At 43.9% G+C, this 72,089-nt stretch overlaps 1 long non-coding RNA gene across 1 annotated transcript; it reads right to left on the bottom strand.

The window, feature by feature from the left end:
• Positions 1 to 17,274: 17,274 nt before the first annotated feature.
• LOC146817220 (uncharacterized) lies at positions 17,275 to 55,790 on the bottom strand. Its single transcript, XR_014962511.1, has 6 exons — positions 55,696 to 55,790; positions 55,465 to 55,545; positions 55,129 to 55,202; positions 54,999 to 55,059; positions 54,851 to 54,904; positions 17,275 to 17,410 (listed from the first exon to the last, which is right to left on the bottom strand). It is a non-coding gene; the product is annotated as an uncharacterized LOC146817220 (long non-coding RNA).
• Positions 55,791 to 72,089: the final 16,299 nt, after the last annotated feature.

Genomic DNA, 72,089 nt, shown 5'->3' with positions numbered 1-72,089 from the left:
GCAAAGCATTAGACACCTGAAAGTTAACCGCATTTCCCTTGACGTTCACAAGGATGAGATCAGCAACTACGTCAACACTCCGACAAGCCTCATTCCCAACTCGACCGCCGCCTCCGGACCGTGCTCATCCTGAACACGCTTGATCACGGAGGGCAGTCATAGATGGTGTGCCGAAGCACTTTGCATAAACTGCTGCAAACACTTTACCCCAGTTCTCACACCCCAGTTCTCACAATTGGTCACCTTAGGTACTAAGTCTTTCTGCAAACTAATCGTTAGAATCCTGTTTTTCCACAGGAGTCGTATTAGGAAATACTGTTTTCAGATGGTCAAATTTCTCTGCAAGCCAATAAGGCATATCGTCCTTATTTTGGGGGCGCTTGCCCATTACCGAATTAACCATGACGGGACTAATAGACATCCCGGCTGGTCCAACTGGTTGTTTCGCAACCCCAGGTGCCCCCACCTGGAGGTTGCGTGAGACGTATTGCACTAAAGCCCTGTGTACCGCTATCAAGGCGGTATGTAGCTGACGTACGTCATCCACTGGGGCTTGTAAACAACATGGATGTGGTGTGAACCCGGCCAAGACTGGCCAAGTGGCCCCAGGGATAGACAAAGGGCCTAACTGAACCGGAGTTACGGGGTGGGGAGAGCACCATTAAACCAAATACGATGCTGCCATGCTGAAAGCGGACTCTCCTGTGTCCTGTATGGTGTGTAATTCGCAGGTTTTGCAGTGGGAGTGCAAGCATGGAATGATTCATCATCCGCATTTATTGCAGGAAACGTAACCCAAGAGTAGAAAAGCTCAAAGAGGAAAGCTGCATCGGCACTCACCACAAAGATTACTGACATACCATCATCGGGCACCCCAAACTGCGTCAGATGACGCCGGAGCGCTGCACGACTGTGCGGAGCGATATTAATATCACCCATAAGGACATAGAGAAGAAAAACAATCTCTATGAAATGTAGCACAAAAAGGGCAGTAATTAAAAATGCAAACCTTTTTAATTGTCAAGCTTGATTGAACCTATAATTTATCCATATAGGTAGGTTAATCCGTCACTTCTGTCAACCGGAAACAAATACAAATACAAATATAAGCACTACTACTAAAGTGTCTTGAATACAAGACCAAACGTTAGGTGCGCCATGTTGCGGGGATTCTGCTCATGCACAGAACTATGCGCAGGAAACCAGGACCTCAGTGAATTGTGGTGTACCAAAAAAGTCACCTCAGTACCCAGAACCCCTATCCGACTTGCATCAGTGTCTCATTCGTTTTTCGTACTACAGCAAAGCTACCAATGATTAGACAACCCAAAACAAGCGACTTAGGGTATTCTCAGAAATGGTGGGAATCAAGAACACTCTTTCGTTTTTATTCTCATACCAGTCCACAACGTGAGTAATCAGAGACACGGACAAGTTTAAAATGTTTATTTTTAAATACGTGCTCTAAGATGCAGTATTTTGGCTAACATAAGCAGGGAAATGATTAGAAATAAAACAATCAGCATTGTTACAGTTCCATAAAACACAAAGGGAGAAATCATGTTACAATGATAGTGGAAACAGGTCGTATAGTACCTTGTGTACCACCCACCCCTGGCCAGGAGCTAGGTTTAAACGGGGAACCCCATACCGCCAAGATCAGCTGAGGTGAATCACATCACAGGATCAGCAATGCTCTCTGTAGATGGAAAGGTTTTCTCCAAGTGTCCGATTCATGCATGTGTCATTTTTTTGGCCACCTCTTTACATTAACTCTCTTCACTTGAATGTACTCGTGTGAGATTTTCGAAATGACTAAAAAATAAATCCGTACATCCTTGGGTACTTTCGAAATTTTGATCTATTTGTATTTAGACTTTGAGGAGTAACTGTGCTCTTTTAAGGAACTCGTTTTGCTTTGAAATAGTGCAACTCCTTGAAGTGCACTCCTGAGACATATCAATGACTATTGCAGAAACAATTCTTATTCTACTGACTGCAATTAAGTATAAAGACTATGACAATTGTACAGAGCGCCATCACATGCCCCTTATAATAAATAAGACCTACTGATGAACATTATTTGCATTCACCTTCAGGGAGGTCGGTCACTGTGGCTTCCAGTGATATGCATACACCCCGGTCTTAAACCGGTAGATCATCACAAGCCAAGCTCTCAGGCCACACGTGGTTGTATCTTTTCATGAGGGGCTCACACTCATCCCTTGCCCTCTGGCATAGGGATTTACAGGGCTGGATAGGGTCATGCAGGAACTCCAGGGTGCAGATGGGTGAATACATTGCACAGGAAGAAACCGAGCACTGGATGTTCACCAGCTCTTTGTACTGCTCAATAGCCAGGATGGCATTCTCCTTCGTGCATGCAGGTGGTTGGGCAACCGGGTGATGTTCCATGGCATGTTCCTGCACATCGGGATCCGAATGGCTTCGCAAGCAGCAGCATGCACTCCCAGATCAAACCTGATCCACAGAACAACTGTGGCGAAAGCTGTCCGCATCTTTGAAAAGCTCAGCCTGCTCAAACCTTCCAGAGCTGCTCTGTTCCAAAAACCAAAAACTGCAGGTGGGAACCCTGTTGCTTAGTCTAGAATTGCAGCTTGTTGCTGTTTGATGCTGTAAACTGTCCCTCAGTCTGAAAGAGACAATCAGACGGAGAGGACGCCTCACCCTTGTATTCATCAGAAGGATTTTTTTTGTTGCCCAGTTTTTAAGGAGTGATCTGATTGCAGACAGCCATGGAAACTGCAGGAAGACTTTTATACCAGAGCCAAAAGTGACGTGGGGTCAATCCATTTCTTCGGGGGATGCATCATTCATCTTTTTTTCCCTTCTCAGGGTGACATCATCTCTATTGGTTTTAATCCCATGTCGACATCACTAAATTTCTCTTCCGCTCCCATCCTGAAGTTCAGTCGTTCTTTTTGATGTCTGCAATAAAAAAGAGAAATTGTTCTCCCACTCAATTTCGATTTTGCAGCTCGTGCGAATGAAAACAAGCATTGGCATAGCCAATAAGTCTCGCCTTGGGGACCTTATAAGTGTTTAGCCATGCAACAGTTGATGTTCTTGCACCAAGGATTTTGTGCTGCATAACTAAATACTTATAAGGTCCCAAAGGCGAGACCTATTGGCTATGCCAATGCTTGTTTCATTTCTGCCTAGCAGGTGTCCTGGAATTATCACAGGTACTTCTGATGTGTCCATATACATCGTTATCCCTTTATCCAGTTCATTTGAGGTTTCTCTCCTTTTTTCATTTCTGCCTAGCAGGTGTCCTGGAATTATCACAGGTACTTCTGATGTGGCCATATAAATTTGTTGTGTAACTGATTTTGGTTACAACCATTACTGAAACATTATTCGTTTGTTTCTTAGGCAGCAATGACAATTGTAGTTTTTTTCTTGTTCTGATGATGACCCCAAATTAAGAAGGATCGAAACGCCATCCACATATACCGGCAGTGAAATGGATGACTATTGTGCCAATATCATTTAATATTGGACAGGCTTGATTCATGCACAATATGTTTGGGATATATCCCTTTTGGCTGTTGGTTATCTTCCCTTGTGTTTCATTTTGCACCGTTTATTTTGTTCCCCACAAGCACTATGTGTTCACTTTGCACTTTTGAGCACTCTTATGATTTCTATTTGATGCTGTGTCCTTTTGTATATTCAGACTGATTTAATAAAATCAGATTTTTAATTGTGTGGCCACATTGTCTTGGTATTATCATAACCCAATGCATTATATATATGGGTTCTCTTAGTGAACCCCTATGGGACATAGTTGTTTGCTATAAAGTATATCCAGGTCTCTTATAGGTATATTGCTTACTCCTATGGTTCAGCAGTGACTCCTCCGCAATGGCGGAGGAGCGTCGCCCTACCGGCTCAAAGCCAGCAGCTGAAAAATAAAACAATATTTTATTATCATTTTATTTTTAAGCTGCTTGCTGAGCAAGTGTGCGTAGGAAGAGGCAGGCCGGGCCGTGGGAGGGAGGTGGAATAAAGTGTTGTGTGCACTTCTAAGTGCGCATGTCTGTTTTGTCGGCGGTCTTCCGCCGGCCAAACAGACATGAGCAGTTAGGTTTCTCCAACCCAGCTGTGTTGCACTAGAGAAACAGCACAGACTCCTTGTGCCTGAGCGATTGTTAAACCAGCCCACTCAGACAAATCTTTGCTCTGCTCTCCTGCTATTGGTAACAGCATGAGAGCAGCGTGGGATTTGCACAGGGAGTCTCTGATGCTGTTCCAGTGTCTGCTGGGACCAGAAAGCAGCAGAACAACGAGGCGCGAGCTGGCCTGCAGTTTCAGGTAAATCATTTGTTTTTTATTAGTACTTCCTCCCCCGTGCTCCCCCTCCTGTGCTCTCCCCCATGCCACCTCCACCCACCCCATCACTTTTTGTTTATGTTGGCCACCGCTGTTGTGGTTTTTACTACTTGACCAAATTAAAGCAGCATTTATAATGGTTCATGGTAAAGAAGCCACAAGCACTTCATAGTATGATGGGACATAACAGGGTTGGACTAGCAATGTTGCAAACACCTAAACTAATCAATTGTCTGGTAAACAAGATTCTTCTAGAGACACCTTGTACCTCCGAATGCATTTTATTGGTTAGGTTATGCATAGCACATTAAAGTAACAAAATTAAATTTTTATTCAACACAGCAATACAATGGTTTGTTTAGCAAATGAATGACATACACAGGACATCGGCAGGGAACTTTGGAAAGTTACAAAAGAAAGGTACATCCTGAGCATTGCTTCCTAGAGAAAGCGCAAATATTATATTCTATACTTGTACAGACACCAAGGTTGGTGCTTCATTTGAGATATTAAACCTGAAATGGAATAAACACACAAGCACACAGGGTAGGAAAGGAGAGCTCTCATGAAATATACATGCACTATCATTCTGCAAATATTAAAGCTGTCAATGCAAGCTGACTGTAGCCAAGTCATGGTAACTGAGACACGTTTATACTAGGCATTATTTTCTAACATGTAAAAGCTTGCCTATATATCCAAGGGGTCTGTCCTCTTTTCTTCTCTGCCTCACGGTGCTGGGCAAAGATATAAACTTTCCAGTTACAGAATAATACATTCAGTTTCTGTCACACCTGGTCTGTGTTGTAACTGAATTTCAAGTGTTTCCTTTGTTCCAGAGAGCATCATGAGTAGTGCAATTCTATCTTAGTCTAGGAAAAATTTCTTCTGTTTTAGCCCTGAAGCCCATGACTGCTTCCCTTATAAAGACTTATTCTACACCTATTCTCCCACTGAAATATGCTCACATCTCTATTATATACACTCACCTTTCATATCTACTCTTTCCCACCTGTCTCTCTCTAACTGTACTCATATATATCCTTGCATGTTCATTTAATGTCTGAGGCAAGTCCTGCAACTTCATAACTGCTCACATTTTCCATATTGACAGTACCTAACACATCTTTATCCTTTTCTTATCCTTTAGAGACGCTGCTTCCATGTGGACACAAGTCCCCGATTCGATTTTAAATGTATTATTTAAGTGAAGCCTCTCCAATTATTGTTCCTTTGGTAACGCAATCTATTTTTATTCAGTATATATTCACCTTGTGTATTTCAAGCTTCATACCACTTAGGAGTTTGGAATTATTCTACTCAACATTCTTCCAAACCCCATCCTGATCTTGTATTTTTTCGCATGGATTATTTGGCGGCTAAAGTATAACACTTAGCTTTACTGAATCTTAGTAACTGTTTTCCACCACTTTTTTTAAATTCCATGTTCATGCCCAATCTAACTGTAGGGTCTGACTGCCACTGTAGACCCTTCTAAAGAGGCATATCGCATTTTCAGATATAGCTATGTATTGCATGTAACTAACTGACTTTCAATGTCCATCCTCTGCATCCGTCCTTTGATTTAACCAAACCAGCTCGAGATCACTTTAACCAAGGAGTGGTCACACCCTGATGTCTGTGAGGTGTTTCCTTGTAATGAGAACACCTTGTATCCCCTATCAGTGCAGTCCGTGTATACATTTAATGCCACCTGTAGCTATTATTGATGGCTCCTTTTGACACCATGCTGGTTTACACACAACAACTAGTAGCTCACACATGGTTGATGCTGTATTAATGAATTTAGGGAACACTTTTGTCCGCTATTTTCCCATGAAGGTGTACGAAAAACTAAATGTAGTATGTCTCAGCTCGATTGGGATTTAAACACCCTTTGTATGGATTGCTTTTATTTATGCTGCCTTCACTAATGCAAACATTCCTCCCTCACAACTCGACCTTGTGGGTGGCAGACTTGCTCTGTTCTCAGACAGATGGAAGGAAATTACTTCGGACCCTTGGGTATTACAGACAGTTTCAGGTTACCAAATAGATTATGTCGCAAAACCGATTCAGGTAAGGAGACCTCCTCTTCTAAGATTTGGAAAGGAACAAGAAGAATTGGTAAGTCAGGAGGTGTTAGAATTGGAAAAGAAAGGTGCCATAGAAAAGGCAGAGAATTCTTGTGTTGGCTTTGTAAGCAATCTCTTTTTGGAAGAGAAAAAAGACAAAACTATGAGGCCAGTAATAAATCTGAAGGATGTGAATGAATGAGTAGAATACAACCATTTCAAAATGGAAGGTATTCACATGCTGAGAGATGTCTTAAGGAAAGGAGATTGGTTGACTCGCCTGGATCTGAAAGATGCTGATCTGACTATTCCAGTTTGCGTACATCAAAGAGACTTCTTGACATTCCTTTGGAAAGGGACCATGTGGAGGTTCAAGAGCCTTCCCTTTGGTTTGACTTCTGCCCCTTGGTGCTTCACAAAAGTGATGCGACCCATAGCTGCTTGGTTACGGCCAAGGGGAATAAGACTCATAATTTATCTGGACGACATTCTCATAATGTCAGAAAGCAAGGATCAGACTCAGGAACACACGCTTCTTGCAGTAAGGGTTATAGAAGATCTGGGTTTCATAGTAAATATAAAGAAATCTTGTCTAGTACCCAGTCAGGAGACTGTATTTTTTAGTTTTCAGATCTCGACCTTGGATTGTGTCTTGAAATTACCGATGGAGAAAGTCAGGAAGATTCGCAGAGAGGTGTGAAAATTAGTAGCATGTGTTTGGGTTTCCCTGAGACAAGTTGCAAGAGTTATAGGGCTTCTTACGGCCTTTATTCAGGCCATCTTCCCAGCTCCCCTTCACTACAGAGAATGAGGACCTTGTACCTGAACAGTGAGGTGAGCTATTCTCAGAAAATCGAAATAGATTCAGAGGCCAAAGAGGAACTAGCTTGGCAGTTAGAGAATCTTATGGCTTGGAACGGGAGGGCAATCTTCGGCCCGAGCCCAGATATGATCATAGAATCAGACGCCAGCCTTCAGGGCTGGGGAGCCAGCTGCAGACCATTGACTACGGGGGAAAATGGACATCGAAAGAGAGCCAAATGCATATCAACTACCTGAAACTGCTGGCAGGCTCATTTGCAATAAAGAGTTTTGCAAAGGGCAAAGTCAAATGTTGCGTTCTTTTAAAGATGGACAACATTTCTGCAGTAAGATATGTGAACACACTAGTGGGTCCTCGTTCGAAGGCTTTAGCAGATTTGGCGAAAGAATTTTGGCATTTCTGCCTCAGCAAAAACATTATGGTCCTAGCTCAGTATTTGCTGGGGAAGAGCAATTCCATTGCGGATTGGAATTCACGGCAACTAAAGGACTTCAGCGATTGGAGACTAAACAGACAAATATTCTTATCCTTGAATCAAAAGTGGGGTCCTTTCCATCTAGATCTTTTTGCAAATCGAATCAATGCACAGGTTCAGAGGTTTTACAGTTGGAGACCGGACCCATCTGCGGAGGCGGTGGACGCCCTGACCCAAGTTTGGAACGAGTCTCCTTGTTCCGCGTTTCCCCCTCCCCACCCTTTATGTGCACTGAATGCCAACATTATCTCTCACTCAACGCCTTTCTAATGTCTTGGCAACAAAAGGGATCACAGTACAACTGATGTTTTCTTAACAATAAACTAAACATTGCAGCAATAAATTATCAAATTATATATCCTTATTTTCTTCCATACTAATGTTTGATTTGCTTTATGGCTGCAGAATAATATTGCCTCTTCATATGTGATTTATTGCCTAACGTTAGTTGTAGAAAACCAAAGTGTTAAACTATGGAGAGAGAGAACTCATTCTTAATATGAAATGAGTGGCTGACATCCCAAAAAGTGAAAACAATCTAGCAGTGAGAAGAAGACTGGCTTCTGTGAGGAATGCTGAACTTACCCCTGGAAGCTTAGCACAGGTAGTATGTCGCTCCTCACAGAAACTTTCAAGTGGTTCATGAACAGCAACACCAAAACAACATTACAGTTACCAAAGAGATAGGTTATAAGTTACAAACCAATTTTATTAAAAATAGTAAACTTCAGCGATTAAAATGACACAAATCAGAGGTGTGGATTTCAACTTAAACAACTGGTTTTAAAGGGTTTAAGGAAGACCATAGGGAAAACCAAATGCAGTTTTTTTGTGTTTAATAAGCTTTATCGAAACAAAAAGATTGATACAGTAAATAAAGGCCAAAAACATAATTATGTACAAAATAATGAATAAGCAAAGCATAGTAGGCAATTAAACATAGTAGAAAGCTGTTTACGGTTTTTGGTGTATTATGGGAAGAGGAAAAGAAAAGAAAAAAGAGAGGAAACAAAGGAGGAAGAAAAAAGAGGGAAAGAAGGGGAAGAAGATAGCATTTATAAACTCTAAATAACAAGTACATTTGTGCTCCAGGAAACAGAAAAACTAAAGAAATAAAATACCAGTATTGCTGTTTAAAATAACATTTGGCAGAATCAAGAGAAGGAGGATAGAGTAAAGAGGAAAGAAATCAAGGGGGTTGAACATTTTCAGAACAGTGATGAGAAACAGCATTAATTGAATGATTAGATGAGGGTAACCAAAAAACATCTCTATTAACATGTGGATTACATTGGGAGGCATAAGCGACATCTAACCAATGATATTGGAATACAGTATTCCACCAGGATTTAATTGAAAGTTTTGACAAACATTTTCAGTTGAACGCAATTTGTTGAAATGCCAAAGCTATCATAATATCAAATAGCCCTGTTTCACAGGGGGGTAAAATAATGGATTCTGATCAACTTCCCAAAAATAGAAGGAGATTGGACAGGGGAATGGTGAGCTTAAAAATGTTGGATAAACGAGCCCACACCTGTGACCAAAAAAAAACTACATGGGGACATAAATAAAGGATATGTGAGAGGTCTGCAGGTGAAAAGTCGCAAGACCAACACTTCTGGTCACCAGTATGGGTGAAATTAGCAATGGAAATAGGAGTGAACTATAGTCTTTGGTAGAGAAAATACATTGATTGAGTAGTCGTTGCGGACCTCGAAATCTTCAATGACCGAGCCCATATCCTATTCCACTCATCAGTAGTACATTGAAATACTAAATCCGATTCCCAGGCTAGTTCTATTTTAGATTTAACACACTTTGAGTACGTGGAGTAAAATAATTTATAAATTAAGGAAGCTTTAGGACATAAAGCCAACATTTTGAGAAGTGAGTCTGTAAACGGAGATATATCGGAAGGGAGTGAATAAAAGATATGAAGAATTATTTCCATAAGAATTGAAAATCTAAGTAAAAAAGAATGGGGACACTTGAATGTACTTTGAAAAGTAGGAAAAGAACAGGGAGAGGTACCATCAAACAAATCCTTGACCCAGATTATTCCCTTGGTTCTCCACGAAGACCAAAATATAGGCCTGTTGTTTATGGTAATAAGTTTGTTATGCCAAAGAGAAGAGTGTAGAAAATCATTTCTGGAGAGATATTTTGGCTGAAAGTGAGGTTTTAACAATGAGCAGGTATGTTTAAAAAGTGGGAGAGATGTGAGGGTACTTTTAGCAGTAAAAGAAAGAACTTCGGTGATCAAGAAAGGAGTAAATAAACAGCGTTCGATATTAACCCATAAAGGAGTAAAAGGAGAGAGTTCCATGCGGAGCCAATGAGAAGCTTGTTTTAAACAAAAAGCTTTGTGATACAACCGGAAGTCCGGAAAATTTGCCCCACCAACAAGTCTCGGTTTCCTGAGATGAAATAGAGAAATTCTGGATTTTTTGTTTTTCCATATGAATTTGGAGAGAAGAGAATCTATTTTTTTTTAAAGAAGGTAATAAGAATATGGACTGGAATCATTGAAAGAAAATATAGAAGAATTGGAGTAATCATCATTTTAATGGAATCAAGATGGCCCCACCAAGAGAGAAAAAAAGAGTTCCATGAAGATAGGAGTTTGGAAATACGATCCAGAGCAACCGTCATGTTTATTTTAACAGAGTCTGTAACAGAGTGAGAATAACAGATACCAAGATACTTGATTTTAGAGCTGTTCCAGTGAAAGCCAGTAGAATCAAATTGTTGTTTGAGACAAAATTTAGTAATTGGTAAAACCTCTGTCTTGTCAGAATTGATTTTATAACCTGGGACTGCAGAAAAATCTGCGATTTCTTGTAAAAGTGAAGGAATGGAGGAATCTGGATTAGAAATAAAAAGTAAAATATCATCGACATACGCAGATAATTTGAGATGTTGATCTCCATATGGGAAGCCAAAGATAGAGGAGTTATAACGAATATGGGAAAGAAAGGGCTCAAGAGAAAGGACAAATAAAAAGGGGTGATAATGGGCAACCCTGATGTACACCACGATGTAGAGAGAAGTGTCGTGAGGCTTGACCATTAACGATGGTGGAAGCATAAGGAGCAGAATATATTTAGGAAATTAAAAAATAAGCGAGAGTTATTAGAAGTTAATCTACCTTTGACAAAACCAAATTGTTCCGGGGCTATTAAATGAGGCAAAAAAGATTCCAGGCGTAATGCTAATAATTTGTCAAAGATCTTATAATAGACATCTACCAAGGATATGGAACGATAATTTTTACAAAATTTAGGATGATTACCATCTTTATGGATAAGACAGATAGAAGCCTCTAAAAAAGAACCATTAGCTGAGCCAGTAGAACAGAAGTGCTGGAAAAGATTAAAAAGTTTTGGAAGTAACAAATTGGAGAAGTGAACATAAAATTCTACCGAGAAGCCATCCGGACCAGGAGATTTGCCCTTCTTTAAGGAGTTCAAGGAGGAAGAGATTTCTTGGATTGAAAGATCAGTATCCAAAGAGGAGAAATCTAAGTCTGAAGAAGGAGGAGGAATAGCATCTAGATAATTATCTATGTGTGAGATGGTTGGGTGTGTCTCAGGAGTGTATAAATCACAGTAAAACTTACTAAATTCATCTAAAATACCTTTGTCTTTCGAGAGGTGCTTACCATCTGCAGATTGAATAGAGTCAATGAGTGTTTTTTCTTCTCTAGATTTTAGGTAATTTACAAGAAGTGTTCCAACCTTGTTCGACCCCCATAATATCTAGCGCTGCTACGGAGTAGAGTAAAGGATGAATTATCTGTTGAAATGTTGTTAAAATTCATTTTTGCTCGAATAAGTTCGTGAAGGGTGGAATCTGATGGAGAAGTATTATAACGGTGTTCTAAATGCTTGATGGAGGCTAACAAGGCTTTATGTTCAGTGAAAGTTTGTTTCTTTTTCTTAGAGACAAAATCTATAATGAAACCTCGAGCCGTAGCTTTAAAACTATCCCATATCGATACTGGGGACACTGAATCATCCTCATTTATAGAAAAGAATTCTTCAGCGAAAGATTTGAAGGAGGAGGAGAAGACAGGAACCTGCAAAAGATAATTGTTAAATCTCCATCTAGAAGATTTAGAACTAGGAGGAAGCAAATCGAAATCAACAACCACTGGAGAATGATCAGAAATAAGAATGGGCTCGATCGAAGACGAAACAAGATTGTGGGCCAAGGACTTAGACAAGAATATATAGTCAATCCTGGACAAAGAACCATGTGGTGGAGAGAAAAAGGAAAATTCTGATAGGTCTGGATTCAGAGTCTCCAGGCGTCAATAAGATGGGTCTGTGTAATAGTATTGAGAAATTGTTTGTGAGTTTTATGAGGAATAAAGCCAACCTGGGATTTACGATCGATAAAAGGATCCATAATTTGATTACAGTCCCTCCATCTACTGATGGAAAGGAAGAAAATTGGTCCTCTGAGGAACAAAGCTTTACATTTTTTAGCTGAAAAGACAGTTTTGGGGAGCCACCTTTTTGAGTGTTTTAAAATGGTAAGAAGGGTTCCCTGGGTGGGGAAGTTAAATAAGACACTTAAGGGCGACTGTGTAGTCGTGAGTTTTAGCTCCCCGGATTTGGTAGCTAACATTTTTAGGCAGGCAGGAACGTCTAGATTACATGATGAATATGTGAACATCCTTCCATTGGGGTTCTTCTATCCACCTCACTTACAGAGACGGGGCGGGAATAGTGGATACAACGCCCAACCTGTTCCTGCGATCAGAACACTGGCCTTGAGTAACAGATACGAGGTCCTTAGTTCTCTGGACACAAATGACTGACTTCATGTAGCGCACAGCCAGTCTTTGGACATTGAAGCCAGTGGGGTGTGTATGGAAGATGAGGGAAGTGTGATGCCTGTCAATGATAATACCGTTTCTTATGGTTCGGGTGTTAGTCCCGCTACCCGAATGATTTATCGGGTTAATGGTATCAATCGGCCAAAAATTAAGTTCACTCAAGTTGACCGGGTTAATGCTCCCGTTGGCACGCTTAATTATGTGCCTGTAAGGGCTTTTGCTAGGGAGGAGGTAGCGGACTCCTCCTCCCAACCTTCGGTTATGGGTAATAGTGTGGCTAACGTATTAGCAAATAGGGTTACTGCCTTGTCATGGAATATAGCTGGGTTGAGAGCAAAAAGAGAGGATACATGTTGGAAGTCATTTCTCTCTTCCTTCCATATAATTGCTTTACAAGAGACGTGGGAGGCCAGAGATTCCTTTTATTTGGATGGGTTCCAGTCTTTTATTAAATATGCTGTGCCTTCATCCTCGGGGAGACCCAGGGGTGGTCTCTTGTTATTATTTAGTCTTAAGCTATTGTATAGCACAGAACTTGTTAAGACTAGTTCACCCAATATATTGGCGGTTAAAGTTGTAGGTGTCAACCTTCCATCAATGTTAGTTGTGAACTTTTATAATTCATTTACGAGGATGGACGAATTGGAGCACTTAAAGGTCTTATTCACCTTTTTAGAGGATTTCGATGCAAATAATGTTACCCCTTATTATTTGTTATTGTTTGGCGATTTTAATATTCATTTAAGACAATCCAATTGTTTTGGAAATTTTAAGCAGGCTTATTGCCCGCAGGAGGAAGCCCACTTTGAACTTTCAAAAGGTGGGATGTTTCTAGACAGTATTGTATCTGCTTTTAATTTATTTGTGCCAATGCAGAACCTAGTATCTCCTGTTCCTACATTCACTGGTCAGGGTCACAACACTATTATTGATCATATACTAATTTCCTGTACTATGAAGGGACTGATAGGACCATTTTGTGTTACTGCAAACGTCCTTAGTGATCACAATCCATTATCCTTGGAATTAAACATTAATGATGTCTTTAGGCCTAATCATATGTCTACAATCTCTAATTCAAACATAGTCCCTATTAAACAGGGAACTCGTTTGAGATGGGAGGTTATTACTCCTAGTGATTTTCTTGAGAAACTGTATCACAGTAAGTTGGAGGATTTTAATATCTGCCTAGCGATAGAATCTAAACCAGGGGATATTCTTGGTGCCTTTGAGCGAATAACCAGTCAGATTATGGATAATCTAACCCTCGTAGGGAAACCAAGACCTAAGAAGCACAAAAACTGGTTTGATCAGGCATGTAGTAGCGCGCACTCTATTCTCTTACTGGCTTTAAAAGATGGCGCTAAAGATAACAGCAGGATTGTGGAGGCAAGAAGATCCTTTAAGAAAACACTTAAGGCAAGGAAAACTTGTCTGAAAAACTTGGCGTGGGAAGAATTGTCAGACGCTAGTGTCTTAAAAAGTAGTTCCCAATTTTGGAAAGTAATTAACAGCCCACTTTTTAATGAAATGGAAAATACTATTAATGATTGTCTTATTGCCCCAGATAAATGGGTGTCTCATTTTAGTGGGCTCTATTCTGAGATTCCCGACCAGAATCCTGTAAATTTTGGGGATACTAATCTGTCATCGAAAATTAATTTTACCGAGGCTGAAGTTCAGGACGCCATTGAATCAATGGCTAAGGGCAAAGCACCCGGCCCCGATGGTGTCCCCGCGGATTTGTACAAGGCAGATTCAAATTACTGGGCGAAACTTCTAACCTTAGTTTTTAATGCGGCAGCAAAGGAGGGTGTTCCCCGTTCTTGGGGTAAGGCCGTGATAGTACCAATATTTAAAAAAGGTGCTAGAGAGGATCCGGCATGCTATCGGCCGATTTCTCTTCTCGATTCTGCGATGAAAATAATGGGTAAAGTTGTCCTAGCACGGTTAACATCATGGCTGGAGGACAACTCCATTATTTCGGACCTTCAGTATGGTTTCAGAAAGGGAAGGAGCACGGTAGGTCAATGCCTTAATTTGCATCTGATCATTGGGAAGTATACGATTGCGAAGCAGGGGGTCCTACACTTAGCATTCATGGACCTATCTACTGCTTTTGATTTGGTTAATCGTCAAAAACTATGGGCATCCCTGGCAACTATGGGTCTTGACCCTGTGCTGATTTCCTTTTTAGCACTTATACATGAAGACACTACTGCGGCGGTCCGTTATAATAAGGACGGGAATCTAACTGATGCCTGGCAGGTGAAGCGTGGGGTAAGACAGGGGTGCATTCTTGCCCCCCTGCTTTTCTCACTTTATATTAATAACCTGGGGGAAGTTTTGTCCCTATCTTGTAAAGACATCCCAAGAGTAGGTACTAAGTTGATTCCCGCTTTGTTGTATGCGGATGACACGGTCTTATTGGCTAGAACTGCAAGAGGCCTTCAAGCCCTTTTAAATGGTTTTAACGATTTTATGGTCTCCTTGGACTTAGTAATAAATTTTAAAAAATCCCACTCAATGACAATAGGAGATGGAGCTGCGAAAAAGGTTAAATTCTTCTGCAATAAGCAGGAGCTAACAAAAGTCCAGACCTTTCCATATTTGGGGGTCACCTTTGATGACCGAGGATCATGGGTCGCGCAACGCGCACAGAAACAGAATATTCTCGCTAGGGCAACAGGAGCATTGTTGGGTTTTGCAAAACGGCTGGGATGCAAGCCCTTGCCCGCGATTTTGAAGATATATAACGCTAAGTGCGTGCCTATGGCCCTGTATGGTAGTGAGGTCTGGGGCTATGCGTCGGCAGTGGAGATTCAATTAATTGAGAATGCCTTTTTTCGGAAACTTTTGTCATTGCCTGTTTCTACTTCAATTTTTAATATCCATGAAGATTTGGGGGCTGAGTATTTAGTGGATCAGATTTCCGTTGCCCCATTAATGGGTTGGTTAAGGGTTTGGGTGCAGCAACCACCAACCCTAAACCAGCTCATTATACAAGATTGCCTGGCCCTTGACAAAGCCATGTGTATTCCTTGGCTACGATATATTAAATCCAAGATGGAGACTCTTGGCTGCTTAGAATTATTTGAGAGACCATGTGAGCTGTCTAAATTGGAAATAAAAGACTTAAAGTCTCAGTTCATGTGCAGGGCAAAGTTGCAGAGAGAAGGCGAGGAAGTGTGTAAACCGTCTGTTAGGAGATTTGTCATGTTAAGTATGGGTAATGAGATTCAGCCATACTTGACTTATATAAATAACCCTTTTCATCTGTTTTTATTGATTAGGTTTAAACATGACATGTTACCTTGGCTCCTAGCACACCCGAAGGGCTTTTTTAAAGAGGGGACTTTGGGCCCCTGTCCCTGTGATAACGCCTCCGAACAAAATACGCTGCATATGATTTTTTACTGTAAATTTTACACTCTGTTACGTAAGAAATTTATTTGCCCCATTTTTAAGAACTGTCACTTTGACCAAGTAAGGCCCGCCTTGGTATTTCTGCAAATGCTGGGCTCTCCTTTTGTCTGTTTTGGAGTTGCCAGCTATCTTTCGGGGGCAATTAGAAGTAGAAATCGAATGTAGTTTAATACATTTTAGCTCTATCTTTTAGCATGTTTGACAGTCCGAGACCGGGCCTTTTTATCCTTTTCTTTTGAAATCATGAAATAGTTTTATAAATGTTGGCCTGCCTTACTTTTTAATGTTCACATTCGCCAATTATCTGTTTAAACATATTTTTATGTATATTTGTGCACTGTGTATTGTTTGAAATTCCTTTGTTACTTATTTTTATATGTAACTATTTGCAAATGAAATTTGGTGTATGCTTTGATGGTTTTAATTATTAACCGAATAAAGCTATTGTTGACTGACTGACTGACTGATTACAGTCCCCACCCAAAATAAAAAAATCATCTTTATATTGAAAAAACTTGTCTGTAATGGTGGGCCAAAAAGTGGGATTGGGTTGCGTAGGGCCATAGAGGTTAAAAACAGTAAGAGGGATATTGTCAATTAATAAATTGACCAGAATCCATCTGCCCTCAGAATCAGTATCCTGTGTTATAACAGAGCACTTCAGCTTTTTATGGCATAAAATAACAACACCATTTTTTGTATTTGTGGGAGATATCAAAACTGAGCCAACCCAATTCCTCTCAAGTTTGAGAGCTTCAGCCTCAGATAAATGAGTTTCTTGTAACAGAACTAAGTCAGATTTATAGGAGGCTAAATGTGAGATAATTCTTTGCCTCTTTAAGGGTTTTGAAAACACTTTATATTCCATGCAATAACTCTGAATCTAAAGGAATAACATCATATATACAGTAATACAATGTGAAAATATATAAGAACATTATAACGGAATTGAACATAGAGAGATTAGAGAAGAGGTATAAAAGAGATAGTGCCATAAGATGTAAAAAATAGATATAATAAAGAAAGAGTATAAGAAGGAGCGAAGAGGAGAAAAAAGACGAAGCAATGGACGGTGATGAGATAGAAGGTAGCAGAAAATAAGAAAAAGAAGATAAGAATAGAAAGTGAGGAAGGCCATCAAATAAGAAAAATGAGGGAACATAGTAAATGCAAAATAGAAAAAAAAGAAGGAGAGGGAAAAAGTGAAGAAAGAAAAACTTTAAGAGAAGACAGTACAAATCCAGGAGGGATGACTGAAAAGACATACCTGAGGGGAACAAACAGAAATACAACTGGGGCGAGGACAACACACGAAAAGACGAACCATCCAAACGCGAGAAGTCCGACCACACCGGGATTAAATAGGAGAGGGAAGCGGGCCAACATGTGGGGGGAATAAATGGACAAACCTGTATACAAATACCAAAAAGAGACATTAACATCAAGACAACAAAAAAGTTACATATTTGTCAAACATATTATATACAAAGAATATAATTTATACACTACAAGTGAATGCTATAAATGAACAATACTAGACTAGGTAAAAAAAAAAGAGAAAGAAGAATAGAACAATGATTAATAAATCAGAACAACAGTACAGAAATTATGACTGAATCTTTAGAGGAGTCAACAGAAGTTATACCAAAATTAGTCACATTTTAGAAAGATTCTAGACTAAACAAAATCAACTATGGGAGAAACCAACAGTAGTAGAACATTGCTGAAACTTTAGTGGGAACAACTGAATCTATACCAAACTTAAGAACACTTGAAATAAAGTCTACGCTGGAACAACCAGGAGGAGTGAAGAGAGGATAACAAGACCCATGCAAAGAAATGGGATTGTTAAATCAGCCATTAGAGGGACCAGCAGTGTCCATAACATTGGTAGTATGGCAATGAAGAGGAGGAGGGTGACAAAGTAAAGGGTTTCTTGGATACAAGAACAGTTTGGGGTTTGCGCAGTCTTCCCATAAAGAGTAGGCGTCCAAATGATACAGAGCACGTTGAATAAACTACAAGAGAATTGTGATAATTGCTTCGGCAAAGTAAGAAGAGCTATTGCCTGGGACGGTAAGAAACCTCTGGAGCTGATAATAACATAACTGTGAAGTCTGCAGCTGTAATAAGCACAAATAACTTGGCAGGAAACAACATAAACAGCAATATCAGTTCTGTTCCAGAAAGGTATATGGACCTTATATAAGACGCATGCATTTAATGCCAGGTTTTAGGACAGAAGAAGTGCACATATGTACTAGAGTTGCTTAAAATCAAGGTTCCAAACAAAAGAAAACAAGATGGTGGGCATCCTGAGGTGAATGGCATAGAAGAAAAAGGTGCTCAGCGTACCTGCATGTATAAAGTCCAAAGTTCCTTATTATAACAGGAATACTGCCCACATAAGTATTGCTGCATAGTTCAGGGACTTGAGAGAAAATTTGCCGTCATGTACGTTGAAACGCATTCCACAGCGTTTATCTAAAATGGCGGTCGCGGTGAAGTATGCGTGTCCGCGATGGAAATGAATTGAAGCGCTGTGGGCCTTAGTTGAAAAAGATCCTCACCGAAGTCCTGGCATGTTCCGGTGTGATTTGTGGCGGTTTCCAACGATTCCTGAAGTGAAGAGCGTGCCTGCAGGACAGAAACGGGTCCCTGTACGGCGGTGCAACTCTGTTAGGCGGCCATCTTTAGTGACGCCGAAGCCACGCCCCACCAAATGTAGTTTTAATCAAAGGGATATATTTGACAGGTCCAAGATACCCTCCGAAGCCTGCTAGTGATAGAGGAACCAAAATCTACTTAGCAGCAAAGCTGAGAAGTGTGGCCCCAATGCGTTGACTGACTTAATTTTGCTGTCCTGCTGGGAAATTGAACTGTGCCTGAAATAGCTCTGAGTGAGGCAAACCTGTAAGTCATGGCTACCAAGGCACATCTTTGTCAGACACACTCCAGTAGCATTTACCAATCTTCTGGTTTACAATGGGACTGTAAACTTTTCTGAGAGTTGCAATACATAGCAGTGCATGGCTGGAAACTACTGCTAGGCAGGGATCTGCAGGATTGGGTGCCTTGTTTCGCTGTTCAACTGGAGCCTCGAATCTTGTGACAAATAAACCATTTTTTGTCTTTTTTGGGCCATGGTCTTACAGGGATGAAAACTCTTCTCAGGCCCAACTTTTCCAATTTTTTTTTTATCTTCGCCAATCCAGCAAAGAAAAATGATTTTCTGACACAAGCTTATAATTCAAATTGCGCCGGTTTTGTTGCATGCAGCCCCAGGTCCTCCAATTCCATGGACCCATCACACTTTCTCAGTCACTGTAGAATGGCCCCTTCTGTTCAACATGGCCCGCGTATCCTTGTAGGTCAACAAGAGGTCACTTTTTCTTGCCCTCACAGAAGTCTTTCAGGTCTAGAGATTCAATGAAAAGCTGCAGCAAATCACTGTTTTACCAGGAAGTGGTGAATTACAGCATACAACCATCCGTTGTCTTGTGTCTAGTGAGATGAAAGTCACCTTCTAGTGATTCACCACACTCTGTTCTAATGTGTTCCTTATCAGGATACACAGATCCTCACCCAATAGAGTGGCATTCTTCATCCTCAAGTCATGCTCTGCGTTGGGTGGGATGTGCAATACCTAATCTAAGCATTGATAAGCATCATTATTTGATTCTGGCAGTAATGAGCCTCAGTTGCTCCGAGCAGTAATAAGCATCACTGTTTCAAGGCAGAAATGCCTCTTGATGGCCTCAACAATGAAACTCATTGTTTGCAGGCATTAGTAATAATCAGTTGCCCGAGACAGTAATAATCTTCAGTGCCTCCAGGCTGCATCAAGCATTTATAGTCCCAAGCGGTAACACGACTCTGTTACACCAGCCACTAATGAACATCAAAGGCTTCAATCAGTAATGAACCCCTTGTAGGCAAGATGGGTACAACTCTTACCTCCACAGTAATAAGTGGCCATTCACTATGTACCTGTCCAATGAGAATGGTCATGCAATTCTGAGCCTTTTTGCAGCCAAGGAGCACTTTTGTGATGTTGATTTCTGAGTACTATTCTTGAGTCATACTGTACAGGGTGTGAGTGTTGCACCTTTTGCTAATGATACTTTATTTTACTTGTCGTGGGGGTCATGTTTTTCTCCTGTATGCCCATACTTTCACTTGAGCTGGGTCATGTTTACTATATCCCAATCAAGTCTTATTGTTTTGGTGATGGGGCAGGGCTCTTCCAACCCAAACCATACTCACATTTATGTTTCATGGTGGTGGGCATTTGCTTCATGCTCAAACCATTCTTACATTTAGCTGTTGTGGGGTATATTGTTTATAACTCAAAACTATACTTATATTTCATGGTGGTGGGTATTTGCTTTACGCTCAAACCATTCTTACATTTACCTTTGGAGGGGTATATAATTTATAACCCCAAACTCTTCTTATGTTTTATGGTGGTGGGTATTTGCATTACACTCAAACCATTCTTACATTTACCTGTTATGGGGTATATTGGTTGTAAAACAAAAGATTACTTACTTCTACTAGTGGTGGGCATTTGTGTCCAAACCGTGCTTACAGTTACATTTTTCGGAGTATATGTCTTGCACCCTATGTGTTGCTTTGTGATGGGGCTTACTATTAACTACCCAAGCAAATACATACTTTACAACGTCTCACTTTTGTTGGTGATGTGACATTTATTTAGCGCCCAAACCTTTTGCTTTGGGGAACATGTCTTGTACCCACAGGAGCATATATTTTGCACTTTAATATTGGGAAAGTATACAGCACTCATAGAGGCACACATATTACACCCTTGTGAATGGGGCATGTGTGTTGCACCCGCAGGGGCATATGTTTTGCACTTTAATATTCAGCAAGTGTATGTCACCCGTTAGGACACCCGTGTTGCACCCATGTACTATGCTGCAGAGTTGGTGACTCTATTGTTAGGTGTCATTTTTGTTGCACCTCCATATTTTATTGTCTGCGGAGGGGTGAGAGTGTGGGTGAGGTTTGAATGCGTTTGTCTTATTCTTATATCATTATTCTCTTCTTTGTTTTTTTTTTTTACTCTCTTGCTTGATTCTCAGTTTTATTTTTGTTGCGTATTACTGTCTTGCTTGGATTTATAATGTCTACTTGATCCATAAAGAAGGGAGGTGTGTGGTATCTTCGTTTTCCCATGCATTCTTGTTGGACTTGGCCCTTTTTGAAGGGTCATCCCTAAACTTTTTGCCTTTCTCCTAGCCTTTTTTCTGACATGGTGTTGGTGGTTATAGGACTCTGGGCACTTTAGCACTGCTGTCCAGTGTAAAGTGCGTGTGCTCTCTGTGTTAAATATGGTAAGATTGGTCTACACCTGTTTGGCCTATTTAATTTACCTGTCAGTCCCTTTTAAAGTGATATCTCATATACCCAGGGCTGATAAATTAAATGCTACTGGTAGGCTTGCAGCGCTGATTGCGCCACCCACCAAAGTAGCCTTTCAAACCTATCTCAGGCCTCTGCCATTGCAGGGTCTGTGCGCGTAGTGTTACTGCCGCTGTGAGGTGGCACCTAAAGTGTGTCCCATGTCTGTGACTCCCCTTTTGCTGCATGTCAGTCACCCCTAAGGTAGGTCCTACCTAGCCCTATGGGCAGGGTGCATTGTAGGTCAAAGGTAGGACATGTACCCTAAGTGCGTGACATGTCCTGGTAGTGACAAACAGCCATTTTGGTCTCTCACTACTGTGAGGCTGCCCTCCCATAGGAATGCATTGGGGATTCCCTGATAAGTGTTTCAGTGGTAATTCCTGATATGAGAGGAGCAGCTGGGTCAAGTTTGGTATATTTGGAATAGTGATAATAAATGCTACGCAATGGTGTGCGCAGATTTATTATAACTATTTTAGAAATGCCACTTTTAGAAGTTGGCATTTCTGTGTGCTATGTTTCTGCCTGCCTAATTTGGATTGCATGTCTGGCTTTTGAGTGACAGGGGCTGGTGAGGTGTGTGTGTGGCTCTAGGAGGTGCAGGGTGCGTCAGCGCTAGGCTGAATAGGGCATCTGCATTTGGAGTAGTGGGAGGAGTCCCCTGACCCTGAATAGGATTGTGCCTGCCCTAGTGAATGCTGGCTCCGCCCCCCTGTGGTGTGTCTGATGACGAGCCCCCAGCTGACAAAGGGGAAGAGGAGCCTTGTAAACAAATTGCTCCAATTCCCCCCGAACCAGTTTTGGCTGGTTCCTAAAAGCCCTGTGCCAGGGCAGACAAAGCAAAGATGTAATATAAATATAGGGGCTGTGACCCCATGAATGTGGTGTGCTGTTCCTGTGCTTGGGGACTTGCTGCTGCTGGGCCTCAGGAGGAACCGCCAAGAGGGACTGCCTCCCTGCTGGAGGGCCCTGTGTGCTGGTCTGCCTGGGCTCAGCTGTGCCCCTGACCTTTCCAGGACTTTAGCTCCTCGTGAGCGCTTTACTTTCTCTCCCAGGCCGGGGAGAATGCTGGGGCCTTACAGTGCTGAGCTGCGACATCTGAAGAGGGAATCCCGATGTAGGGATTCCCCCGAATTGCTGTGGGAAGGTGTGGGTGCCCACCCTGCATTATGCTGCTTTTTTCATGGGTGTCCACCCCGCAAATTTTGCTTATTTAAGAAGCGGGTGCCCACCCCGCATTTTGCCAAGCCAAGCAGGAGCCCACCCCGCACTGTGGAATCGCCGGAGAAAAAGGAGCCGCTGCGATTGCGCAGCGACCCGGAAGTCAGGCAAGGCTGTCTGACATTGGACGGTGCTAAGGCCCAGGAGAGGAAGCTCCCGTGAGCCGGTGGGAGCCCTGTGTCCGCAAGGAGGAAGTCTGGAGTGGTCCCAGTGAAGGGGGACCCAACGTGGCACGTTGCCAGTGCCTTTCCCACTGCTGATTTCATTGCGGAGCCACGCAGGCCAAGTCCCTGTTCCAGGAAGGGGAACCGGGCGAAGTGTGAAGTCAGGAGGTGCCTGGAAACCGGAGGAGTCCTGCCCGGTGAGTGGGGCTTCATGATGGCGCAGTGTTGGTGCCAAACGGAGAGGAGTCCAGTGAACGGGGTTCCAGAGGCACTGCAAGTGCCTGCTTGGTTCTTCAGCTGTGCTACCGTAGTGGGCAGCTGCAACGTTGGACACATTTGGTTTGAAAAGTACCAGTGGGGGACCCACAGCACGGTGGTGCCAGCGCCATTTTCCGTGGGGGCAAGTTTATGTTTGAGAGTCCCATTGTCAGTGCCTGGAGCCCCTTGAATAGTCCCTAGGGCCCTGAGGTGCCCGTGCCCATTTGGTGTGTTTTGTTTGGCCTCACAGCTGCACTGCCATTGCCATTGCCTCACAGCTGCACCAAGGGGTCACTTATTGGGAACCCAGGTGGCCCAGTAGTGCCAGTGCCATTATTTCTGTGGGGGCATTGTGGTTCTTGAGAGGAAGGAGTGAGATGCACTCCTCTGCCCCCGCGCCTTGCGCACTTTGCTTCGCTGCAATTGCAGCTATGCCCTGACATTTTGCACATAGGGCATTTGAGCCCCAGAGAGAAGGCCAGTTGGCCTGGGGTCAGTTTCTACGGTGATGTATGCACCATGATTAGGGCATACTGTGTTTATGCTGGTGATGCAGATTGCCTAATGTGATTTATACTTATGTGTTTTACGCCTAATATGATGCTTATTGCATAATGGGATTTATGTTGCAGGATATAATGCTGAGTACAGTTGTAGTGAAGGTAGCGATTTAGATGCATACATTGCTATGTTAGCATAAGCGCGTTAGATTTTAGAAAGCCATCTTGCCACTTTTGCTGCTTTTGCACACGACACTGCAGAGACATGTTATTATTTGAAAACTGCTTGCTTGCCTTCTCTTCTCATGAGAACTGTCTGTTGTTCACATCCCTAGACGTGCACTGCGACCTTGGTCTGAACATTGTGTGCAAAACACTCTGAGCAGCCAGACAATGTATATTTTTGAGTTCAGGTTGATCGGCCCACTCTCTAGCCATAATGTGCACACAGCTGCAAATACCTGAATGTCGAGAGCCTTTAATATTACAGTTTGCATGCGTTAGAAACACATTCTGGAGAAGAACATTTCCAGGCGCAGAGCAAAGCTGATCCTGTAATGTGATTCACCTGAGCTGATCTTTACGGTATGGGGTTCCCTATTCAAGCCTAGAGACCTTCTATTAGCCTAATAATATTAGTTTACTAGCGAAAGGAAGGTGGTGGCATTACACTGTCATTTATACTATGATTTCTCCTTTCATTTTCTATGGTATTGTAACAATGCTGATGGTTTTAATTATAATCATTTGTCTGCTTATGTTAGCCAATGTACTGCATCTTAGGACACGTAGTTTATAAAATAAACCTTTTAAACTTTACCGTGTCTCTGATTACTCTTGTTGTGGACTGATATGAGAATAATAACGAACAGGTATTTCTGATTCCCACCATTCCTGAGAGTACTCCAAGTCGATTGTTCTGGGTTGTCTATGCATTGGGACCTCCGAGAGAATACGGATAACGAATGGGACACTGATGCTGGTCGGATAGGGGTTCTGGGTACTGAGGTGAATTTTTTGGTACACCACAATTCACTGAGGTCCTGGTTTCCTGCGCATAGTTCTGTGCATGAGCAGAATCCCTGCAACATGGCGCACCTAACGTTTGGTCTTTTGATTTGAAACGCCTTAGTAGTGCTTATATTAGTCCACAACACCCTCACTCTTGTTTCCGGATAACGGGAGTGACGGATTTCACCTACCTGTTAGTAACCTAATAGGTTCATACAAGCTTGTAAATTAAAAAGGTGTTTTATATTTCTGAACCCTTGTGCTACTGTAAAGTCCGTAGTTGTTCTTCTCTGTGTCCTTATGGCGGTCGAAATTGCAGCACATAGTCGTACGCCTCTGCGGCGTCATTTGACGCAGTATGGGGTACCGGACAATGGGATGGCCGTAATTTTTGTGGTGAGTGCGGATGCATCCCACCCTTATGAGTTGTTTTACTCTTGGGTAACGCTGCCGGAAGTGAATGCGAATGATAAGACGTTTCACTCGTATACTCACACACGGGTCCCAGCAAATTATACGCCATACAGGACGCTGGAGATTCCCCTTTCAGCCTGGCTGCATAGCATTTGGTTTAATGGCGCCCTTCACCATGCGGTTGCACCAGCTAGACTCGGCCCTTTGTCGATTCTAGGGGCCACGTGGCCGGTGTTGGCCGGATTTACGCCCCACCCCCGCTATTTGACTATTGCGGTGGATGAATTGCGTACACTCCATACAGCCCTCATTACAGTATATAGGGCTTTGGTGCAATACGTTTCGCGCAATGTGCAGGTGGGGGCACCTGCTGTTGTGGGACTAACAGCTGGTCACCCTGCGGTTGTTATTAACCCTGTCATAGTTAATTCGGTGATGGGAAAGCACCTCCAGAATAAGGACGATTTGCCTTATTGGCTTGCCGAGAAATTTGACCAACTGGAAGCGTTGTTTCCACACTCTACATCTGTGGAGAAACACAGAATCCTCACCATTAGTTTGCCAAAAGACTTAGTCCCAGAAGTGTCCGATTGTGACAACTGGGGTAAGGTTTTTGCCGCGGTCTACTCGAAGTGCTTTGGCACTCCGTCTATGGCTGTGCTTCCCTCCGTCATTAAACGTGTTCAAGATAACCACGGTCCGGAGGTGGCTGTTGAGTTGGGAATGCGACTTGTCGGAGTATTCGACGTAGTTGCCTCTATCGTCCTTGGTAATCTCAAGGGAGATGCGGTACAATTCCAAGTGGCTAATAGCTTAGCCCGCGTTGATGAACTCGATAAGCCGAAATAGTTGCCTAAAATTATTGCGGAGGCGTATAGAACAATTGGCCGCAGTAGTTTAGGGGTTAAACCAACTATAGTCATTCCTGACCTGATACAACAAACTAAGGTGAGCTCGTCTGTTAAAGACGATCGCCCAACTTTTCCAAAGCAAAATTGGCGACAAAAGAAACAGGGAAAGCAGCAACAGAAACAGGGGTCTCGTCCTGTATCTCCCATACAGCCGACTAGTGAATGCACATACGATTTGCGCGATCGCACTAGTATTAGGTCACCTGATAGATTTCAGGTACTGAACAACGCTCTTCTCGTTCTTCACAGGAAACATCGGCCTCACAGTCCGGTGTCGGAGAACGTGGCAAAGGTTGGGGTGCCCAACAAGGACGTGAGCAACCCCGTCAGGCTGACGGTAAAGGAAAGCAAGACGAGTTTGCACGTCAACGTCCCCCGTTTCAGAAGAAGAAGGTTGCTGCGCTAACAGCGAGGTAAGCCACAGATAGTGCGGACGCAGCTTCGGATCCTGACATGGGCGCGAACGCTGCTCGACAGCACAGCAAAGGTTACAGTAGTGCGGCAAGCACTACGTCCATTTCTGGAGGCGACAGCAACTGACACATTCATTACTGTAGAAACTGCGGACACTAGAGTGGCTCCCCCTGACAGACTATATGACATAGTACTCTTAATTGAAGGTGACATACAACGCACAATACAAGGGATTTTTTGGGATAATCTGACCTCATCCTATGACATTCTCTTGGCAGAGGCAGACTGGCCCCCGACTTTCATTTTAGATGCTCCCAGAGGGGAGGAGGTAATCCTCCTGTCCTTTGTGCATGCAATACCAAAGGAGCATGCTGAAAGGTTTGCCGAAGAGTGGGCTCAGGTGCTTGCACCGGCTTTGTATCGTACTCAGGTGGGCTGGGATAAATTGTCCCCCAGCCATGAGATTCCCTTACGGTCTATGCCTCAACCACAACACCAATATACCATGCGCCGCGAAGCTAGATCTCACGTCGCGGAAATCCTTGAGCAATTGGAATATCAGGGTGTTATTGAAACATGTGTGTCACTAATGAATAATCCTTTATTCACTGTAACGAAGCCTGATGGGTCGTACCGTCTAGTTTTGGATTACCGGCATTTAAACTCTCATTGCCTGACGTGCGCGGTACAGAATACCCACAGTTCTGCCCTAGTTGATAGTCTTGTGCGTAAAAGGTTTAAAACCACACTTGACATATCCAATGGCTTTTACAGCCATAACCTGTCCTCTATTAGTAGTCAGTGGACAGCGTTTACTTCTGGCGGCAAGCAAAAACAATTTAAAAGATTGGCTATGGGCTATAAAAACAGCCCTGGCGTCTTTGCTGCACGTGAAGTCTCTCTGTTAGAGAGCATTGTCCCAGATGCGTACTCGTATGTTGATGATATCTATCTCACGGATGACGAGTTGTGGCCGCATCTGTGTCCCGTTGATCGCATTATTGTTATGTTTGCAGACTTCGGTTACAAATTCAACTTTGCGAAGTCTCACATTGCAGAGTATACAGTGTTGCTTTTGGGCTACGAGCTCAACAATGAGCGTCGAGGGTTAGCTCCTCACTTTCTGGAGAAGTGCGCATGTTTGTGTGTTCCAACAACACTGAAAAAATTACAATCTTTACTGGGCTTTCTGATTTTCGGTCGTACGCACATTCCCGATTATGCCCAGCGTATCAAGGCGCTATATGCCTCGGTACAACCAACTTTTTCCAAATCGAGCTATCTGCCAGAACATTCAGCTATTTTGCAGTCATTGCAGGCTGATCTTCTTGCTTCAAAATACTTACTGACACGTGATAACCACACAAACCTGGTAATAAGAATTGTGCCAGGCGCAGTCGGTTTCACGTACTTAACGTTCAATGAGGGCGACACCGTCCCCATTGCATACAAATCACACCTGTACACTTCGGCTGAACTGCGCTTTTCCTCTGTCGAAAAAGTTTTGACTGCGGTGCAGATGGCGATTCTTAAAGAATGAGCGCTGTCGCAAGGAAAATGCATGTTGGTGGCCACACCGTATCCTGCCCTAGAGGCAGTGACGAAAGCCAGTGTACCCAATTCAAAAGCTTTGCATCCATGTTGGATACAATGGGCCACTTCCCTGACATCATCAGATGTCACTTATATCTTTGATGCCTCATTACAGACGCAGGAGTACTTGCAATATGAATTCGCGCATCCGGCTCCTCTGTCTTTGCGCCCGCTCGAAGATTACCATTGTGTAATTTATACTGAGGGTTCGGCGCAACCGGCGACGGAATCGAAGCACGCCTATTCAGCAGCTTGCGCAATTGTGGCAGGTACTTTCGTAAATGGGGAATTCCAATCTGATGTCGTGCATATGCAGTCATTGGGTGATTGTACCGCACAGTTAGCGGAGCTCCATGCTCTGGTGCTTGCACTGGAGTTTGCTGATCCTCGAGTCACTACTCTTATAGTAAGTGACTCATTTTACTGTGTTCAGTCCTTCAACGACAACCTATTCCTTTGGTCTCAAAATGAATATCGTGATTCCAAAAGGTAGCACAATTAAGCATAAAATGCTTTGGGTTCGAGTGGCAGAACTTAAAGTACATCTGCCTCTCGTGAATGTAATTCACACTCTTGGGCACCAGCGAGTTGGTGTCCACGCTGTCGGTAACAGTTTATCTGACGAAGCAGCGAAAACAGCAGTGGCGACATATCTAGTAGCAGCGGTTACAAGATCCAAAAGTAAGATCGATGATGACATTTTGGCAGCTATCCCTGCAACAGAGAAGGGAAGTAATTACCCGAGAGGTTTCCCTTCTCGTTACCATTATCACTTAAGTCCTGATAACGTCCCATTAGTGAGAATTAACGACGTTGGTGACAGATTGATTCCCAACGCGGACTGCAGACCATCGTTGATATCAGCGGCTCATGAGGGTATGGCGTCTGCCCATGCCGGCGTTGCAGCACCTGTTTCTCTGTTACAACAACGTTACTGGTGGCGCGGGTTATATAAACAGGCTCGCACTTATGTTCTTGATTGTGACATTCGCCAGCAGATTAAACCTTCAACTGCTGCGCGACCACCACAAACTCAGTTGTACATATCCAATAAACCACTTGGGTGTGTTTATCTGGATCACTGCGGTCCATTCTCCTCTGATACTGCGTACAAGTATATCTTAGTTGCAGTGGATTCGTGCACACGTTGTCTGTGGGTATGGCCACAAAGGAGTGCCGATGCCAGTACTGTCATCAGGGATTTGCGTGTCTTTGTGGGAAGTTTTGCGTGTGGTACCTTTCATTCTGATCAGGGCCCTGAATTCGCCTCTAAGGCGTACAAAGAAGCCATGAAAAATGTGGGGGTCCAAGTCAAATGTTCGTCTCCATACCGACCTGAGGGTAATAGTGTAGTGGAGCGGATGAACCGTGACTTAAAGCAATCATTGACAGCTAGGGTTTTAGGCACTGGCCGGAACTGGTTAGCCCATCTGTATAACGTTCAACGTGAACTTAATCTCCCTAGAAAAAGGTCTCTGGGTGGGCAGACCCCATACATGATGCTCTTTGGCATAAAAATGTTTGTCCCGGACCTTGATGGTCTAGACATGGCGGCGTCAGCCGCACCCTTTGACGTAGATGATCACTGTGCTGTATTCCAGAATCTACAAGAGACCAGAGACAGTCTCGCAAAAGAACACTTGCCTTCCACATCTGATGCTGCGCTTCAGATTCCGGTAGTCGGCTGGCTACCTCGAGTTGGTGACCTGGTCCGTGAGAAGGTGGAGAACAAGAAGGAGTTCAGCCCCTCTTATCGTGCCCCGGTTCCAGTGCTTGGCGTGCAGAGTACAAGAACATTCATTTTACCTAGTCGCAAGGATAACAGGTACATCTCCATTGACAATGTCAAGTTACAGCGAGTGGCCGATTCTTCTTAGTATGACTCCAGCGGTCTCTTGCCCTGCGATGCTGAGAAATTCTGTTTTGGCTCCGGCTTCTACCACCATGCCTGATATTGCCATCGAGATGCATACAGTTACTAATCCTTTGCTGCCACCACCGGCTGGTGGTCCACCTGAAGATACTGAGTATGCTTATCCCACAGATGTTTCATTGCCTGTTTTGCAATCAACCGCAGTTAACCAGTCACGTTTCTCCTTTGACACTAATTCTATGACTTCCAGTGCTCCATCGACAGTTTCTATTTTTGCTGTTTGGTTTAAAAGACATTTTTTAATTCCCCCTTGGACTTACATTTGGCTAATGCTCATATGTATTTTTTTATTTATGTCCATCGGATTTGTGGTGGTATTTTTTCGTCTAGTGAACGGGCACTACCTAAAAGAAAGATCTACAATTAGACTAATTGATGGAACTTTGGCTCCCCACTCCTCATCACACATCATTAAGAGAGACCAGACTTTTGTGAAGATTGCTGCCTGGCCTGTGTTAGATGGGATTGCGTGGGATGCTGTTAAATTTCAGATTCATGGTCCAACTGAGGTTATCAATGTACCAAATGTATTTTGTGTTTCTATGGGTGATGTAGTTAAACAAAACATCCGCTCTGATTGGGACGTTCAGGCCAAAGAAGCATTGTTTTCTGATTTGAAATATTATGCCGCTTTTGATGCGGAAGATCTGTATTTAGACACTGCCAATTACGGGGAATTGTTTTGCTATCAACATTATGGCAATCATTTCCTGCATAAAGCCAATACATATCATAATTTTGTGAATTATACACAATGACAACATTGTCCAACGCCAATGTTAGGCATCTCCAGCACCTTAGTGAACAAATTTGCCTATTTTAATGACTTCAGTGTTTCAAAACCTGCCGCCTTTTATTTTAAAATGGCAGCAGAGTCTGACTCGAAGGTTAGGCTGACACACACTAAATTATTATATTCCAAATCCTTTATGGATGATTTAGCGGTCAGAGGTTACGATCTATGGAAAGATACTATTGATCTTAAATCTGTTTGGGGTTCTAAACCATGGCAGGTACAAGGAACAGAAGCTTTGCATCGTGCCTGCCTCATCCCGAACCACATATTGTTTTTGAATTCGACTATTTTTCAGACCACCCGTTTTGGTTTGGCTACTTCTAAAAAGCTGAATTCCCCCTCTATTCCAGATCTGGGTGCTTATCCAAATTGGGATAATCATACAGATCTGTCCCTTGATGAATTGCAGTCATACATTACTAATACATCCTTCAATATTTCCAAATTCCACTCCGAAGGATGGTTAACTTGGCAGACGAGTTCAGATTCCTGTCAACATCGTTTTTTGGGTCTGCAGCCTGGGTATACGCAGGATTGTGTAGACTCCCGCTTTGAATCTTCTCATTCTGTTACTACCTACTCTGTTGGGAAGTTATGCCAGTCTTGGCTGCAACACTCCACCTTGGCATCTGTTAAAGTTCATTTATCTAAATTACATGACAAAATAGATTTGAATGATTTTGTTAAGGGTCCTGTGGGTGGCAGGTCCAAAAGATGGGTGTATGCTATTTATAACGAGGTTTGGAAGTTATCACAAATTGAAGCTGCTTCCAGATTGAGGGCTATTGATCAAGCCAATATGGAAAAAGTGCTAGCTGTTATAGATAATAGCATTAACACCCTTTCTTCCAGAATTTACACATTAGATAATATTGTTTCATCTGTTGTTGATATCGTGCAGGATGATGTGTCTGTTTTGTATCATGGTCAGAATCAATTGCGTTCTATAATGCAGTTTGCATGGACATTGCAAACGTTAAAAGCTGGGAAAGTCCCCTGGGACTACATGAATACTTCGTCATTATTCCTTCCTTTTAATCTAACTGCGAAACAACAAATCATGTCCATGAAAGATGCAGCATATTCATTACTGCATATTGAAAAGTTAGAACCTTTGCCTTTCTCAGTGGCCGAATTGAACTCAGCTGTGTGTCTTATCCACGGGTTAATCACATTGCCATTTCCATTGTTTAAATTCAGTTCGTGCATGAAGCATTATGCCCTAGGCAGATATGAACCGTTGGGTTCTGCTTTCCTGCATGAAGTATGGTCACTCCCATTTATATACAGGTGCATGAGAGAAGGTAAAGAAGTTTATTTGAAGGGTGAGGAATGTTCTTCCACACCTGATCACTCTGTGGTCTGTAGGCACATCCAATTGCATGGCGCGTGCAATGTGCAAGCGCCTAATTTAGCATGCGTCCTGAAAGGGATTCCAGTGCCAGCTATTACACCTTCTTTCACGTTGCTAGCTAACGGTAGTTATTTGCTTTTGAATAACGAGGCTTGCTGCGGAATGCTAGTGGGAATTTCCTACATTGTGACTGTATCACAGAGAGTAGTCTGCTGTAAAAATGTCCTTTTCCCAGCCCCGCATGGGCGGCTGGATGTATCCATCTGGCCTTCCATTCCAATCTTGAAAGCAGAGTTCAACAAGATGAGCAGAATAAGGGCTCTATTGTCTCAAAAAGAAGTCGCTCTGACTTCGTCCCGTGAAACATTTGTCCTTCACGTAGCCAACACCCGTATCGAGGTGCAGGCGCTTTTAAATACTGATCTCCCACTTCATTTTGGTGCCCTGATTCAAACTATATTTAACGCCTCGTCAACAACTTGCTTGGCGCATTTTTACAAAATTGTGGGCTCCGGCCTCGTGACCTCCTTCCAAACTATTTTTGGTGTGATATCGGCCTTTTTTCATTCTATTTTTTCCAGCGTCTTTGGAGGGCTCCCATTGATTCTCGCCCTCGCGGCTGGCGTGCTGCTGTTGGTCTGGTACTGCGCAATGGCTGCACTCTGTGTGTCACACAACAGCCTGTCCCGGCTGCTCCATCTTCGTAACCGGATGCTTGAATACTATGGAACTTTACCACTGGCAACCCTCAGTATGGCCTATGGATTGTCCTTCCGGTTTGCATACTTTACATGTTTACAACCTGTTTTTCATTGCCTAGATTGTCCTTTCGAATAGGCTCTGGATTTGTGCTTGTCAAACTCGGTGTCTCCTGCCCCAGATTATGATCGACTAATGAGTCCATTAGTGGCTCATGAGTTGGACTGTTCTGGTGTTAGGATTATGGCCTGTGGAGCGGCATATGGAGTTCTTGGGAACTGGGACATCGGAACGGCAATGACTTCTTGGCACGAAGTTTTTTGGAAGAACACGCCAGTTGTCCTCTGAATGTGTTAGAGGCTCCAGTGATCGAAGAACATGTATGTTCATTTACCTTGTTAGACTGGATGGTGGACACTTTTGCAACTCGTTCCAATGACTTCCTTTTGGAAGCTGTTGCTACGTACTGTGCTTACACGTTTATGGATTAACTTCATTATCGTCCAAGCTTCCCTAGACCCAAACCACACATTTTTTTGTTGTTTGTGTGTTCCTACATCTAGGCTCGTTGAGCCTTTGCATGATGTATCGACTTACCATTTTCTTTTTTCTCCTTCATTTTGGTTTTTTTTACGTTTTTTTTTCGAACTTTCACTGCTCTTTATTTGGATTTCCTATACATGCACTTGGTTCTGCTCTGTCGAACTTGAACTCTGCGTTCCTTTTTGTATCCCTATTTGTTCGTGGTCCGATCAAGGGGGGGGGTGTAGTGAAGGTAGCGATTTAGATGCCTACATTGCTATGTTAGCATAAGCGCGTTAGATTTTAGAAAGCCATGTTGCCACTTTTGCTGCTTTTGCACACGACACTGCAGAGACATGTTATTATTTGAAAACTGCTTGCTTGCCTTCTCTTCACATGAGAACTGTCTGTTGTTCACATCCCTAGATGTGCACTGCGACCTTGGTCTGAACATTGTGTGCAAAACACTCTGAGCAGCCAGACAATGTATATTTTTGAGTTCAGGTTGATCGGCCCACTCTCTAGCCATAATGTGCACACAGCTGCAAATACCTGAATGTCGAGAGCCTTTAATATTACAGTTTGCATGCGTTAGAAACACATTCTGGAGAAGAACATTTCCAGGCGCAGAGCAAAGCTGATCCTGTATTGTGATTCACCTGAGCTGATCTTTACGGTATGGGGTTCCCTATTCAAGCCTAGAGACCTTCTATTAGCCTAATAATATTAGTTTACTAGCGAAAGGAAGGTGGTTGCATTCCACTGTCATTTATACAATGATTTCTCCTTTCATTTTCTATGGTATATTGTAACAATGCTGATGGTTTTAATTATAATCATTTGTCTGCTTATGTTAGCCAATGTACTGCATCTTAGGACACGTCGTTTATAAAATAAACCTTTTAAACTTTACAGTGTCTCTGATTACTCTTGTTGTGGACTGATATGAGAATAATAACAAACAGGTATTTCTGATTCCCACCATACCTGAGAGTACTCTAAGTCGATTGTTCTGGGTTGTCTATACATTGGGACCTGCGAGAGAATACGGATAACGAATGGGACACTGATGCTGGTCGGATAGGGGTTCTGGGTACTGAGGTGAGTTTTTTGGTACACCACAATTCACTGAGGTCCTGGTTTCCTGCGCATAGTTCTGTGCATGAGCAGAATCCCTGCAACACAGTATGTTGCCAGTAGTTACTGGTTGCGTTCTACATTTACTACTTGTGCTTCTAAATGGTTCTGACAGTGGCCCAATTGGCCCTGTCCTGTATATAATCCCCTGTGAATATTGCCTAGTGCCAGTTGGCACAGTGTACATTGTGTGATTATGATTCTAACGTGTTTATGATAATACAAAGGCTATTTTTGATATAACCTTGTGTGGAGTTTCTTTTGTGGTGTGCCTAGTCTGTTGCTGCTCTGTGTGTATGTTGCGCAAACGCTTTACACATTGCCTCTGGGATAAGCCGGACTGCTCGTGCCAAGCTACCAAGGGGGTGAGCAGGGGTTATCTTCAGCATGTAAATTCCTTGCCCTGACTGGAGTGATGGTTTCTGCCTGGCTGAGGTGCATGCCCTAGCCAACCAAAAATCCCATTTCTAACAATTCTCCTCTAATTGTTATGTCCCATGCTGCTCAGCCAGACTGACTATGATGTAATTAGAATGCTGGTGTCAACATGGTTTGAGAGTGTGAGTTGAATGCATGGGTTGGGCAGCAAGGATGCTGCTCCTGGTGGGGCTCCCTTCATAGCAACTTTACCTGTAACCTGTGACTACTTGTCATGTTCACGGCGCCTGCCGTTTTCCCCGCTCCCCCGCTACCACACACAGAAACGGCCGAGAGACTCACTTCCGGCTGGGAGATGAGTCGCGGTCTAGTCTTTAGACAAGCATAGCAGTTCACGGAAGCACTTCCGGGGGAAACGCTTAAACACCGCGTTTCCCGCCGGCTCTGTGCTTCGGATTTCGCTAGATGTGCTGAACGACACGAGACGCTGTTTCTGCTGCACGGAAGACCTTGGAAGCGGGCTGTGCCTTCCGGACTGGAGCCCCGCTGTGGTCTTCGTAATCCCTCTGGGAAACAATAAGGTACTTTCGTTCAATTCTGGTGGAGTCACCGTAACGCGGCTGCGTTATGGGTGATCAGAAGTAGAGCCGCGCAGGAGCGCTTAGAGGTTATTGATTTTGACCGCGCAGGAGCGCCTTTTGATGATTTTGTTAGATCCGCGCAGGAGCGCTTAGAGTTATTGATTTTGACCGCGCAAGAGCGCCTTTTGATGATTTTGTTAGATCCGCGCAGGAGCGCTTAGGGTTGGTTGATCTTGAAAGCGCAGGAGCGTTTTATGGTTCATTTTGCATCTAGTCCGCGCTGACGCGCTTGAAGATGATTTTGGTAAATCCGCGCAGGAGCGCTTAGGGTTATTTTGTTCTTGTTCGTTCTCCTTAGGTTTCCACTATTTGCTTTCCAGGGATGCCAGTATTTTGTTAAGCCCAGACACGTGGAACTGACGCGCAGGAGCGCTATTCCTTTAGTTCTTGAGAGCCTAACGCTGCCACCTCGTCACAACTGAACCTTCCTTGAAGCTGTATTCAGGGTTCAATAGTTGCAGCCACTGGTGAGTTCTAGGTTGGGAACAGGGCTTTTCTGTGTGTGTTTGGCGTATCTTGCAACGCGGGAGTTGGGTCCTTCACTGATCTGGGTCTCTTTGTCTTTCAGTTGGCTCCGAGACACCCTTCACCTCAACCCCCTGCTTTCATTCTGGCTCCCTTCCCTGCGTCCATCTCATCCTTGCTGGGTTCTACTGTCCACACGGGTCAGGTGGGTACAGGGGTGGGCGCTCCTGTCGTCTCTGCGGACTTGCTCCACAGGCAGAGGTAAGCATTGTGGGGCACCTGACAGAATCCGAAGCCCACGTTTATCAGTCCACCTAGCCGACATGGGCGACCCGGAGGTTACCTTACAAGACATCGCAGTCATGCTGGCTGCCATGCAGGCAGAGAACCACAGTCTGCGCCATGACATAACCGCCCTACAGGGCCAGATGTCAGCTGGAGTCACCAGTCCTTGGGGAACCAACCCGAGCCCCAGGGTCAGTCAGGAGGGTCTTTTGAGACAACCTATTTTTACCTTTGGGGGGGTCCTCCGCTGCCACCACTCCGAATACAGCCATCCAAGTCATCGCCCCTCATTCAGTCCAGTTGGCACCACCTGAACGCTTCTATGGGTACAGTACCAAGTATGGTATTTTCATGCACCAATGCCACCTGCATTTCATGGCCAGACACACGGCTTTTCCCGACGACGCAGCCAAGGTGGCTTACATCCTGTCCTACATGGGCGGAGACGCCGCCCAGTGGTCTATTGCGTTGGTAGAAAACGACGATCCCATGCTACACCACTTGCCCACCTTTCAGGAGTCCATGCGGCGTATGTTCGCTCGTCACACCTTTGTGCAAGCAGCGGACAACGAGCTGCTCAACCTCAAGCAAGGCAGCCAGGACCTCCTTCATTATATCACCACGTTCAGCAGGCTTGTTATCGAATCCCATTGGCCTGAAGACAAAAAGGTGTCTGTGTTCTATCGAGGATTGCGCGATGATCTGAAGGATCTCATAGCGCAATTACCCAACCCACCGGAGGAGATAGGTCCTTTCATCGATCTAGTGGTGAAAATGAATTTCCGATTACAGGAACGAAGGACCGAGAAAGGGAAAGGCAGTGATAACCGTTTCTTATCCTTCGGGGACAAAAGTGTAGAAAAAGCCAGAGAGGACCCTGCTTCCGCTTCCCAAGGCGAGACAACCGAACCAATGCAGATCGGGGGCATCAGAGGGCCCTTAACAAGTCAAGAAAGGGAAAGGCGAAGGAGGCAGAATCAATGCCTGTACTGCGGGAAAAGCGGCCACTTCGTCAGAGAATGTCCGGTGAAGCCAACGAAACCCCGGGGCAGAAGACCTTTCGCATTGCCCATCACCAAGACGGACAAGGCGGGAAACGAAAACACCCAGTAGACAAGGGGATCCGTCCTCTGGGTTCTTCGACTTGCACCTTGGCGATCCCTGCGGTTTTTGACGGCAGTCACCACGTAGGAATGGAAGTGTCCTTACGGAACCAGGCGGGCAGGACCTGGCAGGTGACAGCTATGTTAGACTCCGGTGCTACAGGCAGTTTTATCGATACTGCTTTTTCCTGTGCCCTGGGCATGGCTACAGTGCCAAAAGACCAACCTGAAACCGTCAAGGCTGTTGATGGTACGGATCTCACCTCCGGTCCTATCCGGCATCAAACAGAGAGCCTGATCATGTCTTTTGTTAATCACCACGCCGAATCAATCAGCTTTGATGTTATCGATGCCCCTCAATTCAAGGTGATATTGGGATTACCATGGTTGGTGAAACACAATCCCCATATCGACTGGGTGTCGAGAATAGTACACCTGAATTCGGAATACTGCAGTGAAACCTGTTATGCGAAGGACGATCTCCTGGGGAGTCATGCTATACAAGCACAATCGCTTCCTCTCCGAGGAATGGGGATAGTCTCCCAGGTAACTACACCAGCCATACCAGAGGAATACCAGGACCTAGCCGAGGTGTTCGACAAGAAGGGGGCTAACACCTTGCCACCGCATCGGTCGTTCGACTGCCGTATAGACCTCGTTCCAGGCTCCACCTTGCCTTGAAGCAGAATTTATTCACTCACGGAAAAGGAGAACATCCACCTTCGCTCCTATTTGGATGAGTATCTGGACAACGGCTTTATACGTCATTCCAGGTCTCCGGTTTCCTCTCCTCTTTTCTTCGTATCTAAGAAGGAAGGTGATCTGAGGACCTGCATAGACTTTCGAGCTATGAACGCCATCACCGTAAAAAACCGTTACCCCCTGCCGTTAATCACCAACCTTCTGGATCAGGTAAAGAACGCCTCCGTATACACCAAGCTCGACCTCCGTGGGGCTTACCATCTCGTCAGAGTCCGAAAGGGTGACGAATGGAAGACCGCCTTTCGGACGAAATTCGGTCTGTTCGAATACCAGGTCATGCCTTTCGGACTCTGTAACGCCCCCGCGGCGTTTCAGTTCTTTATAGACGAGGTGTTACGGGACTACCTAGACGTCTTCTGTATCGTCTACATAGACGACATCTTGATATATTCGCAATCCATCACCGAACACGTGCAGCATGTGCGTTCCATCCTACGACAGCTGAGTAAACATCGCTTGTACGTGAAACTGGAAAAGAGCGTTTTTCACGTTACCTCGGTGGAGTTTCTGGGTCACATCATCACTCCGGCAGGCATACAAATGGACAGCAAGAAGGTGGACGCCATTCTGTCCTGGCCTCCTCCGGAGTCCGTAAAAGGGGTTCAACGGTTCCTGGGGTTTGCCAACTACTACCGGAGATTCATCACCGGATTCTCCGGGATGGTAGCTCCTATCACCCGCTTGTTGCGGAAAGGAGTACGGTTTGAGTGGAATCAGACAGCAGACGACGCTTTTCAGGAACTAAAGAGGCGTTTTACCATAGCCCCGGTCCTGGTGCACCCAGACACAGAACAGCCCTTCATTGTAGAGGCAGACGCATCTGAACACGCCATTGGAGGGGTGTTATCTCAAAGGAGTACTAGCACAGGACAGCTGCATCCGGTGGCTTTCTACTCCAAGAAACTGCAACCAGCCGAACGCAACTACACCGTGTCTGACAGAGAACTTCTCGCTATCAAGACCGCATTCGAGGAATGGCGCCACTTCCTGAAAGACGCTAAGCACACGGTTACCATCTACACGGACCACAGGAATCTCCAATTCCTGAGGTCAGCCCGTGCCCTTACCGCCCGACAGCTTCGATGGACTCTATTCTTTAATGAATACAATTTCGTGATCACATTTCGACCTGGGAAGGACAACGCCAAGGCCGATGCCCTATCACGGCTAGGAGAATCCGACGAGGAGGCAGAAAGCACCGAGCCTGTCCCCATCATCGCTGAGACACGCTTCCAGGGCGTTGTAGCATCCTCAGACTTCATGCTTCAGGTACAAAAAGACACGAAGCAGTCCGACCTGGAGGTTCTGGCGGACGGACAAGGAGGGGTAACGTGCGTAGATGGGTTGCTGTTCCATGGACAACAATTGTATTTACCGGGGTTGACCAGTCAGCAAAAGGCAGTCTGCCTGTGCCATGACCATGTTCTATCCGGCCATCCGGGGTACCACAAGACGCTTGAGCTCGTACAACGACAGTTTTGGTGGCCATCGCTGGTGACGGATACCAAGAACTATGTGGCGAGCTGCACCATCTGTCTCTTAGGGAAGAACAAATCCGAGCCTCCTAGGGGTCTTCTACGTCCCATCCCGGTGCCACCGTATCCGTGGCACACCATTTCCATGGACTTCGTGGTGGAACTCCCTCTCACCAAGACGGGGCACACCACCATTCTCACCATAGTGGATCATCTCTCCAAGATGGCTCATTTCGTGCCTTTGGTGAAACTACCCACGGCTGCGGAACTGGCTTTGATCTTTGTACACGAGGTGGTTCGCCTCCATGGAGTTCCATCGGTGGTGATCACGGACCGGGGATCGCAATTCATCTCCCGCTTCTGTAAGGAAGTATGCAGGATCCTCGAACTGGACGTGCGCCTGTCCTCGGCGTACCACCCTCAGACCGACGGTCAGGCCGAAAGAACCAACCACACCATGGAGCAGTACCTCCGTTGTTTACTGCTTATGGTTGAAAAGGAATGGTCCGAGGTGTTATGGATGGCGGAGTACGCCTATAACAACAGTAAACATTCGGCCATTGGAATGTCTCCTTTCTTTTGTCTTCATGGCCGTCATCCCCGCACCTCCGCATGGGAGGGTCCCCCCCGACAGCAGGTTACCCACAGTCCGGTCATATCACGAATCCTTGCGCCGCATCTGGCAACAAGCCCGTTTTGAGTTGGCCAAGGCTAAGGACACCTACAAAGCACAGGCCGATGCACACAGACAGAAGGAGCCCAAGTACGGTGTGGGTGATCGGGTGTGGCTGTCCATTCGGCACCTCAATGTGCACGGTCCCAAGAAACTGTTGCCCCGTTTTGTGGGTCCGTTTGAGGTCGAGCGGGTGGTTAATCCCGTGGCTGTGAGACTCTCACTCCCTCCACACATGAAGATTCACCCGGTCTTCCATGTCTCGCTGCTGCAACCGGTCCGTTCTGGTGACTCTCTTCCCTCTCCTCCTTCTCCGGTGGTGGTGGAGGACCATGTCGAGTATGAGGTCAAGGCCATTCTGGGTTCTCGTCGTACTAAGGGTAAGCTCTTCTACCTGGTTGACTGGAAGGGGTACGGGCCGGACGAGCGTTCTTGGGAGCCATTGTCCCATGTTCGCCATGCTCCCAGACTGGTTCGTGCCTTTCATCTGAGCCATCCGCTCAGTCCTCGTCCTGTATCCCCCATTTAAGGTTCTGGCGGGGTTGAGGGGGGACCTGTTTTGGGGGGGGTACTGTCATGTTCACGGCGCCTGCCGTTTTCCCCGCTCCCCCGCTACCACACACAGAAACGGCCGAGAGACTCACTTCCGGCTGGGAGATGAGTCGCGGTCTAGTCTTTAGACAAGCATAGCAGTTCACGGAAGCACTTCTGGGGGAAACGCTTAAACACCGCGTTTCCCGCCGGCTCTGTGCTTCGGATTTCGCTAGATGTGCTGAACGACACGAGACGCTGTTTCTGCTGCACGGAAGACCTTGGAAGCGGGCTGTGCCTTCCGGACTGGAGCCCCGCTGTGGTCTTCGTAATCCCTCTGAGAAACAATAAGGTACTTTCGTTCAATTCTGGTGGAGTCACCGTAACGCGGCTGCGTTATGGGTGATCAGAAGTAGATCCGCGCAGGAGCGCTTAGAGGTTATTGATTTTGACCGCGCAGGAGCGCCTTTTGATGATTTTGTTAGATCCGCGCAGGAGCGCTTAGAGTTATTGATTTTGACCGCGCAAGAGCGCCTTTTGATGATTTTGTTAGATCCGCGCAGGAGCGCTTAGGGTTGGTTGATCTTGAAAGCGCAGGAGCGTTTTATGGTTCATTTTGCATCTAGTCCGCGCTGACGCGCTTGAAGATGATTTTGGTAAATCCGCGCAGGAGCGCTTAGGGTTATTTTGTTCTTGTTCGTTCTCCTTGGGTTTCCACTATTTGCTTTCCAGGGATGCCAGTATTTTGTTAAGCCCAGACACGTGGAACTGACGCGCAGGAGCGCTATTCCTTTAGTTCTTGAGAGCCTAACGCTGCCACCTCGTCACAACTGAACCTTCCTTGAAGCTGTATTCAGGGTTCAATAGTTGCAGCCACTGGTGAGTTCTAGGTTGGGAACAGGGCTTTTCTGTGTGTGTTTGGCGTATCTTGCAACGCGGGAGTTGGGTCCTTCACTGATCTGGGTCTCTTTGTCTTTCAGTTGGCTCCGAGACACCCTTCACCTCAACCCCCTGCTTTCATTCTGGCTCCCTTCCCTGCGTCCATCTCATCCTTGCTGGGTTCTACTGTCCACACGGGTCAGGTGGGTACAGGGGTGGGCGCTCCTGTCGTCTCTGCGGACTTGCTCCACAGGCAGAGGTAAGCATTGTGGGGCACCTGACACTACTAGCTTAGGAATATACCTTGATCTTGTTTCACCTAAACAACTGGCTACCCTGCATCTTCATTTACGGCATGCATGTATTGCAGAGAGATCAATTTAGCTGAAAACAGGATTATGCCTCCGTTCTGAACCTATGCAGGTGAGCAGGAAATTTTCATGATACAGCTCTAAAGGTGCACTCTTTCTGTGAGCACAGCTGGAGCCTGTCTGGCTGTGGTCCTAAATCAGGTGTGCTGTAGCAGGGTATCGTGCATACTGTTAGGGACCATGAAAATGTCTAGAACCCAGCATGCCGTTCATAGTACATGCATGACACGAAATGAAAAAATTAGAACCTCTCTCGCTTTGAAGGGGGTTCTCATTGAAATACTGGTGCGAATGAAAATCTCTATTGAATGATTTGGAGGATCAGTTAAATCAATCAATGGTGGGCTTATCATTATGTGACTGACCATGTCTAGTGGATCAAGGGCATGATTTTTACCCATTGGTCATGCATTGCAATTAACAGGGTGACCTACTCCTCTAGCCATCCGTATATTTCATTAGTATCACTAAATGGCACAGTGTCCTTTAAGTAAAGCCTAAAAAGGTATTGCTATTCCATCGTGGCACCGCATAAAAAGAGCACTCCTCTTGCTAGCTAAAAATGGATTTTCTGTTTTAGTACTGAAGCTTTCTTTGCATTCCTACGTTCTGTAAATAAAAGTATGTTTGAAATCTTACAGCACTTAGTTTAATTGACTACAGTGCTCTTTTTTAGGTTTGGCAGCATACAGCTTTAGTTCTTTGGAAGTTCTCATGTTATCAGTTTCTCCAAAAAGTGCTACAGGAATAGCAACAAAGAATGGATTTAGCATCAGACCCCTTCAGCGTTTGGCTTTCATTTTTTTTATAATTTTCCATTACTTGTACATCTGTCCATCAAGGCTATGGCATTTTTTGAGTGGTTACATTGTCCCATTTGTGTTCCCACTTGTTGACTGGGCATCAGGAAGCCCATTTTTTATTAGACATTTTCATTAAGTTTAATTTTGAATAGAGAAAATGACCATCCATAACTTAATTTGTTTCAAATTGCCCCCGTTGACTTATTACAGTTTATGTGTTCGACGAGAGTCATCCCACGCCCTTCACTCCAGACCAAAGAAAATGTAAATAGCTGCACAATACTATCCACTATACACTATTTTGCTGTGTATGGCCGTTAGGTTTACAACCTCCTAAGTAAACTATATATTTTGACTCCTTTTTTAACGCTCTTCTTTGATGCTACAACTTAATTCTACAAATGTATTGTGTTCAACAAAGGGTCCCACTCCCAGCTATCATATAGTTGTGGTCCAAATGTTGCTTCAGTATGGGATTTTCTTTTTCTTCCACTAGATTGTTTTTTCAGTGCATCAGAGGCAAACCGTAGAAAGCCACCCAACTATTAACAAACATTTCCTCTAACCAAATGCAAGAAAATTTGGCTGACTCATTAAACAATACGAACATCTGAATACTGTGTTACTTGCATGATAACTTAAAATGTAAAGGTATCACATAGCTTTTCAGGCTTATGAACACTATTGATGGCAACTCACCGATTACTCCCTAGTAGTGTCTTATTTCCCTTTAATAACAATTCGCACATCAACATGCAGAGCCAGGTTCAATATACAACAAAATACGTGAAGAATTATTTTTATGTTTATCATTCGATATCTCCAATATTTACAACAAAAACAGTATTTTTACAGCAAATTATATTACACATATGCATTATTTGTTGTATCCATTTTTTTCAAGCTTGAAAAGATCTCAATGGCGTTTAGTCATATGATCATCTGTTATTTCCTGTATATTTAAGATCACTATCACCAATAAAAGCAATGCCCAACCAATATAATCACCTGTGAGATCTTTTCAAGATTGATACAAATGAATACACTGCCAGGTCCTGGCCTGGCAGTTTGGGCTGAGCTGTCCCATTGGAGCAGAGACAACATTGATTTGTATATGTCTGGGTCCAAACTGAGGTGGCACAGTGTGCACAATAACAATGGACTGGGATGCGGTCCTGAATGATTGCCAGTGGCGGAAGATTTATTCGAGTTGAAGTAAGTGATTACCGGCTAACAGTATGTTACGCTAGAGGGGATTTGTTAGTTGCTGTCCCCGTGTGGGAGTTGGAATTGATGCACTAGCTGTTAAATAATCATGGATGTGACCATATTTATTTGTAGATGAGATAGTTTCTGGAACAAGTTGGTAAGATGAAATCTTTATTTCTTCACTATTTTTGGCACGTTTTTTGCTAAGTGGGCTAAACTGATCACAGTTGTTTTCTTGTTGTTGTCCGTAGTGATGGTTTGGTAGAATCCTTTTTGAAATATCACTATATGGGAGTGAGATACCAGCAAGGTATGTTAAATTTTAATTTGTTTGCTTTGGTAACACTAGGGTGTTTTATATGTTTTCATATGGGCACTCATGGTGTGTTTTTAAATTGGATACACTTTTGCATGGTTTGACTGGTCAAACACTTTGTTTGGCTTCTTGTGAGCAGACAATACAATATGATATAGGGTGTATTGATTGGTTTGTTTTGTTAGTATCTACAGGAGTTTCCCTATGTGCAACGCTGAGTCCTGAGGATGGTCTTACGGATCCATGTGGCCATAAGAGACCGAAATGTCAACAACACACCCTTCTTGCCTTTGAATTTTTGGATTTAAATGTATCTCAAATTGTTAGGAATATTAAGAACTGTGAAAGATATGGGCTGTTATTTGTACTGACCATATTTTCTTGTTTCTAAAAGGGTGTCTACACTACCGCCAATCCCCTAACAAACTGGTGCATCTTATCGGATTGTTCTGGTAGTTACAGTGTTGCTATTTGCTTTGTGTATATTGCTCACAAGGTGTGTATATATATTCTGTCATGAAATGTCTCAATGAATTACTTCTATTGTAAAAAATACAGAGAAATTGGAATACATCCTTGATTACAGTTGTAATTATTTTACTGTCTCAATCACATTTGTGACCAATATAAGTGTGAAAGGTTTATGTGAATAATTCCTCAAGGATTTTTTTGTATATGTACTTGAGATTAATTCAAGCATTCCAACCATCACTCTTTTTTAAAGCAGCTCTTGTACCTTAAATATACAGGCGCTGCTTAAAGAATGTTGACATCCTGGCAAAACATAGAGGGAGCAGACAATAGTCCAGTGAATAAAATGTCTGTTACTCCAGAGGGAGTCTGCCAGACTTCTCAAATTTCAGGACAGCTTTCCCTTTGCAAATCTTTTACTCCAATTTAGGCGTTGGTAACTGATCAAAGGTTGGGGCCGCAATTGCCGTCTAAATCATTAGTGCATTGCATTCTGAATCGTAACTTGGAGGGGAATGCCCCGTCATGCTGCCTCATAATTTCAGGTCAGAATGGGCTGCAAAAGACCTTTTGCAAGTTGGAAATACATTTCTAATTCGCACCAGGGCCTTTGTACATTGCACAAAGGTGTTTAGAGGTCGCCAATCCAATTAATTGGAGAATTGCGTTCTTTGAGACTGTGAAATACCTTTGTACATCTGGCCCTTTGTTGCAAGATGAGTGTTCAGAATGCATCATCTTCACGAAAAGATGGACGCACCGGAGCAGACTCTTTCTTCAACATGCTCCCAACTCATGTTTCAATTATTGCGAAGAAGCCTGTTCGTAGTACTGGTCAGCTAGTTTTCCACCCAGAATATTGTAATATGCACTGTTAATTTACTTTATATATGTACTCCCTATTCACATAAAGCGTTCTCAAATGGTTTGCAAAGTGTGAGATAGAGACTAATGACCCTCCTCACCTTCCGTCCGGATTTAAATTCTCTTGGTACATTGTAGAGCAGGCTCTTCTGCAGAGTGATTTATCCACTGTCTCTGGCGTCTCTTGCCCCTGACCACGCTTAACCCAGCTTCCCAGAGAGAACATTTTTCTTTCATGGGATTTATCCTGACATATCCTCCTTGATAGTGTTTAAAATGGAATCGCTGAAAAATGTTCTTCGCAATTTTAGACCTCAGCAAAGCGCTAGGTAAAAATAACTTTTCACTTACAAAATAGAAGATCTTCAAAGATTACCGATGTGAGCCCCATGCTTCCCTGCATGCATTGATAATGAATGCCATCCATCAAGCTGCAACAGTAGCAGAAACATCGACTGCATTACAACTAGATCCTACTGCCAAAAAGGGTTTTTCTTTCACCAAATTGTCCTATTAATTAAAATGTTTTTGGGGTGAAGGGGCACAATGACTAGTTTACATTTTTCAACAGTTACGCCAATCCATGGAGATCTGAATTTTGGTTTTGTAAAAATTTTTTTGAACACTCTATTTAGATTTTACTACAAATGACAATCCGGTTCACATGCATGCACATTCAAAGAAATACACAATAAATGCAACGAAGGACTGCGATTTTGAAATTCTCACATCAAAGGAGCATATTATCAAGCACGGCGTTAAAATTATCGCCGCTTTAGCGGCAGAAAACTGCTGCAAAAGCGGCGATAATGGGCTTGATAATATGCCCTTGATAATTCCCATAGAAGTCCATGATGACACCAGAACACGGGCTTCTATGAGAATCATCAAGGGCATATTATCAAGCCCATTATCGCTGCTTTAGCGGCAGTTTTCTGCCGCTAAAGCGGCGATAATTTTAACGCCGTTTCTTGATAATATGCCCCTTAGTTTTTAGGTACACCTGGGGTTTTGCATTTTATATCTAGTTTGGGGGAAAATACTGATAGGTTAGCTAGTACTCCACTCTTAGGTCACTTCTTGATTGAAAGGTTCTGCCACCAAAAATACATTTCAGGGATCTTAACTTGACAGAGCGAAGGCAGATTTCAAAGAAGCTCTGTTGTTTAGGAAGCAGCAGTGCCAGTGTCTTTCACACAGTGAATTGACGCAGCAGAGACAACAATTTTGCAAGGTTATCTCAAAAACACAGCAGGTACACATAGCTGCTTTCATAATAATGCTGCTATATGCATATGCCTTATGATGTTACTACGGTTCATATTATCAAGCACGGCGATACAATTATCGCCTCTTTAGCGGCAGAAAAGTGCCGCTAAAGTGGCGATAATGGGCTTGATAATATGCCCTAGAGAATTCCAATAGAAGCCCAGGTTGACACCAGAACATGAGCTTCTATTGGAATCCACAAGGGCATATTATCAAGCTAATTATCGCCGCTTTCGCAGCAGTTTTCTGCCGCTAAAGCGGCTGTAATTTTAACGCCGTTTCTTGATAATATGCCCCTACGAGTGGTCACAAGTGTGCGTAGGCTGGGGTGTGAGAGCACACTAGGATTTTGCCTGGATCTGAAAGAATCCTTGTAACATAAATACTTGTACACTATAGAAAGCAGCAATGCAAGCAACATTCACGTGCAGAACTGGTACAGCAGAATCAGCAGCAGTGCACACTTTCCTGACATACTGAACCGACACAGCACAAATAGAAGGTGCATTAAGCTTACTCATGTATACCAAAGGCACAGAACAGCTATTTGCAGTACCGGGGTCCCCTCATGCGCAGAGAAAGTGCACCATAGGCAATAGCAATGCAAGCATTCTTCACACAGTGAACACGAGCACTGTAAATGACATGGGTGTAAGCTTCCCATACAGAGAGAAGAGACATAGCATATGAAGTAACTCTGCAAGATCCTAAAGATCCTACCACACCCACAGAACAGGCACAAGTATCACAAGCAACCTCTCACAGAAACCAGCAGAGGTAGAAGCAGCGTAAGCTCCCACAGGTAGAGAAACAAAGCAGACCCTCCCCGTAACCCCCCCCCCCCCCCCAAGAGAGAGAAAGACACACACAGACTCTCTCTCGCTCTCATATAAGCTCATTTATTGAGCATATTCTTCACTTTGTTCCCCTTTACTAAAAAAGTGTGAACCTATGAGTCACTTTAAAATCATTTATACTGACTTGTGACCCGGGTAGATAATGGCACCTATTATATTGTATTGCATTGTATTATTTATACAACACTCCGTATCCCTTTGTGGGGGTATCGAAGTGCATTTTCAGATGGGTACAATGTTACGCTGTGGCAGAGTGCATGGTTGGCCGGGTGTTGTATTTGTTGTTGTTGTGATGCTATGTGGTAAGCATTTTGATATCATGCATAAATGTCCAGAGAGGTAGTCTTATCTGGTCTTGGGTGCAGTGTCACGCAGTGTAATGGATGGAGAGGTGTGAGAAATAGTTGTGTAAAATCTAAATGTAATTATCTGAAAATAAGAATTTACTTTGCAAGTCCTGTGCTATGTTTCATGGTTTCTAATCTGGTAGAAGCAGAGATTTATCTGGATGATCCGTGCTAAATATAACCCAGTTGAGGTAGCAGACAAGTCTAAAACATATAAGCAGCTATACAAACCCAACCGTGGTAGAGGGATGGTTGTTTGCAGTGTGCACGTACTTCAACAAAAAGGGTGCAAATCACTGAAGGCTTTCTAATCCATAAGGTATCACATTCAAGGTTAAGACCCTGTCAAATGAGTAAATGATTCAAATGGGCAAGAATGGAAGTTGGTGACATGAGTATTAACTATGGACCTTTCACACTACGTATTGGTCATAGGTGGTCAGAGCATCCAGGCAATTAGCTGGAAACCTGATCTCTGTAGGAGTTTCCAGCTTATTGTTTGCATACTGTGTGATAACAGCTCCTCACCAAGTAACTGTGTGATGGGAGCTGATATTGTGTGACACATGGTGGGCCCATGTGAGTTGGAAGGTTAGACTATGAACAATGCACCCTATCTCTTAACCTGTTATGGCTACTTTCCAGGTACCTTAGTTCTGCTGTATGCTTCGAATTCATGCACCTTCCTGCTCTGCCTTCTAGTTTTTCTTCCAGTGAGGAAAGTATCCCTGGGTCTTTTACTCCTACCTCAATGTCTGCAATCACAGAGAGTCACACAATGAGACCTGCTTAATTAATATTCATTAGGCAGGTCATCCTGCAACCTCCTCTGAATGGTGATTTTGTGAAGCAACCTAGTCGCAAAATCAGCACCCATTCACAAAACATCAGTGCACAGTTTGCCACCACTTTTTGGAAAAGGACTCAGTATAACTGCTCTCAAGTTGTGATCCTAGAAGATTGACACAAGTCAATGGGCGTTCCTCATAGAATTTGTACTACCCTGTCTTGCTTTACACTCCCAAATAAAAGGAATTCAGCTCTCCCCAGCAGAGGCACTTGGTAAAGCAAGAAAGCACATGGAAAGGGGGCTCCACACTCATGAAATGAGGCACATCAAAAGATAGTTTTCAAAATAAAGTGTGGGTTTTTATTAATGCAACACTCTAACAGAAAGGCTTTCCCGAACGTCAAATGAATCGGATAAAAACAACATTCAAATGTAAATATACTTATATATATGTACAAGCAAAAATAATAATGCACTCACAAAATAATCAAATGCATGGGATAAAAAACAAGCATATAATTATAGTAAAATATGCAAATAATAAACACTTACAAGTCAGATAATAATGAAACATTCACAAATGAAATGCATAGGAGCAAAACCTAAGCAGATAATAATAATGGAGCATTCACAAGTGAAATGCAAGAAAATAGAACACAAACAAATAATATTAGTGAAACATGCTCATAATAAATGAATGTGCACACAGACAAAAAACCCATATAAAGATAACTATATATCTATACATCTATCTCAATACCAACAATCAGAGAAAATACCTCACCGGCTGCAATATCTTCATGTTGTCCCTCCCAAGACTGGGGGTCCCTAGTGTCAAGAGACTTCTCAAGCCAGGAAATGTAGCAACTAGCAGATGCATCCACCTCTCAGGAGAGATCCCGTCTAAACCCTAGTTTTTATCATATTCTCGATGCACAAGACGTTTCGATAAGAAACCCTCTACGTCAAGGAAACTCACCAGAGCTGGCCAAGCTCCTGCAAGTATTACAAGGCAAAGGATTGCTCACACATTCTACTCGCAAGTCCCACACTACAAGTTCCAGCTCCACATCTTGGTTAAGCTCGAGAAAGTAGAAAACATCTCCAAAATTATAGAAAACACCCTCAAAGAGAAAAATCATCTTGAACGCAAATAACCTGAATAACCGTGAGTCCCCTGGGGGCCTGCTTGTGTGTGCAGAACCGAAGCCAGACAGAGTCTGAATTCAAGATGGAGTTAGAGCAACTTAAAGCCAATAGTTAACACTTCATTTCCCAATGTACAACATAATGCAGATTTGTGCACCACTACCTACAGCACTACACTCCGAGACAGAGAAGTACATTCCACACATTTCTCTCTCATGCTTTCAAATGCACATCCCACATGTTCTCTTCCAGGCAAGGCTGTTTTGCTCTGTGCTGAGGAGAAGGTAAACAATTCTACTCTGAAGCTATAAGGAGACACAAAATTAAAATACAAGTCAAAATGCAAGTGCACAAAAAATCATGTTGTACATTCAAGAGTAAGTTAAACACCTAGGGGTCTATTATGATGGCGGGCGGACTTTGTCCGCCCACCATCGCCCCGGGAAATGGGATCCCCCGCTATGTGTGCGGCGGTCCCGCATGTGCAATTAGGATGCGCCTGCCACACTGGCGGGCGCATTCCGCATTATTTGCAATGCGGCGGGCAGTGCTGTCCGCAGGACCTGCCGCAATACAAAACAGGCATTTGTCAAAAGGAGAAGGTAAACAATTCTGTTCGAGAGCACATGCATGAACTGAGGACTCTTTGATATAGACTTTTAAGGCAAAGGCATCTATTAAAGTTGATCAATTATACTGTTGATAGTCCACTAAGTGAAAGAGAACTGCAACCCTTCGTTCAGGTAATAAATGTTTTACGAACATTTCAGTAATTTGGAAGGAGATATTATTTCATGGCGAATAGTGAATAAATAAAACCAGGTTGTTCCCAAAAAAATTCTTTATTGTTTTGATTCAGAAAACATGCCAGTACTACTCTCTTACTCAACTAAAATTTGCACTCTGGATAATTAAGAGACTATTAATTGGGTCTGGGCTGGGAATTAAGAGGCTTTGCATCCCAGCAGATCCACTTAGCCAATGCATGGGCAAGGTTAGTTTTTCAAATTCCCACAGTCCATTGTGCTTAATGCCACCCACGCCAGTTTCTTTCTTTGGATTTTGATACTTATAGCCCAGTCCAGTCCATAAAAAAAGAAGATTACAAGTGGCAGAATACATGGAAAAAGTTAGACTGGATTAGTTATTCTTGCATGGACTTGCAGATCGCAGGGGTACCTGTGGTGACCTATGTCAGACACTTGCATTGATGGGAGGGTATAGGTGTGTCTTGATCAGCCAATGCCCATAATGTACCTGCTATATTTTTTTTATAAGGAATGTTATTGAAACATTTCAAAGTGATACATTAGCAGTCACATTTCTTTGTACAAAACAGATGAGAGAATGTATAAGGCCTAGAATTGTCATAAAGATGAGGTGACAAATATCGCCACGCTGAGCATCTTAGCATTTTGAACAATAACCACACTTATTCAGCTAAAGGCATCCACATTATGAGTTTTAGTCCGTCATACATAACGCTGTGACACTACCCCAGTCGCACACCTAATACTTATAGCGGAAAATCATTATGTTCTTCCTGCGTGTATTCAGTCTTTGTAGTCTTCTGCCGATTCACCGATTCTTTCCCAATAAGGTGTTGTTTATATAATCCCCAGAAACCTTTGGGACAGCTTTGAGGGGGAAGCAGGTCACCAGATAACTCAGATTGTGAGTTACAGTACAACATATCCTTTATCCACTCAGCCATTGATGGAACAGGCACTCGCGCCCAGAGCACCGCCATTTTGCACTTCGCCAGGAGCAGACCAATCGCCACTAGCTTCCTGACATCTTTTTGTAATGACCTAGTGTAACCCAGCAGTGCTAACATCGGGTCAGGAGAAAGTGTCAGCCCTGTTACTTCATTGAGCATTTGAAAAATGTGCTTCCAGTAATCAGCGACCTGCGGACACTGCCAGGTCACATGTAAAAAAACAGCACTTCACCGCATCGGTCACCGGACGAGTAATCCCTGAGACCATAGCGAAACAATCTCTCAGGAGTGTAATACACTCTGTTGAGGTATTTAAAGTGTATTAGCCTGTTTCTGCCGTTTAGGGATACATTCTGAGTTACCTCGCAACAACACCTCCATTAGTCATCATCCAAAGAAATTCTTAAATCCGTCTGCCACTCTAGCCTGGCTTTGTATATTGTGTTCGCCTAAATTCTTGCGAGATACCATATATAGTAGACACCAGTTTACTGGGGAAATTTGTTCGTAAGAGAAATGAGAGGGAGTGTAATTCTGGAGGTTCTTGAAGGTCGTCACCAAGCAGGGAGCTCAGTGCATGCCTGATCCTATAAAAATGAAACTGCGCAAAAGGGATAATGCATTGCCCTGCTATAGCTACCTCAGCTGACATCCGAGCCCTACCCTCTGAGAATAAATCACCCATGGTGGAGATGTTTAGAGCCTTTAAAACCTGTATAACCTCTTGATCTGCCCCAATGGGGAGCCAGTAGCACCATTCCTCTGGCAGAAGGGGAGAGTACAAGAGCGAGCCAGCCTGCCTTTTCAGTAAGTCGTGCCAGGCATCAATTTTAGAGTTAACAGAGTCTAAGACACCATTACGTCTGTCAGGGGTCTGAGACAATCGGCAAGGGAGCTGATCAAGTCCCACCGCTATCTTTTAAATTTGTAAATGAGGAAGATTTGGCTGACTATGCATCCAAAAATGTGTGTGGGAGCATTGGGTGACTCTATAGTATAACTCAATGTCCGGGGCACCAAGACCGCCCATGGAGTAAGGCAGTGTGAAGATGTCCTATTTAACCCGCGAGTCTTGCCTGCCCAGGCCAACTTCACCATAAGCATGCACAGATGCTGAAAAACTTGTTTTGGGAGTACCATTGGGATGTTAACAAAGAGGAATAGCAATGTGAATAGAACAATCATTTTTATCAAGTATATGCTCCCCATTAGTGACAATGGAAGGCGCACCATCGGTCGACGTCTTCTTATTATGCCAGCATTTGTAAAGCACACAGCTACCTCCGGAGTGGTATCCCAGCGCTGGGGACTGTCGGGAAGATTAAGTAAGCTATTGCCCAGAGTCACATGGTGCTGGGCTAACCTGTTACGCGGAGCCAGTGATCGAACCGTGAACCCTGTGGTCCGGAGTCAGGCACCCTGGCCGCTGCGCCACACCTCTTCCACTTTGGTGATAGCCTAACCATAATTTTCTCTAATAACAAGTTCAGAATCCGTGTGGACCGGCATGCCTAAATATCGCACCGGCTCACATGACCACTGCAGAGGAAAATCTAAAGCAATTGGAGGTGTGGCTGGGGTTAATGGAAATATAATAGATTTATTCCAGTTCATCTTTAACCCGGAAACACCACTGAACTTAAGCACTTCATTAAATAACGGAGTCAAGTTAGACCCTGTCTCCCAGACATATAGCAGCATGTCATCTGCACATGCAGACACTATAAGATTGTAGTTTGGGAAGCCAATGCCTCTGTACCCATGGTACTCTCTCAGGGCGCATGCCAAAGGTTCTGCTACAACAATGTGGACAGGGGACACCTCTGTCTTGTGCCTCTCGAGATTGCGATGGGGGTGTCTCTGCGTCTCCAACTCATACTCTGGCTGCTGGTTGGTTATAGAGAACTGCTATCAATTTAAGAAAGACCTCACCCACTCCCATTCTTTGTAAAACCACCAACATAAATGCCCATTCCACGGAGTCAAACGCTTTCTCAGCTTCCCAAAAAAAAGCTGCAGCTTTGATTTCCGGTTTTACATGTTGGATAGCTCGAACACAGCCCTCAGGTTGTACGATAATGTGCGACCCGGCACAAAACCTGCCTGTTTTAGGCCCACTAACATCGGGAGCAATGGAGCCAGCCTATTTGCTAGGACTTTTGCAAATATTTTCGTATCTACATTAAGAGGAGATAAAGGTCTCTAGGACACACACTCCTGTGAGGGTTTCCCTAGTTTAAGCAAAGCGGCTATTAAGGCCTCCCTCATTGTTTGGGGCATTATACCCTTCTCACTGATTTCTTTGAACAGAGTGCTGAGATGTGGAACCAATAATTCTTTATATGCTTTGTAAAAGGACACCGTGAGTCCATCCTGTCCCTGGGCACTCCCTTCATGCATGGAGTTCAAGGCCATCTAGATTTCTGTGGAGTCTAACGGCTTCATTAAGTATTCTCTATGCCCATTAGTGAGCCATACCAAACAACAATGCCAATACTGATAATCAATTAGTTGTTATTTAGACAGATCATCGAAATAAATCTACGACAGCCTGAAGTAATATTGGAACTCATCCATTTATTTTAGAATTCTTTTTCTCTTTTTACCTTAACTTTTTCAATTCAGGACAAACTTTTAGATAAATACAATATAACAAAATCTCAATCAACTTACTATCCACAGACACCGTACTCGCACTTCGTCATCTACTTCTCACATTCAATAATCTCCATTCAAACCCATTTATTACCCACACTACATTCCAGCCATACACAACACTCCCTTCCTGGTTCCACAGACCTATTCAATATTTTGAAACCCAGAGGGAACAACCAAACAACGGAAAGGATTTTACACCAGTCTTTCTAGTGCACTCCGGAACGGACTTTACAATAGATTTACAAAGTGGCAAAATATTTACAGTGCAATGTACAAAAGCAAAATTATAACTGAACGTTTGTTTGGTAAAAAACGCAAGGTCGACGCATTTCGAACCCACTTCCTTGCGAGGGTTCTCTTCAGGACCACAATAGCTGACACAACAAACAAGAGATACCATCTCTTACTTTCTAATCCGAAGACCAATCTGAACTTTTTGTATTCACACCAAGGCACCCCAGCGTGTGTCTGCTTACCTTTACTTTTAGTGGAACGGCCTACTGCTCTCAGTGTCTTTAAGGGCAAGTAGTCTGTGAAAAATATGAAGAAATCAAAATGAAAAACGATGTCCCAAAAGAAATAGAAAAATGTAACTGTCGTCAGTCATTGTTGGAATGAACTTACAATGATTAGGGTGTCTAAATCTTTTCACTCTCCTGTATGAGCTCTCTTTTGCACGCAGAAGCTGAGGAGAGACGAAACCAAACATCAAATCTCTACCAAACTTACGTTTCTCTAATCTAGAAGTTCGTACCTATGAATGTTCAGACAAGGCGTCAATGATTGCTTTTGGATGGAGGCTGACTCCTCTGTAAGGATTCTTTTTTTCTGTTGGAAAAAAAACACGAGTACATTTTCAACCCAACTTCAATGACAAAAGGTGTCCTCTCTGTTTTGTTCGAGTATACTTTTTAACTAGTGGGACGAGGCAACAATGTTCGCTTATGTAATGGCTGAAGTTTTCTTGATTGTACATTTCTGTTGGAAGGAAGGGGGTATTTCAATCACCAAAGGTGGCCCCGAAAATAAAACCTTTACTTCAAAGCAGCAATATTCACGAAAGAGATTACCCCGTGCTTACGATGTTTACCTTTCACAATCCCCATCCTTGTTCAAATCAAAGGCATGCCGACTCCATGTGCATGTCTCTCCGAGACTATCCTCGCCGTATCTGATGGATCACAAAAACAACAATGTGTCCGATAAGGGCGCTGCAAGCTTGTGTTGCCAAACACCACAACAGTTGTGAACTACACGCTGACTTGATCAAACCATAGGATCTGTACTTCAAAATATAGCTACGGCTGCCTAGACCCCATACCTCACAATGTCTATGTCCTGACGAGAGTCAACCATCCATCCGCAGTACGCCTGTTACCCGATGTAAAGGGAGCTTGCGTTTGCTCACATTTAAACTTCCTCGAACGGTGCAAAATGGCTTCCCAGAGAATTCTGGGAGAAGTTCCAGGGTTCTTGGGGCTTGTAGTTCCACGAACGACCCACCTCACTATTGTGAAAAACCTGAAATGGAGTGATCCCAAGGACCTTTTTGATTGGAGCGAAAAGTGTGACCCATTGTCAAATGTCATATGTAGCAATTTGTTTGCATAAAACTCAGCACATTGTCGATGTTGTAGCAAGAAACTCCAAGCGGCATGTTATTCTGAAAAGACACAATGGTCGTGGCCTCACTTTGAGTATATTTCTAGTTCCTCAGGCCGGTTGTTGTAACATATCTTTGTATTGGAATGGAGCGAGCTACTATAGCTCAATGTTCCAACCCAACTGCAGGACTAATGTGTCTTATAACAAGGCGGCAGTGCCAAAAAATTTGCAAGTGGCACAACGTGACATGTTAACAATTTATAATTTGTATAATTCTAAAAATTAATTCAATCCGTTAACCGCAGTATTAAATTTAACGATGAGCATAGCCTCCCATTGAGTTAATTTCTGGTCAAGGTTACCACCTCTTGAGTCAGTTTCTACTTTTGAAATGACTGTCCATTTGAGATCTCTCTCTGTATGTGCCTTCAATTTCCAATGGTTAACCAAAGGAGCAGTTTCCACATTGCTCTTAATTCTAGATTTATGCTGCATGATTCTTTGGCCAATTTCCTGATTCGTCTTGCCAACCTAAAGCTTCGGACACGGACATAATATTCCATAAACAACAAACTTAGATTTACAATTGGTAAATGTTTCATGCTTCCAATGAATTCCCTCAATTGTCTGCTCGCAGCAGGCGCAAGAACCGCACTCACGGTGTCCACTTACTGGTGCTAGACCCATGTAGTCTCTAAGGGTGGATTTTGGTGGTTTTGGTAACTCTGCGCGGACAATATGGTTGGCAACGCTTTTATCCTTCTTAGAGGCAAAAGGGGGCATTTGAAAGAGTTTGGTCAAGATCTTTCACCAAATGCCAGTTTTGGTGAATCATTTTTTTTAATTGATTGGAATTAGAGGAGAATGTGGTGACACATACCAATCTATCCATAGGTGGATGTTCCTTCTTTTGTAGGAGTGACTCGCGTGGTGTCCACCATGCCCTCTTCAAAAGTCTTTTTAGATACCCTCGGTCAAGCAAACTACTTAGCAAGTTGTTTGCATGCAAAAAGTACTCATCTTTAAAAAAACAGTTGCGTCGAATCCTTAAAAATTGCCCACAGGGCAAATTTTGTTTTAGACTTCTGTGAGGATTGCTGGTATAGTGAAGGGCCTTATTTCTGTCCGTCGGTTTTTTAAAAAGAGTTGTGACTAAGCTTACATCTGAGGGATTTACTTCCACATCTAAAAAAGGTATTCGCTGCTTTGACTGATTGAGACTGAATTTAATATCCTCTGTCCTCGCATTGAGCCAGTTGTAAAATTCATTTAGTTGTTCATATGGTCCTGTCCGTACCATAAAGATGTCATCTATATAACACATCCAATTTGAAATGTATTGCTGGAAAGGGTTGTTCTTATAAATGAATCTTTTTTTCGTACATAGCCATAAACAACACAGCTAGCTCTGGTGCAAATGGACAGCCTATTGCGACTCCCTTAGTTTGAAAAAAGAAGTCACTTCTGAAGCTGAAGAAATTCTTCTTTAGTGCAAAGGTCGCCAGTTGAATGATGACATTTGTGGGAACCCTTACTGGTTGAATTCTTTTTTCCAAATAGTGGGTTAACACTGCAATCCCATCGTCCTGAGGAATCTGAGTGTACAATGATACAACATCTAGGGTGACCATGATGTCTTTGTTCTCTTCAAACTTAATAGATGTCAATTTGTTTAAAAAGGCTGTTGTGTCCTGAAGATGGGATGGGACGTCAGTTAAAAAAGGTTTTAGAAAATAGTCTACATATTTTGAAACTGGTTCGATTAGAGAATCGCAACCTGAGACTATAGGCCTCCCCGGTGGACTGATCTCACTTTTATGGACCTTAGGGAGGATATAGAACACCGGGACTCTCGGATGTTTATTTTGTAGGTATTCAAAATCCTTTTGGCCCAGAAATCCTTGGTCATGTGCTGCTTTTAACATCTCAAACAATTGGCCTTGGAGTTCAGATGTTGGAATTTTTGTGATTTTTTTATAGCATTCTGTATTGCCCAATTATCTCATGACTTCCTCTGTGTAGCTCGGGGTGTCCCAAGCTACAATTGAGCCCCCTTTATCTGCCTGTTTGATGACTATTGATGGATCATTTTTCAAACCTTGCATGGCTTCTTTTTGCTCTTTTGAAGTGTTATTTTACACATACTTCTTATGTTTCTCCATATTGGAAATGGCCGAAAGCAAGGTTCTTTCAAAGTTTAGGACCTCTTTGGGAATTTTACTGGATGTAGGGCAAAACAAAGATTTTCCCCGGAGGCCTGTTACCTCTAACGTATTTGAAAACGAATGTTCTGCAAAGTAAGTCTTTAAGCAACTTTTTCGGCAAAATTTGATGGCCCCTGTTTTCATTTTGATTAAGTCCGTAGATCTTGAAGGGACAAAAGTTAATCCTCTCTCTAAGATATTTGTTTTAGCTTGAGTTAACACACATTCCGATAGATTAAAAATGGGGGACGGTCTTAGTTCTTGTAATAATGTCTCCATGTGGTCATTTCCCATGGTTGATTGTTGAATCGATTGCGTCCTCTTTGTTTCTGTTGACCTCTTCCTAAAAAAGGAAGGGAAGGTTGTTGCTGCTGGGTATTGTTGCCTCTTCTGTTTGTGTTAGGGCGGCCTTCATTGCTATCTGTTTCCCCTCACGAGGATGAAGATGTATCAGAGAACGTGAGGAACTTATTCCTAGATCTTCGTTGATATTCGGGATTCCGCTCGTTTGTAAAAATCCGGTTGTAAGAACGGATAAACGTTATCTAGAGAGAAGATCTTTTTATCTTTTTCAAACTTATTCACTTTTTAATTTATAGTAAAGTCCTTAAACTCTAAAATTTCCTTTTCAACTTTCTCCAATAGTGATTTTGACTCAGTGATTAATTGGTTGTTTTTAATCTCGGTCTCTAATAACGCTATTTCTTCCAATTGCTGTTGAGAAATCCTATGAGCTGTCTCAACAGTAAGGACTATCAGGTCCCTACTGCATTTTGTCTCAATGCAGCTATAACCTTTCTTGCACACAGGGTCGTCAATAAAAATAACAGGACTGTTCTGAATTTGTAGACCTCCAGGGATTGTCCCTGCCTTAAGATGTTCTAATAGGACGTGGACATGCAGGTCAGTTCTAATTTGTTTCTTCCTCAATCAAATAAGTTTGTCAGATTCATTTTGGGTTTTTGCTGATAAGCTTAAGGAAGCTGATGCAAACACGGGGGGTGCACTGATTAATCTTTGTATATGATCTTCACTGTAAGCAAAAGTGTCCCTTTCAGTCATAGTCCCAAACTTTTGTCAAAGAAATCCCAAAAATTAAATAAAACCGAAATGGTGATGAAAAACACAACATATAGCGACGGTTCAAGTATGATCCCATCTTCAACTTTCTTTGTCTAACTCACTGTCAACCTTTGTTTGACAAAGACAACGACCTCGCGAGTCGGCACCCGCAATAATAGCAACAAAACAACAATGGATCTTGGCTTCAATCATTAAGGCTTAGCCCTTATAAAGCAAACCAAACAATGATGTCAATACTGATAATCAATTAGTTATTATTTAGACAGTCCATAGAAATGAATCTACGACAGCCTGAAGTAATATTTGAACTCATCCATTTATTTTAGAATTATTTCTCTCTTTTTAATATAGTGCAATTTTTCTTTTTTATTTTTAATTCAGGACAAACTTTTAGATAAATACAATGTAACAAAATCTCAATCAATTTACTATCCACAGACACCGTACTCGCACTTTGTCATCTACTTCCCACATTCAATAATCTCCATTCAAACCCATTTATAACCCACACTACATTACAGCCATACACAACACTCCCTTCCTGGTTCCACAGACCTATCCAATATTTTGAAAACCAGAGGGGACAAACAAAGAACAGAAAGGAATTAACACCAGTCATGGCAGTTTTATATGCTCTGAATAATCCAAAATAGCGTTATCATTTGTCACTACCTTAGAGCTATACAAATCTTCATAGTCTCTGAGAAACTCGCTAGCTATTTCTCAGGGGTCTCTCAGTATCACTCCACTGGGATGTAGTAACTGCGTTACTACACCAGATGCTCTGTGGCGGCGCGACAAGGTCGCAAGCACTGAGCCCGGACTCTCGCCCTCCCCATAAGATTTGGCCACAGCGTATTTCCCCATGTTTTGCAGCTCTCTGTCTGCCTCTTCGTGGTAGTCTTCTAAGATATTTTTGAAAAGCTCAGTGGAGAGAGTCCCCCCCCCCCCCCTTTTACTGCATCTTGTTCGCCCAGTTGGGCCTCCAGAGATGCAACCGACCCCTGATTGATCGCAGGACCCCCGAGTGTTTGGACATTGCAACCTCCACTATGTACACTTTAAACGTTTCCCATACCAAGTTTTCCACTGAGCTTATATTTTTTTTCAGAAAATTGAGCTATTGCAGTAGCTAACTCCACTCTTAATGATGTGTCTAAAAGGGAATTCTGAGGGAATCTCCACGTGAAGGGACCAGCTCTGTGCGGAGGGGCCTCAACATCCAACATAATAGGTGAATGGTCAGAAAAAGAACGAGGCAGTACCTTACATACTCAAACCCGGGGGAACAGCGTACTGGAAATGAGCCGGTAATCAATTCTGGTATGAATATTATGGGGGGGCGGAATAGTGTGTGAACCCACCCACTCAGGGAGAACGAGCTCTCCAGACATCAACCAGGTCAAGCTGTGCAGCTATGTCGCTTATGGCATTAGCTGCAGCTGATGGGCACCAGGAAGGGCCCCTTGAGCGATCCAGCTGCAGGTCTAGCACACAATTAAGATCAACCCCCATAATAGTGGCAGCATATTGTCTTAGTGTAGTCATGTAAATAATTTGTCATAAAACTGTGGATCATCATGGTTGGGACCATATATGTTAACAACCTGCAATTCGAAGATCATACCATGACACCTTGCAATTGCATGTCTGCTGTGAGGGTCAGACTCTCGTTCCTACACCGTTATCTTAGATTTCAGGTTCACCCAGGTAAGCACCCCTCTAGCATGAGGTAAACTCTGCGGCCTGATAGGACCTGAGCAGCCTCCCTCTGGTGAGCATATTACTATTAGGGGATAAGTTAGTCACTTGAAGCAATGCCACATCAACTACCTGCCTTTTAAGATAAGCCACAGTTTTACACAATTTTCTAAAGTGGTTCAGGCCTCTCACATTCCATGTTGGAAAACGGACTACATTGTTCTGACTGTGTGATAGCTCTTGTTGTGTCACTTGTATCTCACATTATCTGCATATACCTGGCTTGCTTTTCCTGGCATCCTTACTGCATTGCATTCATGCTTCTTACATGTGAATACTGTGAAGTCAAAACCTGGAACATTCCCTCCCCCTCCCACCCCATGCCATCCCCAACTGGGCATAAGCGGACAAACTCACGTTACTTATCAATACCCATACAATCTGAATGCATGTTTAACATTAATTTCCAACAACTCTATCCTTAGAAAGTTCTCTTTTTAGAAATTAGCCTTAGCTATAAGCGATCCCCTAAAAAAGGAGGAAGCAGTTAGAGCAGAAAGGTCTGGAATACCCTCAGGGAACACCCACCAAGCTGGTACAGGAGTAGTGACTCTAAGTGCGTTAAACGTCTTGCGTGACATCCATATCTCCGTGAGCAATTGGAACTTGTTTCGGCCTCACCCCATGCCTCTTCACGTGAGCGCATCGCAGCTGGGAGGACCAAGGAAGTCCCGATATAGCCATATTTTCCACATAGGTAGTCTATTTCATCAGTTTCCTAAGAGCGTTGTATGACAAAAGATTATTCTTATCCAGCTGAAGCTTCTTCTTCTCAATTTTTGGCAAGACTTTTCTTGGAGTGAGCTGCACTCCACCGCTTTAAGAACTGCGATGCCTGCGCCGGTTCCATGAAGATGTGTGTCTTCCCTTCTGCTGTAACGCGCAACTTAGCAGGATATATCATATTATCATCCAATTGCAATTCGCAGAGTTTTCTCTTGATAGGCGCAAAGAGATGCCGGATGTCTTGTACTCGCTGTGTGAAGTTTGGATAAAGTGATATCGCTATTGCCTTCTTAAATAATAGATTGTAGTTCCCTGGCCCTCCATAGAGCACCATCCCAGTCTCGGAAATTGAGAAGTCTAGCAATTATTGGAGGTGAGGGTGCGCCCGGCACGGGTCTGGGGCCCAGCGAACGATGCGTCCGTTCCGCTACAAACATTGTGGAAAAATTGTCATGTCCCAGAAGCGTAATGAGGAGTTTTTCCATGAAGAGTTCTATGTTAGATATATTTGAAGTCTCAGCAACGCCCACCACACGGAGGTTGTTCCAGCATAAGCAAGCTTCCAAGTCTTCAGCCTTGGCTTGAACCTGACAGAGCTGCTTATCAATGCCAGTGAGTGAAAGTGAAGTAGTATGCAGAAGGTCTTCAGCGTCCAAAACCCTCTTTTCAACTGTCTCCATCTGTTCTGCTTGTTTGTCTAGCCTTTCTGACATTCTGTCCATCCGATACGACTGAGCGTCAATCTTGCCATTGATCTTCTTCAGGCTGCTTTGCATGTTTTCAAGTATTTGCTTGAGATCAGAGTCTGGGAGAGGGTCTCTGGCTCCTGAGCTGGGCTCTGAGGCCTTTTTATCTGGATCATTCTGCTCCCTCGACTTCCTTAATTCAAACTGCAGTTTTGTTTGTGATTTGTCCTTTTTTCACATTGTGTAACTATGCAGCCAGACGGAATCAGTTGGTATCCCAAACTACCTCCTGCAGTCGCAGTCCTCCTTATAATTTGAATTTTTTGTTTTTTTAAGAGTGGTGCATCCAATGGCAAAACAACTCAATAGGGCTCCACCACACGGACCAATGCAAGCGTGTGGCAACCAAGACACTAGGCACCACTGTTCTGTCCCACCTAGGGAACCGCACCCAACCAGGGGCCCAATCATAATTTAGGGTCTCTCTTATATTTGTTGCTTGAGTTGCAGGATCTTTTGTGGCCCCTCTACCTTCAATTACAGACCACGACAGGAGGAGCCGGCCGACCTATACGTAGTCCCCTCGGCAATTTGGGGCAGGCAGCTGCAGAAAAGGCCAGCCGATGGCGCAGACCACAAGGCAGTCTGCCGCCGAGGCCCATGTCGTTCTTTAATATTGGGTCACATTCTCCCTGGGAACACAGTTGCACGCCAGATGCAGCCAGTAACAAGCAGGGGTATGGATTCACTCACCGCACCGTTCCAGTGTCCCCGCAAAGGCAGATACTGCGTTGCAGTAGTCACACGTGTAGTATTTTCTGCTCTCTTCTCTCCCATCACTTCAGTGATCCCCTGCGTCCGTTCCTGCCAGTGACTCCCTGCCACACCTACCTAGCGACGAGGCAGTTCTGCCGCGAATGGGGATCTGATCACCTCCAACAGGACCGAGTGAGCACCCCGCCTCCGCCGCAGTAGAAGCTTTAGAGCACCCAGCCAGCCAGCGCAGGGCAACAGGTCACCTCCGTTATCTCCGTAGGCCTCAATGCAGCACATCAGCTCAGGGGGCTCATCCTCGATCTGTTGCGTGAAACTCCTGCTCCAAGCAACTGCCAGATGCCGGGATGGTCACTAAAAGCGCCTAATTTACTGCCGCCCAGGCACCATAGATTTTAGGGAGAGTTACGATAGTATATGTGCAGGATTGTGAAGGATAAATTGCCGGAATCGGCGGAGCGTTGCTAGTATGGGGCCATCTTTGAGCCAGGCATGCTCCGCTCCCATGTAACTGTTACATGTGTTTGCAAATTCTGCACTACTAATGCCAATGCTGTACATTTTCTGTGTGTGATATTGAAGCGTTGTGAGAATGTTTACCTATATAAAATCCAGACTCTACACTTTTTCTAGCCTTGTTTCCAACTGCTCTCAATAATGTTGTAGACATTATGGTGTCACCTTACACAACTAGGTGAGTGGAAATATCTCACCTGTGCCATCTCTTACTAACTCGCTTCAAGGTACTGGGATGATGGATGTTGGGACAGAAAAGTCCCTCAGGTGGTGATGGATGTGTACCTCCGCCCTGAGTGCTGCAACTGAAGTGACAGCTAGACCCCTGGTGCTTATTTTTGCTCATGAGCAAACACAAGTCATGCATGTGTGCCTTGACCTAGGTCTGGAGAGAGCAGCAGTCCAGAAGGGATCCTGCTGAGTCAATTCTGAGAGCTGAGTGTGAGTTTATGGTCAGTAAGTTCTTCTAGGTCTGAGGTGGGGATTTTCTACAAGTGCCACGAGGTGGGCCACGTGAACAGAGACTGTCAGGAGAAATCCCTGTACCAGCTGCACCCATTATTGTGAGTATGGTTCATGTGGGGGAAGAGACTCGAGCATCCGGCTGTGTTCAACCTAATGGCTATGGACATGTGAGAGAGGGATTTAATTACTGTAAATTACATTCATCTTAACACGATGGGGTTTGTGAAGGAAGTTAGTGTCAATGGGAGGAAGGTACCCACCCTGACAGATACTGGAGCCTTGTGCACAACGGTTAGGAGGAAGTTCGTTATACCTGGGGAGATTCTTCTTGCTAGCAAGGATACAGGTTTGGTAGCCAGTGGAAAGGGCATGGAATATCTGCTTGCCCGATTTGAGATTGAGCTTAATGCCAAGGTGGCCATGGTCAATGTTGAGTTAAAGAAAAGCAATGTGGTGGTTCTCTCTTGGGCTATGATTTAATTGTCCCTGGCTTGGTTCTAGGACCCAAAGCCTTCATGTCGTGGACCACGTCAGCTGTGTTGGTCAGAGCTCAGGATTTACGTCACTCTCAGGATGAGACTGGGACCATTCTTAATTTATTGGGACCTTAACAAAGTTTGCAGGAGAGGGCAGACTCTGGGAAGGCACTGGCCATGGAGGCCATCACTTCTGCTTCACGGGAAGGGGAGGATGAGACTCCTGATGTGAACCAGGTGATGGAGTGGGGGGGTGGAGCTTACCTGGCTCTAAGATGGCCGCAGAGTAGAGAAACTCTGCCAGCCTAGCCCTTTCTCTATTATAATCCTGGCTCCGAAAGCAGTGATCTGGGTCTAAATCATGGCAATATTTATCGCCAACGTTGTGGAGTGTCCTGGAGCGGCGAGCACACACCTTAGGCTGCCGTGGAGCCCTGGAGAAGACCGTGCCCCAAGACAGGCCCGGAGGAGTCGGAGCAGTGCGTGAGCAGCGTGTGTCGCCGGACTATCGTGGGCTGTGAGGTGCGCCTTGCCTACCTGCTCTCCTGGTTCCTCCCCTGGGGCTCCAGCTTCGGTTGAGTGGTGGTGGGTGGGGACATATCCCCTAGTCTGGGAGACTGCTAGAATCTAGGGCCGTGCAAGGAGTTCGACAGATACGGAGCGAAGGCAGGGTAGTGCCCTGCATGAACGCAGTAGTTCGGACCAGAGTAAACGGAGGTAAGACCCAGTGAGGGCTCAGAAGAGAGCGGCGGGTTGATGCTGGGCGGGGTGAAGATTGGAGTATGCCTAATAGCAAACTGGAAGTGCTCAGATTTGTATGCTCCCTCCTCGCTGGGACAGAGACACTCACTTGAGGCTTATCGACTAATGGTACACCGGGCATATATAGGCCGAATCTCTGCATTGGGAGCATCGAAATACGAGGTACGGCTCCCATTTCAATCAATGTAGGTGCGACCTGGGACATAATTGATGTTTACTTGCTGGCAGCCACCACACGCTGACCAGTAATTACTGCTGACAGTGTACTATCAGTTGCTACCACAACAGGCCTTGCAGCCTATAACCAGCGTAGTACTAAAACAGGCCACTCGGACACAACTTGCCCACGCTACAAGTCCATCCGGGCGCATATCCCACAGCATTGCCTGGGGTAGACTGATGCATACTGGGCACCAGCTCACGCACAAGTTAACACAACTCGCCTGACCAGAGATGGATAGTGTGCATAGCAGGTGAGCGCCATGGCCAAAACGTTTTACAGATGGTAGTGCTCCCTAGATTCTTGTTCCTGTTCCAAAACATCCTGATGCTTTTGCCACATGAGGTGTTTGTCAATTTACGCTCCTCTTTGATTAAGTTGACAACATTTTATGCTTCACACAGCAAGTGCATAGACCTGGCATGATGATGGTGCAATTTGAATGGCAGAGGGACTCAGACAGATCCATTGACCACCAATTTTGGCAATATTGCTGCACAAGGACTAAAACGTTATCACAAAGTGGAAGACATATATTGGTTTATTTTAAGTATATTAATAGAGTATATTATAGTCAAGAATGACTTTACTGGTATGGGTTGTGTGACACAGCAGAATGTCAAAGGTGTCGAGAACGTGAGGCTGGATTGGTGCATGTTACGTGGCGTTGCCCCGGAGTACATAACTTCTGAGAAAAGGTCTTCTGCAAGTTGGGGGTTATCACTGGCTCTGCCCTAGAGCTAGACCCGATATTAGCACTATTTGGTTACGATAGGGATGTCGATAAGATAGTCAGGAGACTGGTAGCCCAAGGTCCATTATTGGCAAGATGCCGCATGGCGATGCAATGGGCTTGAGGCCCAGTCCCAATCCTTAAGATTCTATATAGCGAATTGCTGCCACCACGAAGTCACCCTAAGGACTATTGGGGCACATACCAGAACTATCTAGCTAGTAAAGAGATGCGAGAGGCAGAGGGAGAGGACTCTAAATCAATGGCAAATGTGGAATGTGAGTTATATAGGTGCTATTGGCAAACATGACCTTGTGGCCACATGATAACTGCAGTGAAAGTCTTGATCTCAGCTGTTAATGATCGTCAGCACCTGAGGAGGCTTTGGTGTGTGATTGTTCTCTTTACACTTTTTGCTGGAATAACACCAATGTGTAAATTGATATACTGGTCAGCGGACCACTTATTTAGATGTATACCTCCATGTCTTACACTTTGTATTGCCTTTCAAAGCTTGAGTACGAATTTGTAATAGAACAATTGTGATGTACTTAGTCAATTTATATATGATCATTATGTTTTGTCAATAAATAAACTGTACCCCTAAGGAGCATGGCTGCATGGTCAACAGCAAGAGATCTCCAGGGAATTTTTACTAGGATCAGATTTCCAAGAATGGTAATCTCAAACCAGGGAACCAATCTGATCTTATCTTACATGAGAGAGATGTGGGACCAAATTGGTGTGATTTATCACAGCATAGCAACCACAAGTCAGTGGTTTTGTGGAGTGGTTTTTAACAAAACACTGAAGTGTATGATGTCAACTCTGCCAGATAACTTCAAAAGGAAGTGGAATCTTCTCCTGCCACATCTCTTTTTTTCTTGCTTAGATATTCCAAAGATAGTTGTAGGGTTCAGTCCCTTTGAGCTTCTGTATGGACATCTCATGTGGGATCCACTCAGCTTAGTAAGAGAAAGGTGGGAAGGAACCTAACAGTTTACACAAAAGGATGTGGTAGACTATCTGATTGGCCTCAGGAGATTGATGTTCCAATACATGAGTGAAGAAATGGGAAACCTTCAGGCATGCCAAGCTCTACACTGACTGATATCAAGAAGGTCAGGAGTTGTTGGGGCTAAAACTTAGGGGCATATCAGCAACAACTGGCGATAATTATCGCTAAGCGCACTTAGCGCTAGGATAATTATCGCCGGCTAGCGTGGATTTTTATCGCTGAGATAGCGTGCTATTAGCAACGCTTATCTCAAAAGCGATAAAAATCCTCACGCTAACTGCCTAACGTAAGATTATCACTGAAACCCAGCGATAATCTCACACAATGCAGCGTTAGCTTGATGAAAGGGACTCACAAACTTAGCCATGATATCCACCTTCCATAGGATATCATGGCTAAGTCAGTCCTGAAGCAGGCGTAAGGAAAGTAGCGATAACAGGGGTTATCGCTACTTTTCTTGCCGCTATGCTTCATAGTGTGGGGCTTGATTATAGGAGAAATGTCGCTTAGCGACATTTCTCCTGTCATGTCAGGTCAGGAACGCCCACTTTGCATCTCATTAGAGATGCAAAGCTGGGCGTTAGGAATTCCTACGCTAACGCAAGTTTTCACGTGTTAGCGTGAGCTTGCTAATTAGGCGATAAAATTATCGCCGCTTTCGGCCGCAAACGGCCGCAAAAGCAGCGATAATTCTATCACCTCGCCTTGCTGATATGCCCCTTATTTGTTTCCAGGGCTTTGATGGACAAATGGTGCGGGCCATACAAAGTAGTTCAGATGGTTCCTGAGGTAAACTCAGATGCCACATGAGAACCCCAGAGTGTGTTCTATGTGAACAGGCTGAAGCTTTACCTCCCGATAAATTACACAGTGAGTATCATGGCTATGACAGAGGAAGTGAAAGAGCTGTTTCTGCCTTGCTACATAGATACTTAAAGGTTGGCCCTGTAGAAGGGGTTAATTTAGCCCCTGGGTTAATGCCTGAGCAGCAGAGAGTGTAGAGATGTGTTAGGTCAGTATTCTAAACTATTCTTGCTGGTTCCTGGGTTGACACCTGTCGGTGTGCATGATCTAGAGACATAAAGCAGTCTTCCACTGAAGGGCAGAATGTATAGAATGTCTGACTGGGTTCAAGAATGCATTAAAGGTGAAAGTGACACACATTGTACCCATATGTGTGTGTGTGCACTAGGGTGTATGTGTACCTTTAAGTGGTGCAATACATGGGAATCAGCTATTGTCTGCAGGAGAATGCTGGGAGATAGGTGCCTGTGAAGTGGTACAGTACATGGGTGCCTGTGTTTGTGTGTGCTTATGGATGTATGTGTGCTTATGATGGGAACAACACATGGAAGCCTCTGGCTTTGATTTTGAGAGACTCCGTCCTGTTAGAGCTGTTTGTGGAGGCATCATTCAGTTTGTGATGATTCATGCAGATTTGTGGGCTAAGTGTTGGTTTTCAAAAGATTGATATTAGTTGCCAGGTGGTTGAATTAGAGAAATGCTTCACAGTATAAGAACTTTCATGCAATGGTTACCACACTGTTTGCATTGGTTATGGTGTCCCTTATTCATACCTGTTGCTTTTAATTATTAGGGATGGTTCTACTAGAAGAGCAACATGAGGCTACATGATCCATTTGTGGATTGCTGCATTTCAAGAAAATTTGGGTGGTACACACATATTGGACGAAAGAAGAACCATGCTCATCAATACAGTTAAAAAAGGGCTCTTGGAGTCTGAAAGAGGTCACCAGTCAAAGGGGCCTGGACACATCTCAGGAAGGGAATCATGAAGATTTGGGCAGAGGAGTCTTTCTAATCTTTTGTTACACATATATTAGTGGGGCTGACATCCAGGTGTGGTCCTGTTGTCACACCCGTGGCGTGTGGTTTGGGACTATGAAGTTTATACACACTCCTGCTGTGGTAGAACTGCTCTCTAGAGGACAACTAAGACAGAAAAGTGGGCAACTCTCATAAAACAAACCTCCAAAACTCAGGCACTAAATTACATTATGTCTGGTATGGGATTATAAAAATGGGAGTTTGAGTCTCTGAAGATTGTCATACTGAAGCTGCACATCAGCATGGAGAACCTCAGCACAACTTCTGACTGTTGTGACCAGTACTGGGGACTGCGGGCCTGCCAATCTCACTCCTGGGTTAGGTGGTGTAACCCAGGAGAATCAAGATGACTCACCCTGAAGCTTAGAGCACTAGCTTCTGCCTGACCCAAGACCAAAGGATCTTGTGAGGAGTAGTAGACTGTCTGGGGGAGACCGAGGTCCAATGGGGATCCTGCCGAGTTGATCATGGAAGCTAAGTGTGAGATTCTGGTCCATTGTGACTGCTGCATCAATTGAGCCGTCCACCTATGTGCATGGTTTGCAATCCATATGGCAGGTGGTTGCTGCTGTGAATCCTAAGGGCTGTCACTCTGGTGCAGTGCTTTAAGAAAGATAGGGCTGTCGCATTGTGCAGTTTTGTAACATGAATAGGGAACTCTACCTTGAGTGCACTGTACCCGACCCCTGTATGCTAGATGGGAGTACCTGAGACCTGTCAGCCTTTAAGCATTAGTCTGGGACAAAAACATAGGCCCAGGCACCAAAATAAAAGTGGCTAAAAAAGTGGTCCAGATTTGCAAATCGAGCCAGTTTTGAACTTGAAAAGACATGGGCCTGATTCACAGAGAGCCTCTACACTTGTGGCGGAGGCCCTCAGTCATGTGGGAGTCTTCGCTCCTGGGGAGGAATATCCACAATGATTATGGAGGTTCCTCCTTGAGTGTGGAGACTCCCCCACGACTACGGGGCCTCTGCCATGAGTGTGGAGGCTCTTTGTGAATCAGGCCTATGCTGTATAAGTGGTTTGCAAGCTATGAAAGACTACATGGATTTGAGTTTGCTGCAGGCAATATTTGTGGTAATATAAGGCAAATCAACAGTACAAACTGGCAATAAAACAAGCCCACAAACTGCTAAAAACCAGCCAGCACACAGATCTGTCAGACCAGCTCATGGGGCACAGCCTTATTGACCTATAGGCTTGTTCGATCCTGGTCATCAGACTCAGGTAGACTTACCAGAGGACCAGAGAAGTACAATGTTTGTCAGCAGCCTTGACTGTAACATCCAGCCTTCAGCTCATCAATAGGCTACTGACACATCCCTAGACTCTCCGACCTGCCACTCTAACGAGTAAGGCTCAATATTAAGCCCCCGGGCAAATGGGGCAACTTTCTCTGACTGAAGCTCTACAGAATAGGGACACTTTTACTTGCTAAAAGCCATTGTGGAACTTCTAAGACTGGAACTCACACTTGGGGCCTAACCTGAGTATTGCCTGACGTGAATGGGGAATAAACAGCCAATAAGAGAAAGGGGACCAGCTGGTGAGCTAATGTAGGTAGAGAATCAGGGGACTTTCAAATTCACACAGAAAGAGAAAACTTTCTCTACTTATATGTTTCAATGTGTACTATGTATCATGTATTCAAATATTGACACTCTGACTGGACCAAGGAAACAAAATACCTAAAACATCATAGAGAAACTGTTCATATTTGATTTACTTGATTTTTCATATTTTTTCTTATGCAAAGAGAACAGTTCCACGAGAGCATGTACAAACAATTAATAGATATTAGCGAGATTGAACGCACGGAGAGACGCTTATCCCTTACACCACTAATAAACACACCAACCTCGGCCCAAATAACAGTGAGTGATAATCTGGATTCTTCCCCTCCCCCACCTCCAGAAATGAACGCTTCGGATCTCCCTTGTGCTCAGCGGTCTGTGGAGAGGGATAGTGGGGCCCATATCAGGAGTTTACCACCAGAGACAGGTAGGAAACGTAAAGCCGGCCCAGCGAAAGGTAGGCCCATCAAATCAAAAAGCCGCAATACCCCCCCAAAAACGATAACCAACAAAGGGCCAGGGAGGGATGATGAGCCTAAACAATACTCAATCCCACCATTATGGTTATCTCAAATAATGGCAGACTTCCAATCTCAATTAGAAACTTTTATAGTTAATCAGATTAGACCACTTACCAGTAGACTGGACAAGATAATTAATGAAATAAAAAGCAGGGAAAGGGTATTTAGGTCAGTTCCAGAAACAGTCTCTATCCCTAGTGTAAGTGGCATCAGTTGTGTCCCTGCGAATGAGGGACAATTCAATAACTCAGAGGTGAACCAAGCCCAAGCCACGCAGATTCTAGCACGTGAGACTCACACATTGCCGCAGACCAAGCCCACAAATTTTAAGGGGAAGGTTCAACAAGAGGAAGTGCCAGGGCAAGTTTCTAATGTGCCATCCAGGAACTACCCAAACCCTCTAAGCACAGCTCACATGAATCAGATCAGTCAACAATCAACGAGCGTACTAAGGTCAGCTGACACAGTTTCCCTCCCAACGTTAAATCTACCACCAGAAGCATGCCCACTAGTTGTTATCCTGGCTGGGGCACCAGAACTTAAAGTCGACCAGAAGGAGTCCCATCAGGAATTAAAAAATAAGGTTATCCACTGGTTGGGCTGCCATAAACCCCTGCCACACGGTAAAGATGGAGAGATTCTTCTAGTGAGAAGGGTGAACTGGCTCGGAAATAGGAATAAAGATATCCCAGGAAACTGTATAATTATCAATTTTAGGGATAGTAGTGTAGTCAAACATA

This window comes from Triturus cristatus, chromosome 6 (assembly GCF_964204655.1).
Source record: "Triturus cristatus chromosome 6, aTriCri1.1, whole genome shotgun sequence".
Lineage (NCBI taxonomy): Eukaryota > Metazoa > Chordata > Amphibia > Caudata > Salamandridae > Triturus > Triturus cristatus.
The sequence above is the reverse complement of the archived record's forward strand: the minus strand, read 5'-3'. Positions and strand labels throughout refer to the sequence as shown.